The sequence below is a fragment of the Hemibagrus wyckioides genome, linkage group LG23, assembly GCF_019097595.1.
Source record: "Hemibagrus wyckioides isolate EC202008001 linkage group LG23, SWU_Hwy_1.0, whole genome shotgun sequence".
Taxonomy (NCBI): Eukaryota; Metazoa; Chordata; class Actinopteri; order Siluriformes; family Bagridae; genus Hemibagrus; species Hemibagrus wyckioides.
Window position 1 is genome coordinate 18,181,102 of NC_080732.1, and position 54,818 is coordinate 18,235,919.

At 40.3% G+C, this 54,818-nt stretch overlaps 5 protein-coding genes across 7 annotated transcripts in view; 2 read left to right on the plus strand and 3 right to left on the minus strand.

The window, feature by feature from the left end:
• Positions 1-1,255, plus strand: part of zmp:0000000881 (inhibitor of nuclear factor kappa-B kinase subunit alpha) — a 5,156-nt gene extending 3,901 nt beyond the window's left edge. The window contains exon 5 of the mRNA XM_058377055.1: positions 1-1,255. This exon is cut by the window's left edge and continues 165 nt beyond it. Coding sequence (XP_058233038.1) covers positions 1-699 — 699 coding nt within the window. The 3' untranslated portion in view covers positions 700-1,255.
• A 20,416-nt stretch (positions 1,256-21,671) lies between these two features.
• mex3a (mex-3 RNA binding family member A) lies at positions 21,672-34,378 on the plus strand. The gene is made up of 2 exons (XM_058377077.1): positions 21,672-22,194; positions 25,308-34,378. Exons 1-2 carry the CDS (start codon positions 21,687-21,689, stop codon positions 26,378-26,380), a joined length of 1,581 nt encoding a protein of 526 aa, XP_058233060.1. The 5' UTR covers positions 21,672-21,686; the 3' UTR covers positions 26,381-34,378.
• Positions 33,390-40,964, minus strand: rab11al (RAB11a, member RAS oncogene family, like). Of its 2 annotated transcripts, XM_058377080.1 has the most exons (6): positions 40,843-40,964; positions 40,504-40,573; positions 38,680-38,875; positions 37,306-37,499; positions 36,737-36,817; positions 33,390-35,449 (listed from the first exon to the last, which is right to left on the minus strand). In XM_058377080.1, the coding sequence occupies exons 2-6, from the start codon at positions 40,541-40,543 to the stop codon at positions 35,310-35,312; spliced, it is 651 nt and encodes a 216-aa protein (XP_058233063.1). In that variant the 5' UTR covers positions 40,544-40,573; positions 40,843-40,964; the 3' UTR covers positions 33,390-35,309. The 2 variants fall into 2 exon arrangements, with proteins under 2 accessions (XP_058233063.1, XP_058233062.1); XM_058377079.1 differs by having other exon boundaries at positions 40,504-40,855.
• A 1,964-nt stretch (positions 40,965-42,928) lies between these two features.
• On the minus strand, positions 42,929-47,563 carry rab25b (RAB25, member RAS oncogene family b). Of its 2 annotated transcripts, XM_058376971.1 has the most exons (6): positions 47,421-47,563; positions 47,167-47,239; positions 45,680-45,875; positions 43,885-44,078; positions 43,716-43,796; positions 42,929-43,619 (listed from the first exon to the last, which is right to left on the minus strand). In XM_058376971.1, the coding sequence occupies exons 2-6, from the start codon at positions 47,201-47,203 to the stop codon at positions 43,492-43,494; spliced, it is 636 nt and encodes a 211-aa protein (XP_058232954.1). In that variant the 5' UTR covers positions 47,204-47,239; positions 47,421-47,563; the 3' UTR covers positions 42,929-43,491. The 2 variants fall into 2 exon arrangements, with proteins under 2 accessions (XP_058232954.1, XP_058232953.1); XM_058376970.1 differs by lacking the exon at positions 47,421-47,563 and having other exon boundaries at positions 47,167-47,414.
• A 1,512-nt stretch (positions 47,564-49,075) lies between these two features.
• lamtor2 (late endosomal/lysosomal adaptor, MAPK and MTOR activator 2) lies at positions 49,076-52,548 on the minus strand. The gene is made up of 4 exons (XM_058375777.1): positions 52,361-52,548; positions 51,943-52,105; positions 50,503-50,592; positions 49,076-50,418 (listed from the first exon to the last, which is right to left on the minus strand). Exons 1-4 carry the CDS (start codon positions 52,426-52,428, stop codon positions 50,362-50,364), a joined length of 378 nt encoding a protein of 125 aa, XP_058231760.1. The 5' UTR covers positions 52,429-52,548; the 3' UTR covers positions 49,076-50,361.
• Positions 52,549-54,818: the final 2,270 nt, after the last annotated feature.

Below are 54,818 nucleotides of genomic sequence, written 5' to 3' on the forward strand. Positions count from 1 at the left end.
AAAATCATCGCAGAGCTCTGTGCCAGGGTCAGGCTTCCCACTCGTAGTGTGACTCCCATAAAGATTAGAGACTCTCTGAATGACAATCCTTACTGTAGCATCGTGTGCAAGATGGTGGCAGAGAGTTCAGCAGAGAGAACCAGCATGTATGGAGTAATTGGAGAAATCCGGCAAATTGGGATAATTCAGGGGGCAAATCAGGGGACAAATCAGGGGGTAAATCACGGGTTAAATCACGGGTTACATCAGGGGGTAAATCCGGGGGTAAATCATGGGTTAAATCAGGGGGTAAATCACGGGTTAAATCAGGGAGCAGGAGCAGCAAGACCATATGCAGGTTTGCTTGGCCAAGTGGGTCCCCGGGTAACAGGGGCTGCTGATCTTGGTGCGAAGCAAAAATGGCGCCCGCCGACCCCTTTCCCGCCGGAAGCAAAACACCAAGAACCTCCTGTTCGACCTCCTGTTCAACCTATCCACCGTAGCCCATCCCCCCGAGCTCAGGCTCTAGCTCCCGTAGGTCCCGCTAACCCAAAGGCACTGGCCAATGACCTGTCAATGCTGTCCATTCCTTGTCCTTTACCTCCAGACGGAACAGTGGTTCACCGTCGTTATGACAACGGCGGACTAATGCAGATTAAACAAATCATCACGCGGAATGGCAAAGTGGTTAAGTACGAGGACGTGAAAATTAGCAAGTGAACTATACAAGAAGAGGTATACGAATGATTTCATCAGCTCTGCGGTGTGACCTCGAAGTCTTAAGTATGAAATACTTTCAGCCTGTGAACATTGGGTACATCTGGGGGGGGCATTGCTTTTACAAGCATTAAATGAATAACACAGTACAAACATCCTGTACAACGGGAGCCGTCTACAAAGCGTTGACGATGTAAAAAATCACTGGAAAGAGTTAACTGAGAAAGCGGCGAGAAATGATTCTGGGTGGTGGATTTCAAACCTTTACGCTGTAGAGATAAAGAACTGAGGCGGATTCTGGTCACTACATACAGTGTGATGTGATGATGGAAGAAACCGTGCAGCGTCTCTTGTGTATATGTTTCCAGATTCAGAATACAGAAATAACTTATCATGTGGTGTATGTATGCGGTGAATGTGTTTCACTAAATATGTTGTGTGTGTGTTATTTGTGTGTGTAATTATACTGCTTGTACGATACATGACATGTATCGTCACAACGATCTACTGTGTCAGTGGTTTTATAATATTTTCATGATCTTCACTACATGAATACATTACAAATACAAAATATTAAAAAAAAAGTTATAAACAAAACGTATGGAGTTTATGTAATATTTCTGATAAGTAAGTGGTTAATTAAGATTCGGTGCAGTTTCAGGAAATTCTCTCTCGATTTGTTGTAAATAAAAACACAATGGCGTTTCTTCATGAATACAGAGAACGTTCAGATGTGACAGAATCCTCCAAAAAAAATGCAGGATATGAAGAGTTTGGACATAAAAAGTGTATCAACACTGCCATCTATAGGCTGTAGAAACAAACTGTAGGTATCTATCTATCTATCTATCTATCTATCTATCTATCTATCTATCTATCTATCTATCTATCTATCTATCTATCTGTCTGTCTGTCTGTCTGTCTGTCTGTCTGTCTGTCTGTCTGTCTGTCTGTCTGTCTATCTATCTATCTATCTATCTATCTATCTATCTATCTATCTATCTTCCTTCACATGCACATGAATGTAATATGGAGTTGGCCCACTCTTTGCAGCTATAACGGCTTCAACTCTTCTGGGAAGGCTTTCCACAAGGTTTAGGAGTGTGTTTATGGGAATTTTTGACCATTCCTCTGGAAGCACATTTGTGAGGTCAGGCACTGATGTTGGACGAGAAGGTCTGGTTCACAGTCTCCACTCTAATTCATCCCATAGGTGTTCTATGGGGTTGAGGTCAGGACTCTGTGCAGGCCAGTCAAGTTCATCCACACCAGACTCTGTCATCCATGTCTTTATGGACCTTGCTTTGGTCACTGGTGTACATTCATGTTGGAACAGGAAGGGGTCATCCCCAAACTGTTCCCACAAAGAGCATGAAATTGTCCAAAATGTCTTGGTATGAAGCTGAAGCATTAAGAGTTCCTTTCACTGGAACTAAGGGGCCGAGCCCAACCCCTGAACTCAATGATTTGGAGGGGTGTCCCAAAACCTTTGGCAATATAATCTATCTATCTATCTATCTATCTATCTATCTATCTATCTATCTATCTATCTATCTATCTATCTATCTATCTATCTATCTATCTATCTATCTATCTATCTATCTATCTATCTATCTATCTAAATTATTGTTTTCCTTTTTTGCTTGTTTTCTAATTACCTATGTAATCCATCTGGAGTTCTATCTGAGCTTTATTACACAGCTCTAAGATGAAAGCAGGAGATCTACCTGTGGCTCACTGAGCAAATCTTCTAGCAAGAAACATGACTTCAGGCCTGACTTCAAGCATGACTTTAGCACATTGTCTCCTGGCATGTTTACCATCCTTTCAAAATCTGTTCACAGGCTAAGTACATGCTGTAAATAACACAAAAACATTTAAGTGCATAACACTTGTTCATAATGCTACAAAAAAGCCGTAAAAACCAGCAGAAAACTTCATCCGCGCTGGAATGTTGTCATCACACAACAATTATCAGACACAGCACTTTTTACAAAGCCTTGTAAAAAACACTTAAGCACTTCAATTTAGCCAAAAGCCTGCTGTACACACACATACACATGCTCCACTGGATGAGGTCATATTAGTTCATTGCTGCAGAGGCACGTGCAGCCCTGATTGAGATCCTGCACCTGTGGTGTAATCATCTCACAGACAGATTTCAGAAGTCATTTCTTCTAGAGCTTGAATATTTAATATTCAACACAATTTCTAGCTTCCTACTGAAATGATGTGTGATATGAACTAATCTCTTCTACAGAAGCACGTGACCAGACGGCACTCTGATGGATTTGACCTGAACCGGATTTGTCCGTGTCCGCTCGAGCGCACGCTTTTCTTAATGCAAGCAAGACAGACGAGGTTTCACACTTGGGTTTGTCTGGAACATGACAGACTCTGCATTTGCATGTGTCATTGTTTAATACATAATAAATGTAATTGCTGATAAATTGCTGTGGTGTAGGAGGAATAAAACAATTCTGGGTGTGTTATTATGGAAATTAATTTTGCTCATGGATTGTTTTTCCTATAACCGCATGACACACAGTGTGCAAATGATTACTTACTTCGCTCCATGTTTGCATAAAGTTAAACTTTTCGCAACTTTGTCACATTCCTGGATTCGTCATAGACTCGTCACAGTATGAATGATTTACTAGAGGGTTTCAGTCGGTGTGTGCATTGGCAGTGGCTTCATAAACAGTGCAAAAATAAACAAAATACACTATATTGCCAAAAGTTTTGGGACGTCTGCCTTTACATGCACATGAATGTAATATGGAGTTGTCCCGCCCTTTGCAGCTATAACAGCTTCAACTCTTCTGGGAAGGCTTTCCACAAGGTGTAGGAGTGTGTTTATGGGAATTTTTGACCATTCCTCTAGAAGCGCATTTGTGAGGTCAGGCACTGATGTTGGATGAGAAGGTCTGGCTCACAGTCTCCACTCTAATTCATCCCAAAGGTGTTCTATGGGGTTGAGGTCAGGACTCTGTGAAGTTCCTCCACACCAAACTCTCTCATCCATGTCTTTATGGACCTTGCTTTGGTCACTGGTGTGCAGTCATGTTGGAACAGGAAGGGGTCATCCCCAAACTGTTCCCACAAAGCATGAAACTGTCCAAAATGTCTTGGTATGAAGCTGAAGCATTAAGAGTTCCTTTCACTGGAACTAAGGGGCCGAGCCCAACCCCTGAAAAACAACACCTGAACTCAATGATTTGAAGGGGTGTCCCAAAACTTTTGGCAATATTTGGCCACGTTGTTTCTGAAAATGTGCCGTTCAGCATGAGGCCAAATCGCAGCCATGCAGATTTTCAGTATATCAGAACTCATGAGATGTTGCTGAAATTAAATACAATTCATCATAATTTAGTTTTGGAAACTTGTTAAAGACCCAACACCTCGCAGCTTGCCATTTTTCTACTCTGAGTAATAACGTGTCTGTTCCTGCAAAGAAACCCACATTAACCTCATTAGACAAGGCAAAGACCACAATGAGCATACATTTGCTGACAAAATATTCTCTTCATAATGCTGGATTTAATCTGCTCATGATATAAACGGCTATTTTTCCTCATCTTAGACTCATGACTCGTTTATAATACATCTTGTATTTCTTCTTTCCAAACACTTCCATGTCTAAAGTATAGGAACAAATAAATTTAAAAAAAACTCTATAATTCTCTATCTGTTCTTTTTATTCAGACCACGCTGAATCCCGTAAAGCAGCTTTAACCCAGTTGGTTTTACAACAAAGGGTTTAATGACTGCCGGCTTTAGCTGCTGAATAATTTATTCGCTGGTTCTGCTCTCAGTACAAACAATAGCAGTTTTGATTCAAGAGCTTTTTAATGCTCACTTTAGACCATTAAGAGTCCAGAGCAAAAATAAATCCAGGAAGAAACATTTAACAAGCCTTTATAGCACAGCGCTGTTGAATTTGCCACAATGCAAAAGAAATGACATCTTAACAAGTGATTATATCTTGAATCTAGTCAGATTTACCTCTTAATTCTTATTATGAGATTACAATAAACCAAATCTAAGGCATATTTGACTATTTAATAACACTGGAATCTTAATTTTCTGTTTCTTTCTAGACATTAATGCTTTAGCAAAACAATCTGGCAATAGAACAGGACATTTCAAAGGTAAAAAAAATAGTAAAATACATCTAGAAATACTTTAAATGATTTTAGACGTCTTGTAGTCTTATACTTGGGTCATTTTGGCTGAGTTTAAGCTATTTGAACCTGCTAGGATGTGGTTTTCAGTGCATTCTGAGCTTTATATTAATGCTCTTGATCCAGTATGTTATGGTTGCCATAGTAACAGCTCAATCACAGGGACTTGCACAGCAGATGCTCCACATAAATAGATGCAAAAGAATATATAACAGACACTGTGACGTTTTCTGTAAAGAGACATTTGTTTGATATTTAAAGAAGGAGTCTCCAGAGTCAGGATTTTGTAACCATCTGAGGTCTTCTGATTTTCAGCGCTTCTTCAGGACAGATGATGTTACGCAATGGAATGTGACAAGCTGCACTGATTTATCTTCAAAATAGAGTAAACTAGTTGCTAAAGCGTACATGAGAACAAGAACATCATTAACATACCACATTATTAAATATACACGGATCACTGTGAGCACTGAGAGGTGAAGTGAATAAGAGTGATGATCTCCTCATCATGGCACCTGTTAGTGGGTGGGATATATTAGGCAGCAGGTGAACATTTTGTCCTCAAAGTTGATGTTAGAAGCAGGAAAAATGGACAAGCGTAAGGATTTGAGCGAGTTTGACGAAGGGCCAAATTGTGATGGCTAGACCACTGGATCAGAGCATCTCCAAAACTGCAGCTCTTGTGGGGTGTTCCCGGTCTGCACTGGTCAGTATCTATCAAAAGTGGTCCAAGGAAGGAACAGTGGTGAACCGGTGACAGGGTCATGGGCGGCCAAGGCTCAGTGATGCACGTGGGGAGTGAAGGCTGGTCTGTGTGATCCGATCCAACAGACGAGCTACTGTTGCTCAGATTACTGAAGAAGTTAATGCTGGTGAATCACAGTTTTTTTTACATCACGTGGATGGCCGGGTGCGTGTGCGTCTCTTACCTGGGGAACGCATGGCACCAGGATGCACTATGGGAAGAAGGCGAGCCGGCGGAGGCAGTGTCATGCTTTGGGCAATGTTCTGCTGGGAAACCTTGGGTCCTGTTGTCCATGTGGATGTTACTTTGACACGTACCACCTACCTAAACATTGTTGCAGACCATCTACACCCTTTCATGGAGACGGTATTCCCTGATGGCTGTGGCTTCTTTTACCAGGATAATGCACCGTGCCACAAAGCAGAAATGGTTCAGGAATGGTTTAATGACCAGAACAACAAGTTTGAGGTGGTGACCCGGCCTCTAAATTCCCCAGATCTCAATCCAATCGAGCATCTGTTGGATGTGCTGGACAAAGAAGTCCGATCCATGGAGGCTCCACCTCACAACTTACATGACTTAAAAGATCTGCTGCTAACATCTTGGTATTGGTTCCACAGCACACCTTCAGGGATCTAGTGGAATCCAGGACTCAATGGGTCAGGGCTATTTTGGCAGCAAAAGGGGGACCAACACAATATTAGGCAGGTGGTCATAATGTTATGCCTGATGGGTGTAACTATAAACAGATAAAAAGTATGATGTGCCATTGTTAACGTTTTAAAGAGGAACAAAACTCTTTAGAATGTCTTGTTACAGAAACTATTGATTTTGGTCCAGGATTATTTTCTTATAACAGAGTGTTCTATTCATTACTTAACCAATCCTTCAAGAAACGCAGACGACGCAGAAGATCTGTGCTAAAAAACTCTTCTGATGATGACTGACTGCTAAAACTTATCAAGATGTTCCAGGAGATGATCTTTAGGCATCGCTGTAGCATAATCACACACACCATATTGTTAACCGACCACATTCCATGCAACAGGCTCATGTACGTTTCATATAATGAAGGTGAAACTCACCATGAACCTAATCCTCACTGGAATGTTGTTGTTGTTTCTAAATCAGACGAGGAAGAGCACAGAGTTAAAAAGCTAATTCACTAAAATTTCATTCAAATGCCTAATGATCTAAACTACAGTATACATACACACAGTCCAGGAGATGATGTCATATGAGGTCATCGCTGCGGCTGTACAGTACACGGACCATGGCTGCAGTTTGTCTTATAAAGAGATTTACAATTTAATTTACTGATATAATGTCTAGGGCTGTTCAATATTTTTATTATTATTGATGTTATTATTATTATTATTATTATTATTATTATTAATAATAATAATAATAATAATAATAATAATAATAATAATAATAATAATTATAATTATATTTATTTAATTTCTATTTAATAATAATAATAATAATAATAATAATATGGTAGAGTAATTAAAATTAAGATTTATTATTTATATCCTAAATTTATATATATTTTTGTAAATCTGCTTTGTGACACAGTCCATAGTAAATAGAGCTACGCAAATAAATTTGCTCTTTCCCTCAAAAGTTCCTCAAGATGGAAACAAACAAAACTTTTTATCATTCTTTTTAGATTTAAATTTTACTAATATTATTTATACATTATTAATGATATCTTACCAAGCAGTTATACAGTTCATTGTCCCTCGATAAATTCCCTATGAAGGATATTTAATATTTAGAATGACAGTCATTAAAGTATAAACTGGAAAAAGGACACAAAAATATATGCACCCCTGGCCATCACACTCATATGTGCTTTAAACACACATAATTGTATAGAATGTCTTTGTTTGCTTTGAAGTTATAATTTCCCTTCACTGAAACTTAGAGATTAACAATGAGTTCCATGGTGTGGAGACATGGTATGAAGGTGAAGGTTGGCAAAAGTAGAAGAAGTGGAGTATCCTGCAAAGAGCCCTGACTCTGACTCTGAACACCATCAGGATGAACCGGAACTGGAGTTTCCTCAACATCCCAATATCAGAGTCTGATCTCAGTAATGCTCTTGTAGCTGAATGAACACAAATCCATACAGCCACTAACAAGCTGTATAGTTGTTTGTAGACTCCGCCCAGCCCGGGTCTAAGGAAAAGCCGCACGAGTCAATAGTCCAATAATTGATTCACAGCCTGCAGAGCAATTTAATAGATGAAGACAGATGCAGACAAAAACGTATTCATCAACTTGATACAGAAAATTGAGCTTGTTGGGAAGGGCTACAAGTGAAAGAATTAAATTAACTTGAATAACTTATGTGTGTTATATGGTGGTGTGGGGGTTAGTGTTACTGCCACACTGCTTCAGGGTCTGGGGATTGATCCTGAGATTACGATCAAAGTCACTTCAATAAATATGTCCAAAGCTGTATCACTCTGAAAGCTGTAAAACAAATTTCAATTGAATTTTCATAATTTAAATATGTACATTAGATGCACTATGTTGTCAAAAGTTTTGGGACATCTGCCTTTGAATGTAACATGGAGTTGCCCCGCCCTTTGCAGCAATAACAGCTTCAATTCTACTGGGAAGGCTTTCCACAAGGTATAGGAGTGTGTTTATGGGAATTTTTGACCATTCCTGCAGAAGTGCATTTATGAGGTCAGGCACTGATGTTGGACGAGAAGGTCTGGCTCACAGTCTCCGCTCAAAGGTGTTCTATGGGGTTGAGGTCAGGACTCTGTGCAGGCCAGTCAAGTTCCTCCACACCAAACTCACTCATCCATGTCTTTATGGACCTTGCTTTGGTCACTGGTGTGCAGTCATGTTGGAACAGGAAGGGGTCATCCCCAAACTGTTCCCACAAAGAGCATGAAATTGTCCAAAATGTCTTGGTACGCTGAAGAATTAAGAGTTCCTTTCACTGGAACTAAGGGACCAACCCCTGAAAAACAACACCTGAATTCAAGGATTTAGAGTGGTGTCCCAAAACTTTTGGCAATGTAGTGTGTTTTAAAATGAAGTAGTTAACTTTCAATATTTGATTTGCAAGCACACCATTTTTAAATGCTACAGTTAAAATGATAATAAATAAATAAGATCAATCCCACACAGAGAGTCCTAGCGGTGTAAAGCGACTAAGCTAATCATCACTTCAACACTAGGGCAATGGAGCACCTTCAGTCTATATAACTGTGAAACGTTTTGTATATTAGTACCCTATGTGTCCTTCTGAGGTTAAACTGTGCCCAAACTCCAAATAAGGCTTAATAAGAATTTACAACCACTTCAGGCTATGTGTTGATTTACACGCCAACAAACGAGTAAGAAGTGTTTAGGAAAACCTAGCCCAGGTTATCTACAGCTTTTAAGTAGAGAATGTAAAAAAAAAACAGGAACGTAGATAAAATGGAAAGTAAAAGACAGGTGAGTTTAAAACACACACACACACACACACACACACACACAAGAAAGCATACTGTAGATTTACCATCGTAATAGCACTAAGAAGTTGCAATGCATATTTCTTCCACCAGGTGGTGTGTTTTCTCATTTGCCTTTTTTTTCTATACGTTTCTTTGTGCAGGAACAGAAACCTGGCTAACGAGTGTGAAAGATAAACAAAAAATAAACCAAAACGTCATTTAGATTTAATAATATAATTCGAAAAGCACCATAATAATCATGATGTTTATATTTATTTATTTAATTTACTTATTTTGTAGAGAAGAACATATAATGCTAAACTTTTTCTCAAACTTTCAACAAGAACACCTTTCCATTTCCTAAGAAGCGATTTACAGAGAGATTTGCTTCACATGATCCTTTCAGAAATTGATGATGACTGATGACCAACACTGGAATTCACTGGAATATAAACTAGCCAGTGACTGGAGACTGACTGTATGTACTGACTGTGTCCACGAGACATTAACCAGGTAACTGGTTAGTTACTTTTATCTTATCTTAGAGGGTAAATTTTTATTTTTTTAGCAGGTCAACCCGGGTAAGATTCTATTTAAAGATTTAATGTAAAGCGTCACGACTGATATAAATCTTCCGTGTTAATCAGTCTGGTCTGGAATCTAAACCTAACCTGTTCTGTGGAATGCTGATGGTGAGGATGTGGCATGTGACAGAAGCTTTTTAATGATTGTTAACCTGTTGGAATCTATAGACAACTTTAGTATTTAATTTAAATACGCATATGCTTGGATGTGAGACTCTGTAGGGTAAAAACGTTTATTTTAAACAGGATTTCCTTTTTTTCTTAAGAACTGAGGGCAAGATGCCTTTATCACCACACAGCGGAATTCTTTTCTTCTCATATCCCAGCTGAGGGAGTTGGGGTCAGAGCGCAGGGGTAGCTATGATACAGGGTTAAGTGCCTTGCTCAGTTGCTCAACAGTGGAGCTCGTTGGTGCTGGGGCTTGAACCCTGAACCTCCAATAAACAACCTGGAGCCTTAACCACTTGAGCCACCACTGCCATACCTTTACCTTAAAGAATATAATTATTTAACAAAATGATACATAATTATTTATTTTACAAAATGTATGGGTTTTATTTGTATGTTTTTTTATTGTTTTTTTGCTGGTTTATATTCTTTTCCAGTTTATATGGTTATAGAAATACTGATTTAAGAAAATACATGTGCATTTAAATACAATCCCAGCACTATAAATTGTTGTTGCTAGGCTTTGATGTCCATGGTCTAAACTGACCAGGCCCATTACAGTGATTTATACAGCTCTTTATTATCACCTTTTGTTGTGTTACACCTTTTAAGGAACCAAATTCCTAGACATTATCAGCAGTTTCACAGATTTTCCCGGAATGAATGTGGAATAAACCTCATCTCATGAATCTATACCTCATGTGTTTAATAAAAATGAAGAATTTAGGCCTTTCATTTTTAGTTGAAAGAATTTAGAGTCTAAAGAAACATGGTGACCCTGTTCAGGATAAAACTCTTCCTCAGTGTGAACGACTTTTACCTGAATATCGACGTCTACAGCTTGCAATACATTTCGTCCACCAGGAGGCGCCTAAGCTATTTTATCTGTTTAACTGCATTTCATTGGCAATCACGCAAACCTATGAAAAAGTTAACAGTAAAAAACAATTATTAATATTAAAAAAAATTAAATACACTATAATAATTGTAATATTTGGACAGAACATCTTGAGCGATGCTGGCTTCCAGATTTGTCTTTAGATTTACAAGAATATGTCTTCCTTAGCCTTTTAAACTTGATCTGCAGGTTTGCTTGAGATCACTGTCAGTTTATGACCAAATTTCGGTCCATCTTAAACTGCTGGACAGACGGACTCAAATTTATCTCAATAATTTCGGATTGAAAGTGGAGTTCATGGTAGTCTCGTTGACTGCACATTTCCCAGGTCCTGCAGCTGCAAAACCATCAGCCCTTCACCAAAGCAACTGACCGCTGGTCCGAGGTGTTTGTGGTGATACACTGTCCATGGCACTATCAATGATGTCCAGGCATCTCCAGCTTTTTCTTCTCAATCCAAAGGATACTGTTCCAGAACTTTTGCAGTTTGTTCAAATGTAAAAGTTATGCTCCATGTTCTTTTTAGACAGAAAGGACTTTCCCTGTCCACCCCCGCATGAAAGCCGTGCTTGTCCAGTCTCTTTCTTATCGTCCTGCCTTGAACATAAACATTTCATGTGCTTACAGAGCACTCCTGGGGGTTTTACCGAGGATCTCTATGCATTAAATAGTCTGACCTCAGGCTGATTCAGCTGGGATGGACATTCCTGGGAAGATTGGCAGCTGTCTTGAAGGCTCTGTATTTGTAAACATTCCTTCTTACAAAAAGGTTATAAAGTCGTTTGAAGACGGCTTTATAACCTTCCCAGACTGCTGAGCAGCAACGGTTGGTTCTCTGAGGTCAGATTATATTCATTTTTAAAACTTTGTGAAGGTAACAGACTCAGTTTTGGAGCTTTGAGTACCTTAATGACATGAATATGAATGAATTAACAATGAAATGGTGCAAAACTGAATTAAAAACCAGTTCTATATTTGATGACACTGTAATTCATGCCGTAACTTTCAGACAAGACAGGAGGTCATATGTTAGCTAATGGTGCCACTCAGTGGCAGGACTGAAAAATACCTATATTAGATTATTAATATTGTATAGACTCTCTGTCCACTTTATTAAGAACATCAGCCAATCATCCAACTGGAGAGCTTTAGCTAATATTCACACCAAACATCAGAACGAAGAAGAACATGATCTCAGTGGAGCCAGACGGGCTGATTTGAATATTTCAGAGGGACATTGTAACTCAAATAACCAATCTTTACAAGCGTGCTGAGGAGAAAAGCATCTCAGGAATCAATAGGACACCACATCAGGTTCCACTCGGGTCAGCCAAGAACAAGAAGCTGAGATTACAGTAACACAGGATTGCACAAACCGGACTCCAGTCATTGACACTGTACAAATCTAAATAAAGTGGATGGGTTAAAAATAAACAAGTGTTTATCAATTTAGCAGGTTTTTCTGTGTGATGTAGCTAAGTAGAAATGGGTTTGTGGGTGGGGAAAATGGGAAATTTTGTTATATTATGCAATGCATCTACAAAAAAATAGCTACTTTAAAACTTTCAGAATGAAATGTTGTGACAAGATGATAATTTATAAATAAAAAAATGTTGATCTTCAGCTCTGAAGACATTGGACTCAGATGTCAGGAAAATGTCCTGGAATAAATATTACAACTTAAGGCACTGAAGTTTGTTGAAATTAATTACCAGTGAAATCTAACACACTGTCTACAATCAGACCATTTAATTTATTTATTTTTTTCACCACGAAATTGAAATAATAAGCCGCTCAATTTAACTACACTTTTTGTTAATAATAAAGGAGCAAATATGAACCCGGACACACGAAATTCAATTTCAGCATCTTATTTATTTTGCCCAATGGGCATGCAAACTTTTGCACTCTGTCTGTCTATTGATCTTAGTGAATGCTCTACTACACCAACAATCAATCGATGTTATTGATTAATTAATCTGCTTACACAGAGATGCATCCTAAGTGCTAGTTTAGCTGCATCAAAGACTCCGAGTTTAAAGCTATCCTGTATGGGACAGATGTTTGAGGGTGGAGACAGTTGTGACATATCCTCATAACAACCAGGAAGCTGAGAACATCACGAGCATTAGTGATGGGAATTAAAGCTCTGTTCAGTAAGTCAGGCCATTTGACTCAGCTGACCGACACGAGTCGACTGTTACGGATCACAGGCGATGATTCTTCTTTGCCTAACTGTGTGTTGAAATGAGAAATCTAATTCCACTATCTAAGGAAACATTGCATTTTTACAATACGATTCGGTTTCTCACAACACCTGAGAGTCAGATACACGCCTCATGCACACTAAAGAACAGATGTGATGAGGAAAAGACATTTCCATGGAAGCATTTCTATTAAACTGCATGCTGCTTTCGCCTACATCTAAAAATACATACATATATGACTCAGCGCTCAACCTTGACCGAAAAGGAGTCGACTCAAAGAGCCGAATCGTTTGTGAAGGACAAATCACTAGGCTTCTAAGCATCTCTGATGAGTAGCAAGAAAAAGAAAGGATGATCTAATAAGTGAGAGAAAGCAATGAGGTCATACCCACCTGACTCATACTCCCTAAAGAGCAGTGTTTCCACTCAGCACATGATCCTACCGCAGTCTGTGCGGAAAAAAGAGCTGCACTTAATTGAGAGGTACGCTGATAGGCAAATACAACACAGTCCTAATTAATGAACATGTTTTTATTGTTTTTTTATGTTTAGGTGCTATGAGAGAATTAAATATTAATGAATAATGAGAGTATTTACAGGGTATTTTTTACTTTATTTATTTTTTTATTTTTAAAAGAAAGCTAAGAAGGTGGAAGGCATCTGTGAATTAGGCGTGGCTAGAGTTATGAGTGGGAGGAGTTTTTATATTAACAGGGGTCCCTATGTAAATAATTGTTTTTATTACCCTAATTTTACATCTATTTCTGCCCGAATGACTGACTTTAAGGTGCATATTATTTGATTATTAGTATTGGCACCCCCTAAAATCTAGGACATACCTACTCATAGAAGGTAGAATTAAATTACACCACAAGAGTACTGTAGCTAGTCTATCAGAGTAATCCCACATCCATAAATCATAATAACTCTGTTGTTGTTTCTTTTCTTCTAAGGTAATGACTCATTGTAAACATTCGTATTTAATAACGCTCATAATGTGCTGCAAATTCCTTAATAACTCAGGATCATGTTGTAACACAGCTGTCAGTATTATTATGCCTATACACAGATCAGGTATAACATTGTGAGCACTGAGAGGTGAAGTGAATAACACTGAGTATCTCCTCATCATGGCACCTGTTAGTGGGTGGGATATATTAGGCAGCAAGTCAACATTTTGTCCTCAAAGTTGATGTTAGAAGCAGGAAAAATGGACAAGCGTAAGGATTTGAGCGAATTTGACGAAGGGACACATTGTGATGGCTAGACCACTGGATCAGAGCATCTCCAAAACTGCAGCTCTTGTGGGGTGTTCCCGGTCTGCAGTGGTCAGTATCTATCAAAAGTGGTCCAAGGAAGGAACAGTGGTGAACCGGCGACAGGGTCATGGGCGGCCGAGGCTTATTGATGTACAGTACGTGGGTAGCGATTAGAAGGCTGGCCCGTGTGATCCAATCCAACAGACGAGCTACTGTTGCTCAAATTGCTGAAGAAGTTAATGCTGGTTCTGATAGAAAGGGGTCAGAATTCACAGTGCAGGACGGGTCAGGGCTGTTTTGGCAGCAATAGAGGGACCGACAAAATATTAGGGAGGTGGTCATAATGTTATGCCTGGTCGGTGTAAATATAAATATAATGCTGTAAAGCACAAACTAATCACCCTGTGCTCTAACATTTTTTGAAGATAACACAATAAAAATTGATTTTGTTTACTTAAAATGTTTTAAACAAAAAGTTTTTTCTTTTGTTGTTGAAAGAAAAAAATCTCAGCTAATGAAAAGTAATTATTCACCAGAGTGATTTATTTCTTGTAAAGTTTTGCATTTTAGGAGAGATCAGATGTTTATACACATACATGCGAGTCTCATGTCTCAAAAAACTGGGGGAAAAAAACAAAACAAAAACAGCTCTTCCTTTTGTATTTATCTGGCAAATTAGTATCATAACTCATTAACAAAACAAACCTATTATTGTGTTATCAGTAAGATAAGAGTTAGCTTTAGTTTTTCAATGTTTGCTCTCCTTCCTCTGTCGACTGCCATTCATTTATCATCAGCAACCAAAAGTGTGTGAATTCTTATTCTCTCCCAACTTTAAGTAACACTTTGTACTTCAAGTCTCTGAAGCCGTATTCTAACGTTCACCTCTGACGCTTCGAATAACAGACATATTGTGTTTAATTAGAGACTTCGCTCCAATTTTACAGCCATTGATCAAATTTGGAGCACTGGAATACGAGGCAATGAAACATCAGTAACAGCGTTACTGATTTACCCTCCACGCTGCAGGTATTTACAGTCTTAAGCATGTGCATGTTTACAGGCACTACAGCAGTCTCTAGGGGTCATAAATAATGTGTTGCATCATTAATAGTTTTTTTGTCAGTAGCCGGTCCTGATGCATTCCGGGTAAATTTACTCTTCTCACTGACATCATGTCCGGGTTTAAAGGAATGCACCGTGGAGTCAGGTCAATCTGAAGCTTATAAGAGACAAACATTTTGAATTCAAGCTGAGAATCTGAGAGAAAACGCACATGCTTTGCTGGAATTACTCTCAAGTTCTGAGCTAAAAAGGAGTCTTTAGGGCTGGGAAAAAAGAACAGGATTGTAGCTCGATGGCGTTACCAGGCCCTGACCTGTTGACCTAGCAGTTGTTGTTTTTTTTTTTACACAGACTAAATGCTGTATAAAGATGTCGGATGAAGGATTCACCTCTAAACGAATGGCTTTGAAATTACAAAGCAGTCAATTCATGAAATTTTCTATTGAACCTTTAAAAGGTATAAGGAAAAACTAACTGATTTATTGATGGATTGATTGATTCATTACTGCGTTCCTTATGCTATAATATTAGTAATAATCCTACCATAATAAGCAGCGAGTCCCCAGATGACTGAATGTCCTCGTCACATGATTTCCCATCCCGAGGCTGTTGTATTCATACAGACTCTCTAATGGATGATGTCATATTAGGTCATCGCTGCATATGCACACTGAGCGCTGGCTGAGCTTCAAGGATTAAGCTCCTGTGACGTAATCATCTTGCAGTTCAAGAAGGCAATATTGCACAAAGCCCAGTAACCTATCACTAACCTGTTAGGAAACGTGACTGGACTCGCCAACAGACATTAAAACAAACAATAAGAGAGACAGATTTGGACAAAAGAGCAAGACAGACACACACACGCGCACACAGACTGGGCAGAGGGGGAAACACTATCCGTGATCCATAGCTGATATTGATTTGAGCCTTGAGTTCCCAGTGGACACCATTAGTGAAGGCAGATGACCTTTCGGACTGTCGGACCGTCACTTCGACTCTGCACCTGATCCAGTATGACCACGCTCCTTCCTCTAACGCATTGAACGCTTGCTAATCAGGTGGTCAGTCTTTGAACACAGGTAGCTGGTCTGAGATCAGCATTCTTTTTGTACAGCTGTCTGCTGGCCTTTTATTACATTTATTAGATCATTTATTAAATAAATTAATTCAGATTTTGTTCAGGACCTGATGAGGGTCAGTCTGTGTGTATGTACAGTGTAGCTCTTTTGCATAGTGAGTGAATCATACAAGATATTTTTTACACTAGCTGCTGAAGTAGTGGGCGTGGCTACAACTGCAAGTGGGAGGCGTTTGGGTTGTATAAAGAAGCATAATGCAACTTGTAGTCCTCATGATTTTAAGTTTTTGCATTACAGACTGAAATTAAGAGATGATGCAAAGACTACAGGTTACAGAAATGGCTGAAATCATCGCTCTTTCCCATCCTCTATGATAAGGTGATATCATTTTGGAATTTTAATTAAGTTGATAAGATTCAAAACTGGGGAAAAGGAAAGCTGCCTCAATTCAGCCGGCTGCCCTCCTGGTTAACTGTGTGGGTTTTTTTTTTGTCTTTTGGGTGTAGCCAGATTTTTGATGCCTGTCAAGATAAGATTAATTTTAGCTTTCATCTCCTTGGGTTTTCAAAATGGGTTTTAGGGCATTTCCAAAATTAATTTTATGACATTTGGGGAAAAGGAGCTAATTAATATGCTAAATAGGCTTTTTTTTCTGGAGCTAAGTGTACATTTCACACAACGTGTAACACAATATCCCCGAAATTGCTTAAATCTAAAGTCTCCTTATTTATGATTATTCATTTCTTTGTTTATAAAAGAGAATATCATTTCAAAATCTAATATGTACCGCAGTGCTGCGTTCTGATTGGTCAGAAGGTGTCGATTAATTCCACGCCTCTACCTCTACACCTTGGACTCCGGTGCAGCTGCAAATCAAAGGTTTACCTTTTTGCATGCGCTCGTTGAGTCATTATCGTTTCTATAGCAACAGCTCATTCACAGGGACTTTGTACGTAAACGGATAAAAACGTTGCAGGTTCTCAGCAATGTGACAAGCTGTGTGTGTGTGTGTGTGTTTTCATATTAAACTCATGAGGGGACAAAAAAAAGACAGACTGTTGAAGGAACTCTGGTGAATGTTCACAGCTGCTGTAATATAAGTGATAACAGGAGCTTCTTCATTCCACAACATGACATGTAACTGATAATGGATAAAAAACAAATACAGTGCTGCTAGTAAGTGTGTGAACCCTTTACAGTTTTCTGTATTACTGCATAAACATGACCTTAAATGGGATCAGATCTTCATCAAATATGGATAATTGCATTTGGTATCAACTCACACTATCCCATCGTTGATTATTTTTATGTTTTATTCCTCATACACTGATCAGGCATAACATTATGACCACCTACCTAATATTGTGTTGGTCCCCCTTTTGCTGCCAAGACAGCCCTGACCCGTCCTGCACTGTGTATTCTGACCCCTTTCTATCAGAACCAGCATTAACTTCTACAGCAGTTTGAGCAACAGTAGCTCGTCTGTTGGATCGGATCACACGGGCCAGCCTTCACTCCCCACGTGCATCAATGAGCCTTGACCGCCCATGACCCTGTCACCGGTTCACCACTGTTCCTTCCTTGGACCACTTTTGATAGATACTGACCACTGCACACCAGGAACACCCCACAAGAGTACAGGAGAGTGGTGCTCCATCATTAGTACTGGAAACCCTTGTCCTAGAGGGACAAATTGAGTTAAAAAAAATCCTTTAGATAGATAGGAGTGATGCTCAAATACCTTTAATATTATAATGTGATGGAGTCACACTATATGGTCATCTGAGTATGAACATCCTCAGTCTTCTCTAAAGGTTTTCCACTAGATGTTGGATTGTACTTGTGGGGACGTGTAATCATTCAGCTACAAGTGAGATCAGACTCCGCTGTTGGGATGTTGATGAAGCTCCAATTCCAGTTAATCCTGAAGGTCTTCAGTGGGGTTGAGTCAGAGTCAGGGCTGTGTGCAGGACACTCCAGATCGTTCACTTTCTCCAAGCTTCACCTCCACACCATGTCCTCATGGAGCTCAGGGGGTGTGATTAAAACTTATCCACATATGGGTTTGATGGTAAGGTGTCCACATAATTTGGGCTATATAGTGTATAAAGTGGTAGCAATATTAATAATGATGATGATGATGTACACTCTGGAAAAAATATCTACTAAAAGTTCTTCTTTCGTTTCAGCTTTCCAAAACATGTTTTGGATTTTTAATCCCAGAAGTCTCAAACAGAAGAACTCCTCATGGTGTAAGATAAAACCTTTTTAAGAGTGATAAATTGATAATAATAATAATAATAATAATGATAATAATGATAATGACAATAATGATAATAATAATTTAATGCAGATTCACACGGCTTTATAAAGCTTTGGAGAATGCAGTGGAGAAACTTGCAGCTGTTATATTCTATAAATCCAGGCAGATTTTAACTATTGCTAGTTTATTAAATAAAGTCATCACTGCATGATCAAGTTGTTACTGTTACAAAGTCATTAATGTTACGAAGTCATTAATGTGTTATAAAGTCATTAATGTGTTATAAAGCCGTTACTGTGGCACGTGCATACTGGAAATTTTAGAAAATATGAATGTATAAACACTGACAAAAATATCAGAAATACTGAAAATACAGTAACAGAGAAAATACAGTAATATCAAAAATACTGAAAACTAAAAAAAAAGTCCTTATAACGGAAACAAAAATAACGGAGGTGAGAACTCCGCATGACTCTGATTATTATTATTATTATTATTATTATTATTATTATTATTATTAATCTTTGTCTCCAGGCGTGGTCATGACGGTGGGCTAGGTCTTTGTTCCAGCTTTGATGAACTGCGCTCCGTTTGCTCTTTCAAAAAAATAAAAAAATAAATAAATAAATAAATAAAAAGAAAAAAGGAACAAGTCGGTTCTGCGGCGCAGGTTCCGCAACGTCTGTCTGACAAACTCCCTCCCTCCTTCCCTTCCTTTCCCCCTCCTCTTCACTGGAGACCATCTCCCCGGTGTGTAGCGCTAAAATCAAACCCGCCACGGTGGCCACGTCCCCAAATGTATCCTCCCTTATTCATTAGCAATGGTGAAGTAGTGCGCAAACATGGGATTTAAGGTTTGCGCACGGTAGCACGCGCGTCTACAGGTAGCCTTGGCGACGGTGCTGGTGCGATGTACTATTTTCTGTGTGGTTTGGGACGCAGTCATGGTCACCCTGCAACACGGACTGACTGTAAAAGGTGGGCGGAGCCCCCCAAAAATCATATCGGCTCCTTTATTTGTTCCAGTGTCGGTTGCGCGTGAGGCGTGGCCGCTTCAAATCAAAAGCCGCAGGTTCATAAAAATGGCCGAGACACGCGTTGCACGCGACGCGCGTCTCCATCAGCCTCCGGTGTAGTCTGTGCGTTATAAACGTGGTAATGCGTCTGAAAGTGAATGAGTGCTCCATTAACAATAGAATATTTTCATTTTTTTTGAGTAATGTTGCACCCGTTCACATTGCCACGCCACTACAAAGAGCTCCAGAGGAAAGGACCAAGAAAGTCTTTAACAAAGCACGTGTTCGGTCGTGTAGTGCCTCTCAGGCTGCTTAGGCTCGCAGCTCGGTAACGGAATGCCGTTAGGAAGAGAAACAGACGCGGCGGTCTGCGCAGAAGGCGGCTCGCTCGAGCTCCGCAGGGAGCGGACGCTGTGAACCAGACGGGGTGGAGCCACGCCGAGCCACGCCCAGTTCGGCGCAGACGGTCTAGGATCTAGTGTTGCCAGATCGTTCTGAGCTGTAAAAAAAACAAACAAACTGGCAGGTAGGAGCTAATTTGGCATGCTGGGTCAGGATAAACTCCAGTCCGGTTGGGTCAAAGCCCAGCAGAGTTTTGGTGATTTTCCTAATCAAGGAAACTGTGGCTTGTTATTTGGCTTTCCAGGTACAGCAGGTGTGTACTGTGCAGAACTCCAGCAAGCCAGGATGGTGGAGTTGGGCATCTCTGTTTCGCAGTTTCAAGTGGCATCAATCAGCCAAGTTCATGCCCAAAGCCAAAATACTCACATTATGCTATTTAAAGAAATACTACTACTACTGATAATAATAATAATAATAATAATAATAATAATAATAATAATAATAATAACAACAACAACAACAACAACAACGAGTTGGTCAATCCTGAGCTCATGTTACAGTTTCACACATTTTTGTCTCTCTGGATCTCCAGTTTTCTTCCAGTCTACTGAAAACAAGTTAGCAGGTGAACTGACTACACAAACTCCCCCTAGCTACAAACAATCTACAGACTGGCCCCAACACCACACACCCAGTACTCACTCCTGGGCTCTGGATATACTACGACCCTAACCAGAATAAAACAGTGATGTCTGTCCCCTATCACACATTTCATAGCATAAAATACATCAATGGATCAGATTAGGGATCAGATTATTTCAATATGACTCACTGCTAAACCTATACCACCCATCATACTGCACAGTCCATACATACATTTCTGTTGTTATTTAATTAAAAACACTTGTATATCCACTCATCAATGTAATTATCCAATCAGCCAATCATGTGGCAGCAGCACAATGCATGAAATCATGCGTATGCTGAAACTGGACAGCAGCATCAGATGCCTGTTCTTGGCTGACAGAAGTGGAACCTGATGTGGTCTTCTGCTCTCGTAGCCCAGTGAGGTCATTGTTTAATGCATTGTGCATTCTGACTTGCTTTCCTGCCCACCATGGAGGTTAAGAGTGGTTATTTCTGTATGTTGTCTTTCTCTCTTGCTTTTTTGTGGGAATATTTTTTTCTGCACGATTCTGTGTAAAGTCTAGAGACTTTTGTTGTTTGAGAAAATTCCAGATCACCGGTTTCTGGAATGCTCAAACCAATCCCCAAGAACCATTCTGCCCATTCTGATGTTTAATAAGAACAATAACCGAAGCTAAAGCTCTTGACCTGTTCCTGACTGATGTTATAAATTGTGCTGTGGCCACATGGCTGATTGTATAACGGCCTGGTGTTTTAATAAGGTGGTTTGTGGTTGTAATTTAGTTTTCTCATGCCTATTAACTCTCACTGCTTGGCTGTTGGAACTCTGCAACTAAAGAGATCCACTCACCTTTTATACTTTTGATCCTGCGTAAATTCATGTGGCTTGACAATTCGTGGTCTGGATGGTATAAACAGGAATCTGGCAACCCGGCTTGTATCGTGTTTGCCTTCTGCACAATGAAAAGCGTTAGGAGCTACAGCAGTGTGAGCAAGAGGGCGGGATTGTGGGAGGGGCCAACAGCCAAAGGGAGGGAGCAAGGAGGAGGAGGAGGAGGAGGGCGGCGGATGCGCTGCTTCTCCAGTCTCGCTCTCCGTGTCTTTGTCTCACACTCTTTGTTAGCCATGCCTAGCCTACTGGTGCTGTCAGGGATCATGGAGAAAAATGAGGGGTACGGCTCGGAACTGGCCGCCTCTGGTTTTGGTACCGAAAGCCTCCTGGCGCCGCCCGACGAGGAGGAAGAGGAGTCGCGTGCGCTGCGGGTTGCGCTGGGCCAGCTCTCCTTGCTCGGGCTCGGGGAAAGCGAGGAGGGCGCCGGAGTTCAGGAGAGGAGCAACAACAACAACAACAATCACCACCACCACGGCCACGGCCACGCCAACAGCGTCGGCGGCGGAGGAGGTGGTGGAGGTGGAGGTGGTAGTGCTGGAGAAGCCGGGATCTTACAAGGCAAGAGCAAGTTGTGCGCCCTGTACGAGAGCTCCGGTTCTGAGACCAAAGCGCGCGGCTGCAACATCACCGAGTGTGTGCCCGTGCCCAGCTCAGAACATGTGGCGGAAATAGTGGGCAGGCAAGGTAAAGACCGCGATTGTTTACACTGTTTCAACTTGTTTTAAACTCACATCCTGGCACATTCAGGATGTTTGATTTTAAAATGTATACAGTTTAAAAAAAATAGATATATATATATATCATGATCTTGTTTTTATAGTCAGTGGAAAAAAAAGTGGGAGTGGTGGTCTTGTTTTGTTATTCAGCTCACACTGTGGTCATTCAGCAACATTTTACAGTGTATAAAAATCAAATACACGTTGCTACATTTCAGTTTGTTGCAGAGGAAACACACACACACACGCACGCACACACAAAAAAAGAAAAACAGCAAGGGGCGTTAAACCTCGTGGTCGCGTTGTTCCAGCTCCGCGCCATCAGTGTCCGTGTGCAGACGCGCTTCCTTTGTCGTCTGAGCGCCAGGGACGGAAAGGGGGAAAAACAGAACCCCAAAACAAATCGTAGCTTAAAAACGGCGGGTAGAATTAAATGAAATAAAATAGCCTTTGTAGTCTGGGTGTTTGATTTGCATACAGGGCCAATGAGTGTTTTTGGTCCTTTTTAGGTTGCCTCGAGAATTGAATCTGAATGCAGTCTGTAGTTGCGTCTTTAGTGTCGTTGATTTCAAACTTGAGAGAGAGAGAGAGAGAGAGAGAGAGAGGGAGGACGCGGCTGTCAAGACAAAAGGCGCGAAAGTGACAGTAGATCGACGCAAGGTGGTGATGTGTAACTGAAATCAGGCTATTCATCAACCTTAGGAGAAGCATTGAAAGCTGTCTAAACGGCGGTTAAAAGTAAAGAGATCCTGCTCAATGACGTTATGCTATTGTTGGGCCAACAGCATGCAAGTTTAAGCTGGCAGACTGAGCCCTGTTGGATCGGTGGTGCTTTTTTTTATTGTGTCTGGTGTCTTAATCTCATCCAGGGTGGGGGGTTAAAACAACAAACAACAACAACCAAACAATAAAACAAACAAAAAAAAAAACAGTTGTGTGGGGGGTGTTCGGTATCCTGGCTTTGTTCAGAAGCTCGGGCTTAATTTGGAGCTGATAAGATAAAGAGAGATAAAGATGAGTGAGCTTAGAGTCATTGCTCACAGGAGGAGGGTCACGCCCAGGCAGCCGATACAACATCTCATCCATCAATCCATACCTCCATGCTCCCTTCCCTCCACATGCGCTCAGGGGTCACGGGAGGCGCTCAGGCTTTTACACACGCGCGCTTCAAATACAAAACACCATGCAAAATGAAGTCTGCTGAGCATGTGGACTGCTTGGATTTTGCCAGGGCTTCTACATTTTTCCATACTGCTTTTGACAGTTGATGGGAAGTGTGCCCTTGAATTTCAAATGGAGAGCAGGAGGAGTGGCACAGGGGCAGGGCCTGGCAGTCCGAGTGCAACACTGGGCATTGCCTGGACTGTAAAGTGCTGATTAGGTGGATTTTGAGAAGAGCTTCATTTGATTTGGGGCTTTAAAAGCAAGCGTTTCAGCTACAGCAAGAGATGGGATTTGTCTGTCTTGTTTTTTAGTCCACACTGGAGGAAATGCTAACAATGGTTTATTGTATTTATACCACTGACTTGTCTGCTTCAACTGGAAAGGGGGCGGGTGTAAAATCCAGAAACCGCAAGCAGTGTGAATGCTCTGCTCTGCTTCTTTTTTTTTTCTGCCACATTTTTATGTAAATGCAGATTTCCTGACACATTATTGGTCAGCACAAACACCCATGAAATAATCATGACTTGAGCTTGAATGATAGATAAGGCACATTACTCATTGCCTGTCTGCCATGGTTCATTGTTCAGAGTGTTTGGAGTCTGAATGGTTGTAGTAAGCGCGCTCCATTCACCTGCAGCGCCTGCCAAATCTGCTCAGGAGGGCTGTACTCGCACACCATGCTGTCGCTCACTACACACTCCATCCAGGTTGTGTTTTTTTTTTAGTGACCGCTGTACACAGCGAGGCACGCGCTAGATACACCACAGGCCCCCACGGCTAGCAAAACAGCAGCGGCCTTCGCTGGAGAACCGTCCGTGATCACGGAGACGATCTATATGCTAGACGTAAAGCACAAAAATAAAGCTTCTCGTACACAACACAGCGCTATATTGTGGGATGTTTGAAGAAGGATGAATTTGGATTTGAGCTCATGTGTTTCAGTAAGCATTACTCGACATCCACGCTGCATATCCTTCGCCTTGTGCCCTCACATGACCTCCTGCGTATTGCTGTAATCAGCATGTCATAAACAGATGAAAGAGCAAATCATAGAGAATACAGATGAACATTTCTATCTTATGTAAATCTGAAGTGTTTGTACCACTGTCACTGCTAAAACCACTGTGATTTTCCCCACACAGTATTGTTTATTATTCCTGGGGAAAAAATCTAACAATTATTGTAATTATTCATGTATTTATTTAGCTAAGAATGAGTACGCGAGTTCCTGTTTGGCTTATTGTCAAAACAGGAAAAATCACGTATTAATAATAGTCCTAAACACTGGCTGAAATTTCTAAAGAGAATTTGAGAGAATAAAATATTAATAAAGCCTTGTAGAAATAAAGGATGAGGAAGCAACTGCACAACAAAACTACAGCGTGTTTCAGGCAAACACGTGAATTTACAAAATGTTCAGCTTGACACGAAGCATCATTTCCCCACCTGGATCTGTTTCAAGTTGACGTTTTAAACCCCCTGAATTAACAGCTCATTACTGTGCAGTTTTTCCTTTTGAGTTGGAAATAATATAAAATTTCTAAAATCTAATTAGAGGAGATATTAAACAATCCATTCTCATTCTATTCTGATGATAAAGGACGTTATTTTCTCATTTTGATTAGTATCATCTGCTTTGTTTACGGTAATCACTGTACAATGACACTACAAAAAATAATGCTGAATCATTTTCGTGCCTTATGTAGTATAAAATCTGTGTTTAAAAGGGTTAAATATTTAAAATCTCTTAATAATAAATCATAACAGTCTAGTTACGTGCCTAATTTCTGCTCAATTAGAGAGGCTGATTCGTGAATAAATGAAAACGTCTTCTTAATTAGCAGCATGGACACCTGTTGATTTTCTGGTGACACGTGATTGTTGAACGTCACTCACGACACTCCGTTCACTTTGCAGGTTGTAAAATCAAAGCCTTGCGGGCGAAAACCAACACCTACATCAAGACCCCAGTACGGGGAGAAGAGCCTGTGTTTCTCATTACTGGTCGTAAGGAAGATGTGGCGTTAGCTAGACGTGAGATCATCTCGGCAGCCGAGCACTTCTCCATGCTGCGTGCGTCCCGGAACAAGCTGGGCGTGTCTTTTAACGGTTCCCCGCCTGCCCTGCTGCCGGGCCAGACGACGATCCAGGTGCGCGTGCCTTATCGTGTGGTAGGTCTGGTGGTGGGCCCCAAAGGCTCCACTATCAAGCGCATCCAGCAGCAGACGTGCACGTACATCGTGACCCCAAGCCGCGATCGTGACCCCGTCTTCGAGATCACCGGTTCTCCGGGCAACGCCGAGCGAGCGCGGGAGGAGATCGAAGCGCATATTGCCTCACGTACGGGCACCCTGCACGACCACAACAACGAGAACGACTGCCTGGCCACCGAGAACGGCACCAACGGCGGCCCGGAGAGTCGCCTACAGCACGCGTGGGGGCTTCAGGGTGGTCAGCGCAAGCCTCTCGCTAGCAGTTACCGCCAGAATTTCTCCGATGCCGTGTTAGGAGGTACCGGAAGTGGAAGCGTCGGAGTTGGTATGGGCATTTACAGCAAATCCGACTTCTCACCTCCTACCAATGGAGACAAGCCGTGTTCCTATTTTGGTTCTGAAGGTTCCCAGAGCTGGGGTGACCCCGATTATCCCAAACAGGTAGCCTACTATGTCCAGCAGCGCTCCAAGAGCTTCGGAGGCCTGCCTTTGCCCTTGACCAGACTGTCTCCGGGTCTCCCGGAACCTTCTGGAACCAGCAGCGCCGGATCCGCCGGCATAGGTTCGGCCCACGCCCAGGCTCGGCGTGCACACAGCGAGCCCACCTCGACCCGAGACTGCATGACCTGCTTCGAGAGCAAAGTGACGGCCGCTCTGGTGCCCTGCGGCCACAACCTCTTCTGCATGGAGTGCGCCATCCGCATCTGCGAGCTGAACCATCCCGAATGCCCCGTCTGCCACACACTCGTCACCCAGGCCATCCGGATCTTCTCTTAAAAAGGTTTTTTTGGGTTTTTTTTGGTGCATTGGTTTTGACTAAATATTTTTACCTACTTTTATTAGTTTAGCCTTTGTTTGGTCAGTATTGGTCAGTATGCCCCATGTACGTCTTGCTTTTTTTCAGAAAATGAAAAAAAATCAAAACGAGCAGATATTTTAGAAGACACTGCTTGCTTTACTAAAAAAAGAGTAAGAAGTATTTTCAGATTTTTTCTTTTATATATATACACAAATATGCATATATATTTTATAAAAGTTTTGTTAAAATGGGGAAAATTTTAACTCTTAATGTTCTCTTTTTTTTTTGCTGTTAATTTATTTTTAATTTTTTACTGCTGCTGTTTTTCCACATGAATTGCGATGTGGGTAGAAACAGAAGAAATAATGTGAATGTTTTACACTTTTTGTTTGGTTTTGGAAGTTCTTACCATTATTATTCTTCTTCTTCTTATTATTAGATATATAATTATTAATATTAATTTGTACAATTGGAAAGAATATAGTTTTACATCCCAGCGTTTGTCTGCAAATAGGCAAATATGCTTTTTAAAGGCAAAGTAGATAATGACTGAATCTTAAGTCTATCATTGCACCTTAAAACTGATACCTTGATTGTCACTGAAAAAAAAACACCCTTTATGTATTTGTTTAAACCTGTTTTATGAAGATTTGGAACACACACACACACACACACACAGGACATTCAAACATTTACTTCAATCTAAAACCACACTGACACACAATAACAAACTGAAGGATGATTTGTCTTTAGAACATTTCTGAATTGTTGAAGGATTTGGGGTTTTGTTTTGTTTTTTTGTTTTTTTAAAAAGGCACATGCTTTACACCTCTTGTAGTTTAAAATGTTTTTAAAGAAAGGATGTCCTAGTATTGAGCCATAAACTGATCAATCAGCTCCAACCTTGAGCTTACAAAGAAATTTCCCCCGCTTTAATTTCATTCACGGTTTTGTCCTCTTCGGCGTATCGGCCACCACAAATATCCTCACATTGCTGTGTTTAACTTCCCAGCGAGCAGCTTTCTATCGCAGACGCAAGAAACATAAACGACACGTGAAGGGAAGGTGCTCACTAATCTGAGCTTGAATAGACCCTCCACAAAAAGGAAGAGAAAGAGTCTCTGAGCTATAGTAGGAATATAATGCAGCTCCCCTGGTCCCCACATTTATGAAGTGCCTGCTGCCTCTCCGTCCTTTATTGAAGCCGTTCGTGAGCAGGTGTTTCATATTGTGACCCGAGTTCTTTTTTTAGGGAGTATCCTGATCCCACTCGCTGCTTAACCGTCCCCTTCCTAGGCTATAATGACCACAACTGCTCGGCTAAGCAGGCGTATTGTTTTAACGCAGCGGTGGGACGTTCCCCGGGGCGCGCTCTCGCCCAATAAGGCGCCGGTAATTAGTCATGTGACACAGACCAGGTGCAAGCAACTTGGGGAAAGTCCGTTTTGCCACGGATGCTCCAGAACCTCGCGCTGCCCTCACTCCCCCCCGTACCAACCTCGCAGAAAAGCTTGACTAGGTGCAGCTGGGGCCCCTCCCTTCATCCCTCCAACACTCTCTCTTTCTCTCTCTCTCTCTCTCTCTCTCTCTCTCTCACCCTCCCTCCCTCCTTCTGCTCTCCTGCTCCTCTGAGCTTTAGTATTCCCACTGAGGAAAGGGGCCTCCTTTGTCCTGACGAAGGGGGAAAAAAAAATCCCAAGTGCAGATTTTATTTCAGAGCGAGAGAGAAAGAGAGGGCAAATGATGGCAGGCTTTCCATGAGGCAAACAGTTATTTGTTGGGTTTTTTTAAAAGGTTGCAGACCATTCAAAACTGAAATTTGTTTCTTTGTTTACAAAAAAAACCTGGACGTTTCATTGGCCGAACAAAGTAAAAAAATCACAGGCAGATGGTACTCGTTCTTATTTAATGCTTTCACCTCGCACTCCAAAGTTCGGTCCCTCCCCGAAAGAAATCGGCAGATCTGACGTGTCCGAGAGGGAGTGCGAGTCGATCGAAGTTGCCATGGAGGTTTTTTTTTCTTATTATTCGCCATGTGCATGACCGTCCTGGCGCAACCACCCCAATTCACCCCGTACCCCTCCACCCCCTCCCCAAAGCACATACCCCAAGCCAACGGCCACGGGCAGCCAATGGGAGCAAGACGTCCAAGTCCAAAATGAAATCAGACAATTGAAATTGACAGGAGAGCTGGGTGGACACGCCCCATTTAGTGGCTGCTGGAGCTGAATCAAATTACACACCCACCCGAGTCCTGCATATCAACCTAGCGGATTTTTTGCCTGAGCGGATTAGAGCATGTGCAGGATGGGGAAAGTCTCCATTTTTTGGGATTTTTTTTTTTTGCCCCCTTCAAGAGGGCTGCTGTGTAAGAAAGAAAGAAAAGAAGGCACTGAGAAATGTAGTCCATCTGAAATGGGTCAGTTTTGTCCCTTTGGAGACTTCATGCGCCACTGCCACATGTGTGGGACTGGTCGGGTGTCGGGGTAAGCTCATGACCGCTAGACAATAGCGCTAGTCGTGTATTAGTCATCCCTGATGGTCTGTATTTTGTCAGGATTTCAGTAAGGTCTTTTATTTCATTACTTTTTCAGTATGTAGGAGGGGATTTGTTGTGAAGGTAGGATCATTTCACCAAGCAAATTTTAGTTTGTTTAGATTTTTGTTTTTGTTTAACTTATAGGTATAAACATCTATGAATCTACTTTCATTTACAGTGCTACACACGGGCATTCTGATTCGCAAGCAAGAAATTTACCAAGCTATACAAAGAATTCAAGCTATGAAAAAGCACTTACATTAAAAACACTTATGTCTGGATAAAGAGAGAAGCACCTTATATCAAGACGAGCAGCGTATATCTGAAACCAAACAGCTGGAAAGCATCGTAGACAACTTTAGAATTAGAGAGTTGTTGTTTTTTGTTGTTGTCGTCGTTTCAACTAAGTTCTTTCACTTTGCACTGGTAGAAGAGACGAGCGAGGAAAACGAATCTCTGGACGCAATCTGACTGATGCGGTTTTCTTTTCTTTTTTTTCCTGAACAGTAGCTACGCTTCTCTTAAAACAAAATGCAAAGCAAAGAAGGCTTCGTTAACTCTTTCACGATCAGCATGAAAATCGTCATATATTCGTAAAAGGATAAACAACGGCCTATTCGGAGGAATGTATGTATGCAGGATTTGTATGTCTTTCTTCTTTTTATTTTATTTCCTCGTCAAAGCCAAAACTGCTAGAAAAATTATGCAAATCACGTTCAGTGGCTTGGAATTTTTTTAGAAAACTGTGCCCGTGTGGATATTTTTCAAAAAAAAAACGAGAAAAAAAAAAAGAAGTGTATTCCTGAATCCTGGCCTTCTTCAGGCGGAAGGAATACACACTAGCAATAACAAACTTCTATTTTAACAAACAGAACACAACAAGGCGTAGCTTTCAAAGTTGTACAGAACTTCATACAGGCATTGCTTATTAGGTGTCGAGAAAAAACAAAAATACGCAACATTTTCTTCAAACAAACAAACAAACAAAAAAGCTTGCACATTGTCCGATATTTAGAAACGCACCATTCCAGACATTGTTAGAGTTTATACTGTGACGTTTCTCTGACTTTTAATCGATCGTTAGTACTTACAAATGAAAGAGAAAGTTTTGGACGGGAGGAACTTCAGCAACGTTTTGTTTTTTTGTTTTGTTTTGTTTCATTCCCAGCAAATCACTGCAAAGAGCCAGGTACATTTTTAACAGAGTAGCATTTATTTGCTATTAAAAAACGAAAACAAATATTTGTATTTACTCAAATATATTCGGAGATAGCTATATCATAAAACAAATGTGACTACCATAGGCATATCGTGAGAATATATTTCAGTATTTAAGCCAATTATGAAACTATTTAAAAAAAAAAAAAAAGTCTTTTGTTGGACAGTTTGTTTATATTATAGTGGGAATCCCGATAGAAGGATTACGCTTAAGTTAAGAGTGTTTATGGTAGCCAAAGTATTGAAATGAGATTCAAAAAGAAAGAAGACGTGAAAAATGTTAATATAGCACTAAATAATAATAAGCAAAGCCTGTGGAATCAGGACAGGACAGATTAACGGGGTGAAAATAGCAATCTATCGAAACCTGTATGTCGAATCAGACCAACGCGATTAAGAATTCCGATCCAGATCATTTCCTGAAGTTGAGGATGATGAGACGTACCTCGCTAGAGCTAATCGAAAACGTATCAAAACGTGTCAAAACACTACAGGGCTACAGATTCGATCTGTTCATTTGGAACTGAAGAGAAAGGAAAGAAGGAAGGATTTTTTTCGTTTCAGTGCCAACGCGTTGTATTTTGTGAAGGTAACGTTTAAGAAAACTCTTTAGTTTCGGAGTAAGTACATAGTGGTAACGTGATTTTTAATAATCCTTTTAGATCCATATGGGTTATGCATGCTGATTTATTACAGAGCATTTACCTTTTTATCAGTTCAGATCTGTGGATATAATAGAGCTACATGTTATACAGAGAGCTTTAGTAATGACTTCATCTAGTGTTTCAAATAATGACGTATTAAGATTTTTGTTTTCTCCCCACCCCCCTGAACTTTATCTTATCTATCTATCTATTATAGTATCTAATGCACAATTACATGGCAGTCACAATATTTCCATAAAACTACAATCTAACTTTTTTTTTTTTCGTTCATAGCGTTCATATTGACATCTATGGAATTTTAATAATAGAACTAGAAAGAAATCACTGACGTTAATCCAGTTAGCGGGTGTTGCAGGCGTTTATCTATGAAACAGCAGCAAAGACACTAAATGCACTAAAAGCAATTCTAATGCCTTTATAATATAGACAGGACAGTGCATTTGAATGTAAAAAAAATAATAATAATAAAAATAAATAAATAAATAAAAAAAGGAAAAAAAAAAAAAATCCAGACCACTCCATCTGTGTATAATTTGCCTTTTGGACCATCAGACAAAAACAAAAGCTTTACGTTTTTGATGCCATGGGTAAGGGGAAGTCGTTTACTCCACCGTAATCTGTTTCGATTCTCCCTGTACCAAGCGAGTAAAGGGGGGAAAAGTCTTATAACATTTTTCGTAAGATTCTATTTTGCTAACATGGGTTATTATTTCATACAAAGAGGGAGAAGTCAGTATCTGGATGTTATTTATGAATATCTTAAAATGAAGCAGACATATTTATAAGTAACTTCGAGACGTTTTGTTTTTTAATTAATAAAAAAGAAAAAAGTTAATATATTTCTAAAAAAAAAATTAAAAAAAATACACATGATGTTGATTTCTACTAAAATTAAGATGATAGAATTTTTTATTTATAAATAAGAAAAAAAAAAGTTAGATAAATCCTTCATACCTCTGACGGTGGGTGGTAAGGGGGGCTTTTAAAGGATTATATTTTAACTTCAGATTTTTCGAGCGTTAACGATGGAATGAGTTCAGGAAAAAATAAAAAAAAAAATAAATATTTTTTAGGATTAGGAGGTATTTTAGTCTCAAGTTTGTGCCTCAATCACATTTTAGCACTGCAGCAACACTTGGCACACGTGGTGTTTGCCTGCTGTTCTTTAACTAACCCCATACTGCTGACTGAACACAATCCTTTACTCCCTCATTTCTGGTTTCAATAATGTATAGATTTTTTTTTATTATTATTTTTATTTTATTTCTACTTTTATTTTAAAAGCGCTTCATCTGTTCGGACTACAGTGAAGTGAATGGGCGTCACAGAGGTGTGTGGAATGGAGGAGGAGGCGGATAATTGTGCATATACACATTTTTGGAGCATACATCTACTACATTCTGGGAAAAAAAGCCCCCTAGGCTTCCTGTTCCTTTTAAAATAAAAAAAAAAATAAAAAATAAAAAAAAAAATTGTGTGCTTTGAGTGTTTTGAGCATTGCATTAAATATTCAAACCCCCTTCACGTTTCCCACTTTTATATCTCGGCGTGATGTAGTAGATGTATGCCGATATCAGTAAAACGCAGAACACTCTCATATATCCTACAACACGGTAGTTTGCATGTATCTTGTATCATCGCCAGGCTGGAAAACGGTACTAAAGATGTTTTGTTGCGTACAAGTGAAGGCTTTCTGTACACACTACACTAAAGGGCTGATGAATACTCGGTTTGGATTTGTTTTTGTGTTTTGTTTTGGGGTTTTTTTGTTTTGTTTTTCGCGCTTGTAGATTTTCATCACTCTCGCAGGAAAACGTCTAACGGCGGCTTGTTGTGTTGAAGGACAGCCTCAGCTCTTACATGGTGAAATTGTATCTCGACTGTTTTGACTTCATAATGGCGAAGCTAATTGTGTAGCGTGGTTTGATTTGTTTCAGTACGATAGTGACACACACACACACACAGAGGGAAAAAAAAAGGTGGGGCGGGGTGGGGCTTTTACGGGGCGATCATGTTCTTTTTTGGGCTTGCTTTGGATAGGTGACTCCGCTCCAACAAGTATGTCTTTGGTAGCTTTCAGAATCTTCCGACTCAGTAGAGAGAAAAAAAAAAAGTGTTTCATATAAACTCATGTAGTGGTCTTAGTGCATTAGTTTGGAACCGGCATCTCCTGCTCTAAGTGTTTAGGTTCTTGTTGGTGAGTGAGAAAGGTTTGCCATACCATAGGGTTCGTTTTTTTGGCTAGCCAATACTTCAAAAAAAAAAAAAAACCTTATTTCTTCTTTTTTCTTCTTCTTCTTCTTCTTCAAAACATTTGATCATTCATGTGGTGCCCACACGAGGCATACGATTTTGCAGGTTTATTTCTTAGCACATGTTCTCTGTGAGTTTAAAAATAAAAAATTTTTTGTTTTGTTTTTATATTTGACCAATGTATGTAATGCCATACTAGTTTTTGTTATTTTATTACTTTCCAAACATGTATTGTAAATGTTTCTAATAAAATCAATTTAATAATCTTGATGAAATTCCTGTTATCAGAGTTTGATTGACGAGACGAGCGGCTAAAAGCCAAAACAGAACGTTTATTTATATCCATATATACAGATTTATTCATCAACATAAAGTCCCTTCTTACATTTCATCCCTTCATATAGAAATGCCACTAATGTGAGAAAAACAAGCCACTTTTCTTCCTTTTCCTTTTTTTTTCCCCCTCCTCCATTTCTCTTTCGGTTTCTAAACTCGTGCATGAGATGGAAGGAGAGGTTTGTGTTCTTTCCCAAGATTATTGGACAATCATTTCATTGAATTAAAAGCATTTCCATTTTTTTTGGTGCAGTATTTAATCTTCTAGGAACATTTTGAGGAGGGGAAAAAATTTTTTTTTTTTTGCAGTCACATGAACTGTAATTATATTTGTTGAGAGGTTTTGGGGGGAAATGTAACCTGGACACACGGGTCGGACCATGCTGTTTTTGAGAACCATGTTAAAGAAGACGGTGACGAGTGCTGGACGTCACAGGTTCTTCACAGGGCTGTAATTTCATTAAAAAAGAGGCTTCCTAATTGACAGGAACTGGACGTTGCAGTAGAAAACTAGAGATAAATGACCTTCAACATGTCTTTTTTTTTTCCCCTTTAATCTGACCTACCATGAACTTCCTTTCTGTGACTCCAATCGGAGAGAAAAGGAGGGAGAACAGAGAAATGGAGTGAGAGATGGGACACAATTAACAGAGATCCCGGAGGGTATGGCTTTCTTCAAGTTACATACAGTATATTATAGGGATGGGCAATGAGGACTTCACTTACAGTAAGACAAGCCCCTTCCAGTACACCAGAAACTCCTCAGTGAGCAGCTCAGCGCGCCGCTGTTGCTCAGTCCTGCAACATAATCCGTCCACGTAAAGGGATGAGCCTGCCTCTGCCTTCCTGTTTCAATGCCTCCGTCTTAGTCCAGGTTAAATGACTCACTGATAAAACGACACCTAGAAAAGCCTCTAAAGCTGATCCACTCAAACATAAGACCTAACGACCAAAAAAAAAACAAACAACAACAACAAACAAAATAAAAATGACCCAAAAGGAAACGGATCAGGAAAACTTTCCCCACATAACATTACTCAATAACTTAAAAAAAAAAAAAAACAATAAAACAGACACGTTACTAGTTCACTTTACACTTTACTCACCCTGGAGAGAATACAATTAATCAACCCCTTAAATATCATAAACAGACCAGAAAACACCATCTAAATAAAACAATGTGTTTAAATAAAACAAAAAAATCCACAGGCTATCGGGATGTAATGTGAACAGTGTCATCTCAGATGTTTCAATGCAGCAAATAAATACAGGGGTTCTTTCGCTAGTTGAGTCATCTTACAAATCAACAATACAGGCAGACGCAGCAGTCATAGAGAGGAAGTCGATTTTTTTTTTTTTTTTCAAGGATCCGTTGAGGAGGAGAAGAAGAAGAGAAAAGAAAAAAGAAAAAAAATGTTTCCTCCAGGAGACTTTAATAAAAACTAGACCCAGTGTGTAGTGGTTAAAATAGACATATCATCGTTTCATTGTAGCACCCTCTTTCCATCTGCATAGGCTTGAGCACGTTGTTAGCACTAGCTGGTGATATAAACTGGAACTCCTGCAAAACGTGTGCAGACATAAATAGTCCCCCTAGTGTCGTTTCTAATTAGTGTAAAAAATATTTAAAAAAAAGAACTTTAAATCAGTCTGTGGAGGAAAAACAAAACAACAATTCTTTCTTTTCACTTCTGTCGCTACGTTAAAAGCTTAACTTGTTGAATTAGGGGCTTAGCCGTTAAAACCTACTGCATGTGTTATTAAGGGGAAAGGGGTGGAGTGGTGGTGGTGGTAGTGGTGGGGGTCTTAATGTGCTTGACAAACAAACTTTGCAACCCCCCTTGGCCAGCCTTATGTCGGTTTTTACCCATAATCCCATTGTGCTACGGTGGCTGCTTAGTTGTTCTGGCAGCAGGCGCTTTGCTTGGCCGAGCTCTGTGTGGGCTGCACCGTGATGGGCACGACTTTAGAGTTGGGGGAGAAGTCGGTGTCGCTGCGCCCGGAAATTTGCCTCTGAGATACGATGCGGTAGATTGCTGAAAGAAAGATGAACGGATAAATTACACTTGGGATGCCGTGACAGACGGGATAATAAATGACTTCGGTGGGCAGACTGATACAGAGCGTCCTGTGAAACTCAAAACAAACACAAAAAGCACATTTTTCAAAATTTTACAGCCTTAGAATAGAGCAAATGTGGGTTTGACCTGAAAAAGGGTCAGTTCAAGACTGTGGCTTGGAATCTGCTGCCACCTAATGGCAGAAATTAAATCTGACTCCAGGATCAGGGGTGAAGAACTTGTGTCCTGGTCAGAGAGTACAGCTGTAGTCTAATTGTACTTGTATCTGGTATTTAACCAAAATAAAACTCAAAGCGACTAAAGAACATTCTCACTTTAATCCATATTTTATCTAACTAGTAAAAATACTATGGTATCTTCTAACCAGTACTAAATACTATAGCAGAACTACCTAACTAGCAAAAAATACTTTTTATAAAAGGCCAGAATGCAAGTGACAGGATATGTTAAAGCACCATGCAATCATATGAATATTACCTTCATTATTTAAAAAACCTTTTTATTAAAGGAGATAAAGGTCAACAATCCCACTTGAGTGTCTAGCTGACTAAGTGACTAGTTACCCAATTACCTCTGCTGTTTTTTTTTCCCTTTCACGTTTTACATGTTACCCTAGTGATCAGGGCAAGGGAGGCTAAAAAAAAGAATAAAGAAAGAAAGAAACAGCATGCTATTTAAACAAATGCCTTGTTAGTGAGTGAACATGAGGAGATTCATTACGACATCCTGAATCCAAAATATTTCATGGTCAATATTCTGAATTTGCAGTCTACCTAGTAAAGAGCAAACATATCTATTTTTGGGACCGGTACACGATAAGATGTGTCGCTTGGACTGCAGCTGCAGACAGTTGAGTCGCTCAAGCAGCTCGAATTCTCTTGATTTTCTGCCTCCGAAGCTACAGCGAAGGCAAACAACCTCCTCATCACCAGAGAAATCTACATTACTGATAATAGTGCATCTAATCCAGAACGCAAGCTAAGCTCATACTAACAAGGACTGGTAAGAGCGTTGTTACAGTTACAGTGGGCATGTCACGTGATCCCCCATCATATCATATACAGTGACCTAGACAGGGCTATTTCTGATTTTTTTTTTTTTTTTTTTTAAAAAAAGCAAGCGTGAAAGCTGCTTAAAGTCTGAGATACAAAGTGGAAACTGCAGTCCAGTGCCTCTGACCTGGACCTATGCCCCCTCACCCTTTTGTCTTGCACGGTTGATATCTGGTGTGATCGGACCTACCTGTGAGAATGGTCTGGAAGGCGAGTTCTACGTTAGAGGAGTCCAGAGCGGAAGTCTCGAGGAAGGAAAGCCCATGTTTCTCTGTAAGACGGAAATCATGAGGTTATCTCCAGACTTAACTGAGACACTAAATTACATCATGACCTGTGATGCATCTGCATTAAACCAATGAATATAAAAACTGCTGAATGTGTGTAGTGTTGCAGCCACTTTATCTGCTTTAAATAGCTCCTTTAATTACTATATTAAATATCTAAAACGTGTGCATTGTCGGCTGACATTAATTATCTGGTCATTGCCGTTTTCTTTTCCATTCAGAAAATACTATATAGTGATATAACCATACACAGGTGTATATTCTCTCCAGCGCTATGTACAGAGGGTGAATTTCCTGCTCATACAAATAAGTAACTAATCAACAGAAAGCTGAGCCTGTGAAGCAAGCTCTCAGTGTCCTGTGGAGCGAATCGGCCGGGTGAAGAGCACCATGTAAAACACCGGCTGAGGTAAGAAACCACTTCCACACAGGTTCCATTATCCATTACTGTACAAATTCCTTGTGAACTGACCTGCGAACGCCTTGGCCTCGTCCGTAGGCACGGCTCGAAGGTGACGCAGGTCGCTCTTGTTGCCCACCAGCATGATGACGATGTTGCTGTCGGCGTGGTCCTGCAGCTCCTTCAGCCAGCGCTCGGCGTTTTCGTACGTCAAGTGCTTCGCGATGTCATACACCAGAAGAGCGCCGACAGCGCCGCGGTAGTATCTGCGGACAGGAAAACACAGCAGTGCACAGCAACTTTAAATAAATCAATCACAGCTTGTGTTTGTTTTTTTTTTCCTTTATGCAAAATAAAGCTAAAAAAATGTTCTGATTTTAACGACATCGAAGAAAGTGACCAATGACCTTTCTTTTCTTTCAGTAAAAAGTTGTTGCTATCTTTTTAGCACAGCACAGCCCTCAGTGGAGCACAAACAAATGAAGTCAACGATGTATTCAAACTAGCGCTGCTGGTTACCCTGACGTCATGGGAAAGACACAAAAAAAACGCTTCACAGACAGAGTTGAAGGAAACAATGAAAGAACGCGAGTGATACCAGTTAGTGTGGCATTCTCTATCCTGTCATTGTGTAAATGCTAATTCTGGATCATAATCGTGCTCCGAAAATATCCACTCTCTAAGAACGTACTATTGTTCCTTATGTGCATATATATTACTTGCGCAATTAAATAAGCAGCTCAACGTTCCTAGGAATGTTTTATTCCTCTCATGCCACAGCAAGTACAATTTTTTAATTTTATTATAGAATGGCACAATGATGTTTTTTATCCGTTTATTATAACGTCTAAAGTTCACAAAAAAAAGTCACCAAGAAACCTCGAAGAAGCAGGAACAAAAACCTTAAACAGCTTACTGACTTACGACACTGGAGACTCCTTTAAATAAACACATTACATTTTCCTTTACAGAAAAACCATTTCAACGTTTATACTCGTTTGTCATATGTGTACGAGGATCGTACATCAGTGTGAGAAAGCTGTTGCACTAGTATAAATAAAATTAATGCCTAAAATTTCATGCCTTCTGACCAATCAGACTGGAGAATCCGGCTGTCTGCATCTGGACAGTTTATACAGACGACTCTGGTGTACTAAAGTGTACGTGGTGATTTTTTGTTATTCTTTTATTTATAATGGTTTTTATATGTTTAATAGTCAATTCCTATTTGCATATAATGATAATTCAGGCTTTTCATTAAAAGGAGCAAAGATTTATAATATATTATAATATAATAATATAATATAATAAAATAATTAAACAAGAAGACTGCAATTAAATGCTTTTTGTAACCAGCTTGGCTGAATGACTGATGAATAATTGTGAAAGCTGAGCACACACACTGATGTCAGTAGGAGCTGAAAGTGGTAAAGGCTTAACACTCACGCTGAGGTGATGGCGCGGTACCGCTCCTGGCCTGCGGTGTCCCAGATCTGGGCTTTGATCGTTTTGCCCTCTACATGAATGCTGCGAGTGGCGAACTCCACGCCGATGGTGCTCTTGCTCTCCAGGTTGAACTCGTTGCGCGTGAAGCGGGACAGCAGGTTGCTCTTCCCGACTCCGGAGTCTCCGATTAGCACCACTGCGGAGGATTCGAGAGGTCAGAGATTGGCGAGGCGGAAAGACGGATTGAGGAAGCTTTCTCTGGTTGTAAGCGTTTTCACAAGGCCTGATCTGAGAGGGCATGTTTCAACACAGCCTGGTCTTTTTTCCCCCTAACCAAAGCACCACACGCTACTCCCTTTTCAAGCTCACCTACATATCTGTTATGAAATGCACAACATGCCTTTGGTGTTTCCTGAATTTCAGGAAATGTAAGGTGATGAATAAAATCATTTTCACACTGAGGGATTACAAAGGATTGCAGAAATTTCCCTTTTAAAAAAAATGACACCTATCTTTAAACTAAATTTTGCTTGTGTGTGTGCTTTTTAACAACTCATATTACAATTGCATAACAAGAGACTTGGCTGCCGAAACATTTTCCGTAAGCTACAAGGGAAACATCCGACACCCCGAAATTTACTCCTGACTCAGACATGCAAATAATGACTGAAACAATCTGCTTTGACTAAAAAATGCACTTGGAAACTTGGTGAACAAGCTGTTTGGCAGGGAAAAGCACCATACGGAGGGCCAAGCGGTGATTCATTAATACTGACTGACTCAGAATCAAAACAGTAAGAGGTGCAGCTGAGGTTGGGCTCTTTATTTAAAGGAGAAAATTCAAGGCATGTCTGAAACTCCCGTCTCCTAAATCCCAACTTTACTCACACCATATGCGATACTGCTTAAGACTTCTGTCTTGGCCAGCCATCAAACTGACCCAAATTTAAGTGGAAAATTAAAGTTCTAGATGTTCCCGAAGCTCAGTGACATTCGTATTCTAAACAAATAGTGCATAAGACATGCATGCAGGTCTTTCCGGTTCGACTGCACCTGCGGGCCCTGAAACAAAAGCTGCAAAGGTTCGTTCTACATTAATGACAGCTTTGTCTTACTTTTCAGTGTAACATCATGGTGACGGATATGTCAGCGTTTTAATGAAATGTATATACACTCGTAAGGGTGGGATGTTGTTACGGAAGCTTTAAATGGAGATACGGTGCGACTTTGGTGAAGATGCACAATTAGGCAACGAAGAGACAGCTGTGAAATATTAATATTTGGAAATAACTGACTCATTTCACCACCGAATTGAGCAATATCTCTGACTCTTTCTACACAACAAGCTATTACACCAGTCTCTCTCACACAGTGCAAGAAACACCACAATATAATAACAAGTAGAAATTATTGAGTACTCTTAATTCAATGTATACTGTTTCGTTTCTTTTCTTTTTCTTTAGTAGTGTGGTTTATGTTTATTACGTCCTTGGCTTTATTTTGCTGTTAAATAACAAGCTGTCAGATCACTAAGTCGTTAAATCTGCTCGTTAAAGAAAGAGTGAAATGTAATAAATAGTGTTAAATGTTATTAATAACAAAAAGCGTATCAGACAACAGATGTGATGAGGTTTATAATGTTAAATTGTTCTTTTCTGCCTAAATCGCGGCTCCATATATAACATAGTGCACTAGATAGGGTGCACGAGCCATTATTCCATACACTACAGAGTGCACCTAAATAGGGCACGAGATGCAAGTTGGGATTGAAGTCGAAGCAGCCCGATGAAGAAGGTTTTTTAGAAAGTTTGCAAAGCCTCTCACCTTTGAAAAGATAGTCATATTCCTCTTCTCTACCCGTCATGACTTCAGAGCTGTTCGGACCGACAGGTAACTGAGGAAAAATAAAAAAAAAGTGTGTAAAATAGTGAGGTGACACTACTTGTAGCTAACCGGCTAAGCTAACGTCAAAGCAACTTGTCATGAAGATCCGATGCAGTCAAAGTCGCCAGGGTGAGTCAAGAAAGCGCATGTCAAAAACTTGATGAATTGCTCACAAAACTGACTTTGCGGCGCCACGAAGCGCTTCTTAAATTACAGATCTTTTTAGATTTATTACTTCTAATGTTAATTAACATCTAAATCAAAGCGTTGCTCAGTAACCTGTTTGCCTGCGTCACCAAGGTTTCTGCGCTCGTGCCTCGAGCGGCTCCTTTCCTTACGCACCCCGAGCCGCTTCCACCCCCCGTCGAACGCCTGACACTAACTCCAATCCGATTGGTCCGTACGGGTGTCAATCATGTCACGTCCGCCAATGGAGGAACGCCCTGAAATTCGACAGGTGCAACACGTCATCCTCTCCAGGTAACTACACAGGTGCAGCGCTGTGTATACAACACCGGAAATGCCACGTAGAAGGTTAAAATAAGAAAAGGGGGAAAAAAACTACCTTCCTTGCAGCTTCCTTTCAGGTAAAAAAAAAAATAAATAAACAATCACTTACCGCAACGAAACCTTATCGCCATCCATCAAGAAATATCAGGTTCTTCTAACAAAAAATCTTGTGAAACTTTCTTTCAGGTAAAAGGAAGCGTCTGGTTTTAATGCAGCACTTCCGGATTTGATGTCATAATCATTCATTTAAAAGTGTCAGGGTTTAACGTGACGCTCAATAGATATTACTATATTTTCTTGTGTAGTTCAGGGTAATAAACATTAAAACATTACATGTAGTTACACAGAATTGTCTGTATTTTTTTACTGCATGAATTTCATACAAACACACAATAAATCTTTTTTTTTTTTTTTTTTTTTTTTTAAGAATATCCTTAAACCCTGTTGACTCATTTTTTTTTTTTTTTTTTTTTTACAAATCAGTGATCAGTATTGAGTGTGAATTATTAACTAGTCCCTACTGGGGTAAAAGTAATCAGGATGGTATGTGGTCTGAAGAATGAGGAGAGTCTGGGCATGCTGATGAGTCAGGAGGATGATCTTTCGGAGTCTGAATCATCCAGGTGCAATTATTCTCCAGGAGTCATTTTAAAAATGATTTTTAATGAATAGTGGTCATTGCATAATAGACTAAACGGCCAAAAGTGTGTACTCCTGATCATCACACCCATTTGTGCTTCTCCTCCAAACTGTTACCACAAAGTCTGCAGCACACAGTTGTATCAAGTGTCTCTGTAGCATTAGAGTTTCCCTTCACGGGCACTAAAAGGCATCAACACTGCTCCAGCATGGTGATGCCTCTGTGCACAAAGCTTCTGAGATCCACGAAGACATGGTGTGGAGGTGAAGGTTGGAGAAAGTGGAAGAACTGGAGTGTCCTGAACAGAGCCCTGACTCTGACTCAACCCCAATGAACACCTTCAGGATGAACTGGAACTGGAGTCTCGTCAACATCTCACTAATGCTCTGAATTGACACGAATCCACACAAACACGATCCAACATCTAATGGAAAATCTAAATCATTGAATTCAGGTGTTGTTTTTCAGGGGTTGGGCTTGGCTTCTTAATTCCAGTGAACGGAACTCTTAATGCTTCAGCTTCATACCAAGACATTTTGGACATACCAAGACATTTTGGGAACAGTTTGGGGATGACCGTTTCTTGTTCCAACATGAGTATACACCAGTGACCAAAGCAAGCTCCATAAAGACATGGATGAGTGAGTTTGGTGTGGATGAACTTGACTGGCCTGCACAGAGTCCTGACCTGAACCCCATAGAACACCTTTGGGATGAATTAGAGTGGAGACTGTGAGCCAGACCTTCTTGTCCAACATCAGTGCCTGACCTCACAAATGTGCTTCTAGAGGAATGGTCAAAATTTCCCATAAACACACTCCTAAACCTTGTGGAAAGCCTTCCCAGAAGAGTTGAAGCTGTTATAGCTGCAAAGGGCGGGACAACTCCATATTACATTCATGTGCATGTAAAGGCAGACATCCCAAAACTTTTGGCAATATAGTGTATCTACATGTCCAATATGTACACACATACACCTAATTCATAAATGCCTAGTTATGTATCCTAGTACAATTCCTGTTCACCAATGAATTATTAATCTTGATCAAAAATAGCCTTAACAAATCACGCATAAATTCTTTATAGAGCTCTTCCCATTCAAGCCATATTTTGAAGGTTATAGTATGGGTGTCATTATAATGGAATGTTTTGATGTGATTCATATATCAGTAAAAAAATAAAAGGAGTCATGAAAAGAGGTTTTGTAAGCATGCAGGTATGTAATCAATTTATTAATCATCATCTTTACAGTCCAGTATATTTATCAAACTTGATTAAAATATCAGTATTAAAAGAAATCTTGTGTCCTTATTATAATAATGACTGAACTGGGTGAAGATTCATTCATAAAATTCATGAAACGTTGTGTAGAGTTTTACGTGTTGTCTGACAACGTTTAGTTTGAGACAATATCGTCAATATGTCACATTTATATCTGACAATCATACGAAACAAATGCTAAAGGACATGGTGACATTATTTCATAAATAATGAAATAAAACTAACTAAAAACAAAACTAAGAAATGCTTGCGTGCATGGAAGAGACGACAGGAACAACACCTAAGAAAGCAATTTCAGCCAAAAAAAATTAAAAATCATGCACAAGAATACTTTCTCGTGATAGCAACACAATAGCGACCCTCACAAAGAAATACATATGGCCACGTCAGTCAGCAAACAGTGGTTCGTTTGGAGTTATCACCGGACAGACAGCACTGTGTCCCACCAGACTCAGTGTGGTCCTCTTCACTCCTTTATCTTCTCCATGTCTTCCTTCTTATAAGTTTTTACAGCAGGGTTTCTTCTCATCCTGAGCTTCGGTGGTTGCCGCGTTGGGATTGGACAGTGACACGGCGCTGATTGAGCCACGGGTCACCTCTTTGTTGTTTACTTTCTTGTGGATTTCTGCAAGACAGTTAATCAGTTAGCTTTCCAAGTTGAAAAGTCAGAGCATGGAAAATGAGCCAAAACACGAGCCCCAATATTGACAGTACACAGTACCCGCGAGGACGTTGTTGAAAGCGGCCTCGACGTTTGTTGATTCCAACGCGGAGGTTTCCATGAAAAGCAATCCGTTCTTTTCTGGTAATAAAACAAGATATATCGTATTATAACACGTATGACAAGTCAAACAGGTTGTATAACAGGAAAGTACATTTTACATGAGCACCTGCAAAATTCTTTGCATCCTCAGTTGGCACAGATCGTACCGATGCCAAGTCTGACTTGTTACCAACGAGCATGACCACAATTTGGGGATCGGCATGGTCGTAAAGTTCCTTCAGCCAGCGTTCGACACTCTGGTAGGTCAGGTGCTTTGAAATGTCGTAAACTAGCAGCGCTCCAACAGCACCACGATAATAACTGCAATGAAGGAACAGAAAGAAAAATTCAGGAAATCGGTTAGAGTACTGTTTCCCAAACTGGTTCCCTGCTGCTCACACCTTCACCCCAAATCCTACACCAGCTTTTCTGTCTCTCTGATTGCTTGTTTTAAGTCTGTTAGCAATTAGGACAGAGCAATAATGTGGACCACATATGAGTCTCCAAGGACCTGTTTGAGAAACACTGGAAAATTGGAATTTTTAATTGAAATGATCTTTATTTATACGGCGGTTCTCCAAAATGAAGGTCACCCCAAGAATTCCTTTTTTTTGGATTTAGCTGTAGCTTAGACATGATGTACAATGGCAGATGTTTTCTAATTGGGTTTCAAGTCATCAAGAGAACGAGAAATTGGAACTCGAGAGGTGCAGTAAAAGTAAACTGTCCTGTTCTCAGGGAAGAAGATGGCGTTCCTCTCCTCCTTGTCGATCAGAGCATCCCTAGCCAATCAGGAGGTAGGTAAGTCCGGTAGGTAATTTTCTTGATTGCTTGTTTTGGATGTGGTGCGAGATTAGAGTGAGCATCTGATCCCGGTGACCAGTTTGGGAGAAAATGGACGTTTTTCTATTTGTAATGAACTTTACTTCGAAATTCTGTTGGTGGTTCCTCAGTCAAGTTGTTATATGAAATAAAACAAAGTAAAACCTTTATATTTGCCAAAATTTCTGATTGGGTCTCAAGTTCCTCAAGAACTGCGAAGTAGCGCAATAGTCTAAGCTTTTATACTCTCTCCAAACTTCTATTTCAAGTCAGACATGAGTGCGGTGAACCATTTTGCTTCACATGTCTCAGAGTAAGAAGGTGTTTTGCAAGACAAGGATTAAGCAAGACCTAAGACTACTGGCTTGTGCACATTTTGTAACATTGTAGGATTAAAAGCTCTGTCTTCTAGAGAGCCTCGCTGTCCCATCACTCACACTCAATACATTTTTTTTTAAACATGTGATCCAATTTCACGTATTAACACTGAAGATGGTGAGACTTGAGATGGTTTTGAGCAGATATTGAAAAAACAGCAGATATGGTAGCAGCAGAGATGGCGCATCAGCCCATTAACCCAATCTCATCACGACAATTGGGTGTGTATTTATGGCTACAGTATACTAAAGATTCTGCACAGCGTATCGCTTCACACCCTGCCCTGGTGTTTACATTGGAATTGCACCAGTTATATGTCATGTTTTTTTTTAGACATGCACAATTGACACACATCTTAAATGAAGGACATGTGCAGCAGCCAGCCACGTTGGGCAAAGGGACAAGTTGAACCCGAGTTGTGTGACCAGTTTGTGTGGTTTCAGCTTGACTGATCTCCGAGTAATAATTCTGATAGTAGAGATTTTTTGCACTTTAATGAGGAACCACTATTCCTAAGCAAGCAACCACGAGTTGAGGATCAGCATGATTGTAAAGATCCTTCAGCTAGCGCTCGGCACTCTGGTAGGTCAGATGTTTTGAAATGTCATAGATTAGCAAGATACCACCCTTCTGATGAGAGCTGATTGTTTATTTGGTGGAACAACCCCACCAAAAAAAGGTCTTCCAATGGTACAGTTGGACAACCACCGTGATTTACTTACGCCGAGGTGATGGCACGATACCGCTCCAATCCGGCTGTGTCCCAAATCTGAGCTTTAATAGTGAGGCCGTTCAGATCCATCGTCCTCGTACTGAACTCCACACCGATAGTGGTCCTGCTGTCATGGTTGAACTCGTTCTTAGTAAAGCGTGAAAGCAAGTTGCTCTTGCCTACGCCCGATTCCCCTATGAGAACCACTGGGGAAATAAACACAGAGGTGATTATGCACTGTACAAAGCCAATGATGTTGGGAGATGCTACAGGTTCAGACCTGTATTATGTAGAAACTGTGGTCAGAAAATGGGTTTAAGTCGGACTGGACTGGGCCTGGGCTAATCTTAAGGTGGGTTATGAATCATTTGAGAGTGAACTGTTTGAAATACCTGTTGTTATACACTCCCTGGAACAATCTGCAGGTATGTCCAGGCAAGCCAGAGATATTTAAAAATGTTTCAATACTGAGAGCATTATGCCCATCAAACAGGCCAGTGATTCACGGACATCCCAATTCTCGACAAATGAGGAAATTGTGCTGGAAAAAACATGACTGATTCACACAGACTGTGACTCTAAAGCTCTTTATTTTTTTTTCTAGACTTCGTTTTACTTCTGAACTTCTGAACTCACCATTATAAGATACTTTCAATCCCATTCCCATATTGTAGAAATCCAGAACTATTAAAATTGCCTGTTTTGTGTGTGTGTGTGTGTTTGTGGAAAGCAAGGGATTTGTCACTCCTTGGCAAAATCATGCGCTGTACAAACTAAGATGGAAGTCAAAAACAGTTTGTTCTCACATATTCAGTAACCTGTGGTGTGCAAACAACACACCAGTTGCCATGGCAAATCAGATTTCTGACCTTGAAGCATTTTGCAAAGGCTTGTATGTGTTAGGGGGGAAAGAAAAAAAAAAAACACTCCTGTTCTGGACAAAAATATCTAGCTCTGGCTTCACGACGAATGGGTTGCATATCTCACATGCAGCTGCACAATAGTGTAGGTGTTCATATCAAACTAAACACTGAACGTTCCTCTCCAATGAATTTCTACACTTACAAACTGTTTCCTCTTCAGAGCCCAGGACGCCAGATGACCCAAATATCACCAGACGGTCGTAAAATGATCACTTGGAAGGATATCAGATGCTGCGATTATGTTCGGTTTTGATCCGTGGTGTTGTTATGATCAAATGCATTTCTGTGAAGCACGACATGACCATAAAATTTGTTCCCGGAGCCGGGACATGGTGTTGTTTTGACAATGTTTTCATGTCAAACATAACAGCACGTGATTGAGACACACTTGGCTTGGAGTCTTATATTGCATAATAACTCTCTTTTATTCTCAACTCACCTGTCAAATACTCATGCAACACTTGCGTCTTTACCTTACAGCCGCTCTACAGTTTCTGATAAAACACTGTATACATTCCGAACCAACAGGACAAATGCATTTAATACATACATTAAAAAAAAATTCAAGACACACCTTTAAAGACAAAGTTGTAGGCCTCGTCTGATCCCATTTCTCTGCCCTCACATTAGTTCCTCTGGTTCAAATTCTGGATAAAATGCATTGAGTCACGCTCCAGAAGTCAGGAAGGAAGAAAAAAAATAACTGAGATGATAAAGCACTCAGCACTAGCAGATGTGAAGGAAAGAATGAAACAAAGAACCACAGACAGACAACTGCTCCAGCTCTCTCTCTCTCTCTCCGTGTGTTTTTAGGTGTGAGGTTTTTACCTGCGAGGACGAGGAAGTAGCCGTGATGTTTGGCTCGGCATTTCCGCTGATAAGCAGAGCTCAGGTGGTTGGAGTTGGGGTGTGACCGAATGGTAAAGCAGGTTGAACGAGTAGAGCGAGCACAGGTGCAGTCATATGAAACTACCCTCACTGCTGCACCTGCTCAGCCAATGAGCAACCTGGGTGACACTAGCACCGCCCACTTCTTGGGATCCACCAGTTGGCTCTGTGGAGCAGGAATGAGTTGCCTTCAGCTTTCCTACATACAAAAGTGTGCACTTTCTTATTAAATAGTGTGTGGGAATATCGATTTGGGACGTAGCCTCCATCCTCCAGTCTAAATAGCACATGTAAACATTTCTAGAGACATATAAGGTGTCTTTTTAGAGCCAGGACATTTTCATATCATATCAATATAATCAAATTATGCAAATAGGAGGCATATTGACCGTCATATTTTTTTATTGGGGCTTGGAAAGGTTCTCACCAGCCAGAGAATGTGTAGAGTGTGTGAGTGGAGCAGTGTGTGGAGACTTTTTTCTACCAGATTAAAAGCATTAAAACTGCAGGTTGATTTGCATTACTGAGCATTACATTAACCCCATTAAACATATAATCCCATCCATCCATTGTCTATACCTGCTTTATTCCTAATTAGGGTCACGGGGGTCTTCTGGAGCCTATCCCAGCACACATTGGGCAAACAGCAGGGGTACGCCCTGGACAGGTCACCAGTCCATCACAGGGCCACATATAGACCACACACACTAACTCCTATGGGCAATTTAGAATTACCAATTAACCTAATGTACATGTTTTTGGACTGTAGGAGGAAACCAGAGTACCCCAATGCAGGTAACAGAAGAACATGCAAACTCCAGACAGAAAGGCCCCTGCCTGTTCGAACCCAGGATTTGAATCCAGGACCTTCTTGCTATGAGGCAACAGCGCTAACCACTAAGCCACCGTGCTGCCCACATATAAGCCCATTAATCATAATAATAAAGACTAAGGTAGGTAACTGGTTGTGACCTCTAGAGTACCATTATCCCAATTTAAACTAATAATCATCAAATTTGTAGATGTCACAGGCCAGAGTTTGAGAACTTTGGGTTTTCATGTGTTGTATTAGTGTTATTGATGTTAACATTTTACTACTAAACGAACAGGGTTACTGACCGTCTAGATTAGAGTGTCTTAATCACAAAAACAGGACGATGGTATCCACGGCAACAGCATTACAACAGTTCCTTATATGACAACACACAAGGAAATAAACAAAAAACTGCATGAAAGGAACTAAACAGTAAAAATGAGGCAGTTACAAAAAAAAACACCACAACACACACACACACCCTGGGTAATGTTACTTCCTTTTTCACATGTGGTCTTATTTAACTGGTTAACCTTAGATTTTGTTTTCGTTCATTTGGATTAACCATCTTTCAGAAAAAGTCTGAAACAATAAATAGTTTTTAGGAGTGGAGTGGAGTGATCACAGATCCTGAAATATAATCTAAAAAATGTTTGTTTATTTGGTAGCAAGACTTATACAACATTTTCTAGCCTTGTTTACTAGTGTGGGTCACTAAAGATGATTATTATGGGTTTATGGCAAAGAGAGAGAGAGAGAGAGAGAGAGAGAGAGAGAGAGCTGTTTTTTAAGCAGTGGAGTGTTTAATCACAGATCCTGAAATATGCAAATGCTACATACTTGATTTATTGTTAGGAGCTGGTTCAAAAAATACAAATACAAATAACCAGAAAAGCACAAATGATTGAAAGATCTCAAATCTGAGATGAATTCCAACAAGAAATCCGCTTTACAAAAACTGTAAATAACCTCTGAGTGTAAAATAAATGACATAAGTGTGTATCATGACTCGGCTGAGTGATAAGTTCGAAACCCTGATCATCACTTCCTCCTCGACTTTATTTCTCATTAATACACAGAGCCACTCTCATGACCTGCAGTCATTATTTCCCAAAAACACATTCCTGAGAGCAACAATTTTTCCTCACCACCTAAAGCATGAAAAAAGTATTAAATTTAAATGTTTCCAGAATGTTACTGATACTTGCTGGATATTTTGTGCATCGATTCATCGTCCTAGTCTACACAGTGGAAACCTTCATAGAAGTGTCTGTCATTTTTTTTATTTATTCAGATGAGATCAATATTTTAAGCGAATCATCTCTCTCCACCTATCCCTATCTTCTGCATCCTCAACACTTGCACCCACTAGCTTCATATCCTCATTTATTCCATCCATATACCTCCTCTTTGGCCTTACTCTCTTCCTCCTGCCTGGCAGCTCCATGTCCAACATTCTCCTACCAACATACTCACTCTCCCTACTGTCCAAACCATCTTAAACTGGCCTCTCCCTAACTTTGTCCCCCAACATGAGCCGTCCCTCTGATATACTCGTTCCTAATCCTGTCCAACCGTGTCACTCCCAAAGAGAACCTCAACATCTTCAGCTCTGCTACCTCCAGCTCTGACTCCTGTCTCTTCCTCAATGACACTGTCTCTAAACCATACAGCATGGCCGGTCTCATCACTGTCTTGTACACCTTCCCCTTCATTATATTATATTATATTATATTATATGATATTATATTAAAGCGGTTAATAAATGCTTACCCAAATAAACACACAGAGTGAGCTCTAGCTATAAATGAAATAAAACCAATACAACAATTTACAAAAAAAGCACATTTATTGTTTTTTTAACCAAATATTGGCTTATTTATAAGTTAACTGGTTAGATGCAAACACAAGATGCTGAGAAGCTGACATTGGATTCTGATTAATAAGAACGGTATAATGTTAATCTATTATAAAGTTCAGGAGGATCAACTAAGCGAATAAATAAAGCTTGAATGAATCGGGGTTTAACAGAAATAAAGGGCAAATCTGAGATTTCTCTCTCTCTCTCTATGACGCTGCCACTTGTGTGAGTGGTTCCTGAAGGTACTCCACCAGAGCCTCCGCCTGAGAACGAAACACACAGAAATGTTTTCAGGTGGAATTTAAAATGAACAGAGGATATTCGAAGCGCATGTTTTTACATCTTACCTTGGCTTTCAGCATCCCGAAGCCCACGGTCTCTTTAGCGTACATGCAGAGCAGTAAGTTTGCGACCCGGGTAATGGCAACTCTGCCTTCCTGTAATTACAACCGTTTTGCTTAGAAATGTACAAAGCTACAAATAACTGTTTGTTTACTCGGTGGCAAGATATATACAACATTTAACTGATTTACATTTAACTGTTTACTAGTGTGAGTCACTGACGATGATTATTGTGAGTTTACAGTAAATGAGAGAGTGAGAGAGGGAGGGAGAGAGAGAAAGACAGAAACAGTGTGTGAGAGAGAAACTGTGTGTGTGTGTGTGTGTGTGAGAGAGAGAGAGAGAAGAGGGGAGAGAGAGAGAAGAGGGGAGAGAGAGAGAGCGAGAGAGAGAGAGAAACAGTGTGTGTGTGTGTGAGAGAGAGAAACAGAGCCTGACTTTTAGAGAAAGCTTTGCGTGCATTTAGAAAGTTTTTCACCATGTAATGAATCATTGAATCTTGTCCTGTATGTCAGTGATTCATCACAATTAACCACTGAGATACAGGACAAGAGGTCTGGTGACCCTTCCCATATTCACGTCAAACATCAGAACAGAGAAACATGTGACTGTGACTGTCACTGTTGTGTGGTCGCTGTGGCTGGTGCGAGTGTTTCAGTCTGAAGCTATGTTCTCACACACACACACACACACACACAGGGATTTTATCACTGCAAGTCGCTGTACTATGAGGTCAAACTACAATTTGCCATACTATTAATGTTAATGTTTATGGATGCCGCAAATATATCTGTCTATATTGTGTATCTGTCGTGTACTGTTACATTGCACTTTATGTAGCTAGGACAACTTATTTTCTGTCCTTAGCTCCATGTGGTTTTGTAGCTCTATGTTGTTATATGTAGCACCTGGAGAAACTTTGTCTCATTTCACTGCGTACTGTGTCAAATATATATGGTTGAAGTTACAATAAAAGCTTATTGACTTGAAATAGCACATCATATACAATATCATATCATATTCAAGATGAAGGAGAAGCAGCGGCACAGATCACGTGAGCTCTACTCTCTTCAGTCCAGTTGGTAGCTGCTACCAATTCGCTCCATATTTGTATAAATTTCGACTTTTCTCAACTCTGCTGCCCATATCTAGTGGTCAACGCTCACCAGCTCTCACTGAAAAGGAACAATCTCTGATCACTTTGTATGCAGGACTCGCTGTGTGGATACATGCATGAAAATAACCACTCTTTACAAAGGTGGTGAGCAGAAAAGGATCTCAGAGAACGGCGACTCTTGAGGACGATGGCATGATACATCTGAGATGACAGAAAAAGGTCCGATCTTCAGCTGCTCGGTTTCTGCCGCTGAAATCACATTTCCCCCATCCTGATGTTTGACCTGAAGATCTGTATGATTTCTCACTGTGTTCATGTTCACTCTTACCATGCAGTCCATCAGAATAAACTTGAGTTTGTCCTCGTTAAAAGCCTGATGTCCGTTTTTGTCATAAGCAGCCCAGATGTTGCTGGCGATGGCCGCCGTAACCCGAGCGTCCGTGTCCCCGTAACCCGAATAAGCCAGCAGAGAGCCTTCATTATTCAGTAACCTAAAAGTCCAAGTTAACAAACATCTCAAGTCATGGGGTTTAAGAAAAACACGTTAGCATGACCTGCTTTGCTAGCATGACCACAAAAACAATCTAACACATAAATCACACGTGCAGCTAATTCATCATTACACTACACAACACAACCATGATGTATGAACGCTGCTCCATTAAACCGCTAGCTAGCGAGTTAGCCAGTTAGCATTTAAAGAGTTTTAGACGTTTTTAGGCTAACAGAAACGCGTGAATACTCACAAGGTGCTCTGTACTCCGTTTGTATTCGCCTGACTGAGGACCTGAGTTAATGCTTTAGGGCGTAACATTATCCGGGCTGTAAAGAAAAATCGCTAAAGATACAAACAAAACTGTTACGGAATTAAATTTTTTGGTTTAAACACTGAGCTGCATGGATGTCAGCTGACACTCACTTCCGCATAGGCGAAAGGAATCATGGGAAGTGTAGTTTCCGAAGGTGCGTTTCTTAATTAGCTTGCTAGTTTCCGAGGTCGTGGATCAGTATATCGTGTACATCTACAAGTTTTGAGCACTAATAAGGACATTGTGACAGTTTAATTACCTCATGAGTCAAAGTGAAAAACCCAAACACAGAAAATACTGAAGGCTTTATAACAATTCATATAAATGTCTTAGTTTAATCACACACGTTTCTGTCACGGTCTTTCAATCAGGATTGTAATCTAGCCCATCGCTTAAAAGTCATTAGAATCAAACAAACTGTGTTTAGAACGTCAAATACATTAAAAATCACTAATGTAAATAATCATTTAAGAGCTATAGAAACGATAACAAGCGACTTAACATTTGTAGGCCGGTTTTCCTGCTTTGAGGCTTCAAAAAATATGACCTCAGTTCCAATAAGGGAATATAGTAAGCGTGGATGCTCCATGTTTTTGTGTGGGGGATTTTCCTTACTTTTCTGGAATATTCCGGTGCTCAGTGACTGAAACAGCCCTTAAAATGGCCGACTATCTGATCAGTGCACTGATTACTGAACTAGTGATCTGATTGAGACTCACCTGAAGATTCAAGCTCGGTGTTGTTTATTAGTAAGTGCTTTCGACATATGACATGATTTCAATGTTTGACGAGATAAGAGACGATAAGATATGACCGATTTACTCCTCAGCTGAAAAAAACGAACTATATTTTACACACCAGGTTTCGGTCCTGTTCTTAATTTGAATCAATTTCTGATCCTTGGCTTTTGCCAATGCATCGATTTCGATCATCAAATCATTACACCCCTATTGTTTATTCGTCACAATTCTCAACACAAAATGTGTGCATTGACCCATGTTTATGTTTTCTAATTATACTGTGGGTTTTCTCAAGGTTCTCCCATTTCCTCAGAAGGTGGACTGGCTATTCCCACGTTTATACGTACACTATGTTGCCAAAAGTTTTGGGACACCCCTCCAAATCATAGAATTCAGGTGTTTTTTTTTCCAGGGATTGGGCTCGGCCTCTTAGTTCCAGTGAAAGGAACTCTTAATGATTCAGCTTCAGCATACCAAGACATTTTGAACAATTTCATGCTCCCAACTTTGTGGGAACAGTTTGGGGATGACCCCTTCCTGTTCCAACATGACTGCACACCAGTGCACAAAGCAAGGTCCATAAAGACATGGATGAGTGAGTTTGGTGTGGAGGAACTTGACTGGCCTGCACAGAGTCCTGACCTCAACCCCATAGAACACCTTTTGGGATGAATTAGAGAGGAGACTGTGAGCCAGACCTTCTCGTCCAACATCTGTCTGACCTTCTAGAGCATAGGTGTCAAACCGTATCCACAAAGGGCCGGTGTGGGTGCAGGTTATCATCCCAACCGAGCAGAAGCCACACCTGATTCCACCTGTTTAATCAACTGATCTTGGCTTTCAGTAGACTCAGGTGTGGCTTCTGCTTGGTTGGAATGAAAACCTGCACCCACACTGGCCCTTTGTGGATACGGTTTGACACCCCTGCTCTAGAGGAATGGTCAAATATTCCCATAAACAAATCTAAACCTTGTGGAAAGCCTTCCCAGAAGAGTTAAAGTTGTTATAGCTGCAAAGGGTGGGACAACTCCATATTACATTCATGTGCATGTAAAGGCAGACGTCCCAAAACTTTTGTCAATATAGTGTATAAATGTGTGTCTATGATCGTGCTTCCCTCTAATGGTCTGGTGTCTTATCCAGGGTGAAATCTTCCACTTTGGGCAACCATGGAAAAGTGGACATGATATAAACCATAAGCATGAGAACATTAAAATGTGTTAACGTTTGATGAATGAACAAGTTTCATACATACTGGCAGTAACTAACCTCAACAGCTTTGGAAATTAAATCTTCATTTAAGATTTCATTGAGAAGCAATTCAGCATAATTCAGGGAAAATTAACCAAACCATGCAGGATTTAGATCAAGGCTGCTGTTGATGTTGAATCTGTCCAACAGGGACTCATTTACAGAAAGATATTCATTGTGTTTTACAAGAACTGAGCAAAACAACACTTATTTTTAACCCGTTTTCTGCTGTTCATTCTGTTATGTAATATTCTTAAGCAGAGTGTTTAGTTACTACAGAACCCAGCATGCATCAAGCAAAAATATCATGCAGTCGTTTTATTTTGTATTAGTGAAACGGCCAATAAATTTCCATTTTTAAACAATGAAATCGTACTTGAGATACCGCTGTGATAGTTATAGCT

Excerpts from the sequence above, each read along its gene's own strand:
- mex3a (XM_058377077.1), top strand. The coding sequence starts at position 21,687 with ATGCGCTGCTTCTCCAGTCTCGCTCTCCGTGTCTTTGTCTCACACTCT. Across the intron at positions 22,195-25,307 it reads GGAAATAGTGGGCAGGCAAG|GTTGTAAAATCAAAGCCTTG; the intron begins GTAAAGACCGCG and ends TTCACTTTGCAG.
- rab11al (XM_058377080.1), bottom strand. The coding sequence starts at position 40,543 with ATGACGGGTAGAGAAGAGGAATATGACTATCTTTTCAAAG. Across the intron at positions 38,876-40,503 it reads ATATGACTATCTTTTCAAAG|TGGTGCTAATCGGAGACTCC; the intron begins GTGAGAGGCTTT and ends AATCCTCCGCAG. Across the intron at positions 37,500-38,679 it reads TACCGCGCCATCACCTCAGC|ATACTACCGCGGCGCTGTCG; the intron begins GTGAGTGTTAAG and ends TCCTGTCCGCAG.
- rab25b (XM_058376971.1), bottom strand. The coding sequence starts at position 47,203 with ATGGGATCAGACGAGGCCTACAACTTTGTCTTTAAAG. Across the intron at positions 43,797-43,884 it reads GGATGCAAAGAATTTTGCAG|AAAAGAACGGATTGCTTTTC; the intron begins GTGCTCATGTAA and ends TTTTATTACCAG. Across the intron at positions 43,620-43,715 it reads TTTCAACAACGTCCTCGCGG|AAATCCACAAGAAAGTAAAC; the intron begins GTACTGTGTACT and ends ACTGTCTTGCAG.
- lamtor2 (XM_058375777.1), bottom strand. The coding sequence starts at position 52,428 with ATGTTACGCCCTAAAGCATTAACTCAGGTCCTCAGTCAGGCGAATACA. Across the intron at positions 50,593-51,942 it reads TTATTCTGATGGACTGCATG|GAAGGCAGAGTTGCCATTAC; the intron begins GTAAGAGTGAAC and ends TTGTAATTACAG. Across the intron at positions 50,419-50,502 it reads TCGGGATGCTGAAAGCCAAG|GCGGAGGCTCTGGTGGAGTA; the intron begins GTAAGATGTAAA and ends TTTCGTTCTCAG.